Source organism: Helicoverpa armigera, chromosome 28 (genome assembly GCF_030705265.1).
Source record: "Helicoverpa armigera isolate CAAS_96S chromosome 28, ASM3070526v1, whole genome shotgun sequence".
In the NCBI taxonomy this organism is placed as follows: Eukaryota; Metazoa; Arthropoda; class Insecta; order Lepidoptera; family Noctuidae; genus Helicoverpa; species Helicoverpa armigera.
The window spans coordinates 176,260-248,348 of record NC_087147.1 but is presented as its reverse complement, the minus strand read 5'-3'; the positions used below and the strand labels follow the sequence as shown (position 1 = coordinate 248,348).

Sequence of the window (72,089 nt, the reverse complement as noted above, 5' to 3'; positions counted from 1 at the left end):
AACTACTTCACAAACTCAGATTTAATATAGCCTATGTCACTCGGGAATAGTATAGCTTTTCAACAGTGAAAAAAAATATTCAAATCGATTCAGGAGTTTTGGAACCTAAACAACAAACAAAAAAATGTTTCCTCTTTATAACTTTAGTTTGATTCAGGCCATGTCACATGGACATATTATAGTGCACGCACATTAGCTTGGATACAGGTGCACTCAGTATTCCTTCACTCTCATAGCCCGATGGGACAACAATCCCCCAGACAGGTGATCACCTATTTCAGTTATAGGATAGAAAAAATACTTAGTTATAGAGTACTTACCTTCTAAGTGCATAAAGTATTTTCCTGACGGAAACCGCGGGATAACTGCATAATTTACACAATGCAATAATACAAGAAAGTTATACAGTTACTTCCTTATTATTTAATTTTTATTTTAACAGGGATAATCCACTATTTCTCTCGTCATCCGCAAACAGTAGGATTTCCAGGAAACTTGACAGCTAAACTAGTTACACAGAGGAAGGAAAGATGAGAGGAGATGCCATCATAAGGCAGGTAGGTCAGGCGCCTTCTTAAGAAAGTCGTAGTGGCCTAGGGGGCAAAGAACCAACCTCTCAAATATGAGGGCGTAGGGTCAATCCTAGGTAATTTAAGTACCAATGCAACTTTTCTAAGTTTGTATGTACTTCTTGAGTTTATCTTAGACACCAATGACTGTGTTTCGAATGGCACTTTAAACAGTAAGTCCCGACTGTCAGTGAACATCCTTGGCAGTCGTTTCGGGTAGTCAGCAGCCAGTAAGTCTGACACCAGTCTAACCAAGGGGTATTGGGTTGCCCGGGTAACTGGGTTGAGGAAATCAGATAGGCAGTCGCTTCTTGTAAAACACTGGTACTCAACTGCATCCAGTTAGACTGGAAGCCGACCCCAACACACTTGGGAACACCGGTTTTGGCGCTACTTTCTTAAGAGATTTAGCGTTATGACATCTCCGCTAGTGATTTAGTTCTCCATGGTTAGTAGTTACAGTAATGATGGAGTAAACTACAGCGCATGTGCATTGTGATGCAATTTAAATGCACGTGCTGTGGATTCACGTGGATGCAAGTTTCATTTGTTTTCGTGACGTGGTTTTAATCGGTTTTAAATAAGGGGTGCTTAAAGTATGTATGCTGAAAGTGAGATCGAAATCAAGAGTAGGATACAATGAAAGGATTCATGTTTCAGTATCTTCAGGTCTTATATATTTATATTTGAAGACGATCCTAGATTCAATTTGGGCCTTTTTCATTATCAATTCCCTCTAGTTGAATGAAATATTTAGATTGCAAACCCTACTTCGCATGGGTTGATTGTATATTTCCTTTGGATTTTTTGTTACTAAATAACGATAGGTTCATCCTCTCACAAGCAAAAATATTTTAATTCTAAATTAATGCTCTTTTCTCAATACTTGAATAGACCCGACTTTTTATCGTAACTACAATTTCTAACGTACCAAGAACATCCCTTTGGCCACTTCCCTTGCACCTGCCACATACTTATGTACTAATATATCCTGCAATGAATCCTTTGTGACTAAACAATAAGAACACTGGACACGTCCACAAACATCCTGATTGGGAACAATAACTTGGTATCTGTACTCCATACAAATGTAAGAGGTGATGAAGCTGACCCTATTTCTTTTATACGCCGTAGGAACTTGAGGTCCTTGAAAAAGTAGACAGTAGGTTTACGAGAACGTCTGGTTTTGATTTTGAATTATGCCAAAATACATAGTAATTGACGCTTTGTTAATCGTCTTTAAAATAATAGTTGTCCTTTTGTGCCAGCGACTTCATCTATGTAATCTAAAAATAATGATCAGATACCTAGTAAAAATATAGGTAATCTAACTAAATGTAGAGCGTTGATGCAGTGGAAAACAACCATATATCCATAGAAACTTTCGTCTCTTTGTTAGTAGCAGAATAATAGCTATGCTAATAGATCCAAAATAATTAATCTACAATCTTATGTAACAACTTACGCTATAACTGCGAACTTCTTGTACCTAATTTCAATACAATCGGTTCAGTACGTTCAAACGTGAAAGCCCGATAGACAGAAAAAGTTACTTTCGCACTTAGGACTTATAGAACCTTTTCTTTAATCAACGTGACTTTTTCACACGTTTATTCGCCATAAAGACCACCAATCTGACATCATACAAGTCAGGTGCTAATTCTAGATCCAACACACGATATATTAACCTCTCCACGACCTTAAACGACATTGACAGTTTGAGTCATTCCATCGAAAATAATTGTCTTGGACAAACTACATATTTCTTTTGTATCATCATCGTCATCATCTGCTTCCTGTGTTGTATGGCAATTTTATTTGTTTTAGTGTGTCATCAAATCTGGTTATTAAAACTATCATTCTTCTTCTCAAAATCTTTCTTTTACAGCCTGTCTGACTATCGAAATTCTATTTGAATTCATCGTAATATATCTATTTGTAAGATAAGATGTTTGTTACGCTGACGCTGGACGGATTAGCTTAACGGATTAGATTAACGGATAATTTGCATTTGACAAATCTAAGTATGCTTTTTATACCATCATCTGGACGGTACTAAAATCGACAAAGAAAATTGCTTAAGCCAGTGGCACTTTCATAACCACAATGATTAAAATTCATCAGTTGTTAGTGTCAGATACCATAACTTCAAGCATAGACACAAACTCATAGGTACCAAAAACAATACATGTTCGAGAAAACTCACACGATAAAAACCATAAATAATCTCTAGACAATTGTGTACGACAAGACGTTTTTGTCAATATACACAATACGTAGTTTTATTGTAAGTCTGTACCATGGAGAACAAAATGACTAGCGGAGATGCCATAACACAAAATCTCTTAAGAAACTAGCGCGACAACATGCGGATGTTCGGGGGACGAGGAATGTTCCTAGCGCCCCCCTTACACGCCTTCTTTAGAAAGAAACCATCCATTATTTTCAAAATAAAATCAACAATCAATCAAGATCAATTGGGCTGCCCGGGTTACTGGGTTGGGGAGGTCAGATAGGGCAGTCGCTCCTTGTAAACCACTGGTACTCAGCTACATCCGGTGAGACTGGAAGCCGACCTCAACAAAGTTTGACAAGGAACCCGAACACGTTAGTACTAGTAATTGCCTACAGTACGTTACCGTGACCCACAAGAAAGCCTGACCTACCTTCCTTATGGCATGTCCGTTATCTTTCCTGCCTCCGTGGTCTGAACGTGTAAGTACATGAACTGTGTACTAATCTATGGTATGCTGTAAATTTTCCAAGGTTGCTCCTATTGTCGGCAAGTAACTGTAACAGCTAGGAAGTTTTTATTCAATCTAGTTTCATGGTTATGTAGTATTTGATCCTTCTATGTACAGAGAAAAAATAATGTTAAAATGTAGCTGCTAATGTAATGCTGGCTATCTACATAGGAAATTGTTTAAACGAAAAATTAAATATGATTAAAAAAAATATTCGTTACTGCGCCCATAATCCTTATCTCATACACAAATACCTATTACAAAAAGCTTCATAATGTTTAAAACTATAGTTATTCAACTAAAAATGAAATTAGAATAGATAAACTAAATATATCCGCCCCACATCGGTATTAAAACCAGTTTTGCAAGCATTTATATCTTTGACTCATATTATTTAATTAATTTAGGAAATGACGATACTAATTATAATATATCTGATTGATTTCCTTCCGATTTACCTTAACCAAGTTCAAAGAAAAGGTAATTATATTATGTCACCTGGAAAGATAGAATTTCCCGGTAAATACCAAAGAAATGCTGCTTAGATCTGGGTTAATTACGGCCAATTAATTAATAAGTCCTTTGACAACATTCCAAAATTAGGACTAATTAAGTAATTGTTATATTCCTGCAACGCAATCACGCATGCACTAATTGCTTTCACTAATTAATTAATATAGCTCTGTAACATTATCCCGTGAAACAATTAAGCTTCAATAATGACGTATATTGTTAAAAAAATATGTTTATGTGGAGTCCAAGTAACCCATGTTATGATCAGTATGAGGTATGAATCACTTTAGTTCGAAGTCGCCTTGATCCGAAGCGACGTTATATAGCCGCGACCGGCTGTACCCCGCCATTTAATTCTGAACGCTCGCTCGCGCCGCACGTGTAACTACGAGTATTAAATAAAACAAACAAAATGAGTACTACCGGTGCTTCCTCCGTGCTCCTGTTCATCCTGAACATCCTCCACGTGGTGTTCGGCCTCGCCATCGCCTGTGCATCCATCTGGTTCTTCGTAGAAGTCCACAGCGTGACCAGCTTGAGGAATACCAACCATTACTTGCTGGATTACAACGTGTACTGGCCTCAGGCTATCCCCTGGGTGTTCATCCTCGTCGGTGTCTTCGTGATCTGTGTGTCGTGCTGTGGTTTCGTTGGTGCTAAGAAGAGGAGCAATGGTTTAGTAGTCATGTACATTGCTTTCGAGGTCACCGCTATTGTGGCTTTGGTGGCGGCGGCCGTTGTCGCTCTCACGTTCGCCGACACGAAGTCGACCGACAAATTCATTGAAGACGCGATCTGGGATGTTTATACTACGATGAAGAACGACAGGAACTTGGAGACTTCTTTCGGTAACATGGAGAAGCGTCTGCAGTGCTGTGGAGCGTCTGGACCTAGAGATTACAAGAACTGGCGCGATTCCTTCCCTGTTTCCTGCTGTGACACTTACTACCACGGTTGGATCGGATCTTACAACATCGACTGTGACTTCACCAACAAGCTGGCGAACGAGAGACACGGCTGCACTGAAGTAGCTACCAACTACACCAGAATTATCATCAGAGTCCTGTCAGGAGCATGCGTGTTCACGGCTTTCATTGGCTTAATGAATGTCATCGTTGCTGTCACGCTGTCAAAGAGCATGAAGAGACGACCAAGACCGATGCCCGTACAACTAGAATCTGAAAGCAAAAAAGTTTTATTGTAAGTTATTGATAAATACTGTGTTTGCAAATGTGTTAGCAGATTCGACTAGTTTATCTGTCGTGTCGAAGAGAAATCGTTGAGTAACCAGTCGAACGTTACGTGTGTGATAACGCAACACTCGGTGCTTAGTTTAAATATTTATTTCTGCTAGATGTAAGGACTGTTTCACATCAGCGGTTTTAGCTTTAACTGTATGATTGAACTCCACCGAGTCGAGCTTACGGCTTCTAGTCTAAGAGCCGACTAATGCATTTAATGCGTTTAATTGAATCTTCCAGTTGCACGAACAAAGAACTTCAATGAGTCAATTTAAGTACCCTTAATTGAATTGGATGTTAGTCATATAACTGTCTGTATGAACTTTAATAACGACTGACCTTTGTATTTCTTAAGATATTAAGATACAAGTAGATAACTGGGATATTTTTCACGTGTTTTTGCAGAAATGTGTGTTAAAATATTTCGGAAGCGTATACTAAGGATGTTAATTAGGGATGACTAGATAACAGAAATTAATGAATGTTAATTGACTTTACGATCTGATATCGAATCTCGTACAATAACGTATTGTAGTGTATACAAATTGTATATTAATTGTCTATGAAACTAGTTTGTACAACATGTTTTGTATTTTTCTCATGTTTTTCCTGACAATAGTCGTTAAGTAGTTAGAAGGAATAATGGCAAATAATGTTTGTGAATCCGTCTACTTAACTTTAATCTTTATCTTCTTAAAAATAAGTATCAAATTCTAATGTATGTTTTAGATAGGTATTTTAACTCAAAGATTATTACATGATTATAAGATTTTGTAGCTTTACTGCCTCAGCGGTCTAGTGGTTATAAGTGCAGCTACGGATCGTGAGGTCCCGGGTTCGAATCCCGGGTCGAGATTTGTCTTGATGTTTTTTTCTTGAGGAAAAATTCTAAATAGCACCTCGATGTTTTGGACTATATATTTTATAGGTCATTGTTTTTATTGTATACAAGAGTAAAATAAAATGATATTAGATATAAATACTTCTAAGTAGAATGTAGTGAATGAATGATAGAATGATGAATGAATGATAAAGTTCTAAGTGAAGCTTAAGATACAGAAAAACTGACAAATTCCTGTAAATATAATATTTAAGAGAAGAAAAAAGCTGTTTCCAAATGATGTTAATGTCTGTTCGAAACCACAGTACCTCAGTTGCGTTATAGCAACAAAAATGGCAATAACAACATTTGGAAACAGACAAATTTCAACCTTATGCACCAAGACATAAGTCACAATATCGTGTAACAAAATCCTCTTACGTAATATTTATTTTTCTGTCCGTTTATCACATCATCGTGAATTATAGAAACTTTATAAAGTATGTATGTGTGTGTGTGTGTGTGTGTGTGTGTACCTGTTGAGAGTAAAGGTCCAAAGATAAGGCTGGCTGCAAACCTTCGAGCCGGCTTGAAACCCTGATAGATTTAAGTTTTGATATAAGAATAAAATGTTATTAAAATAAGAAGCTTTGTGTATTTGCATTTTGATTGAAATAGACTGGATGTTTTATATAATTTGTTGTATGGATTTCTTACCTTTATTTTGCACCTATTACTTACCTAACTTTTGAGAAGGAAATGATAACACTAAACAGAATAATAATAATTATGAGAACTAAAATAGGCAAAGTTTTCATTAACTTTCTACATAGAGTTATAATTGAATGAACAAGTAATCTCTACAGTACCAAAATACATGACCTAATTAAATAAATTCATAATTACAACCCTAATTAAACAAATGACACATTACGAACAAAATCGCAGGAACAATACAACAATATAAATAATTAGTCATTCATTATAAATTATAATGCAGAACACACGAAATGGGTCAAATATTACTCGAGTATCAACTAGTATCAGTTCAGTCGCAGGTGGGATCGATCGTTTGTAAGCTGCGCGCGCGCACCTCAAGGCGCGGCCCAAGTTTATAAAAGTACTTGCGTCACTCACACGCCTCTCATTTCGTTGAAAACGTCGCGCGCGCACGGACCAGCCATGGGGAAAGACGAACTTATCAAAAATGTTCTCTACGTAATGAACATTATATACGCCGTCTTCGGCCTGGTGACGGCAGCCACTGGCATCTGGTTCTTTGTGCAACTAACCGAGTTCGTAGCCTTAAGGAATAGCAACCATTATCTACTGGACTATAGAATCTACTGGCCTCAAGTTGCACCATGGCTGTTTATTCTACTGGGATTGTTTATCATCATGGTGGCGTTTTGTGGGTGGTGCGGCGCCAACAGGGAGAGTCGAGGCATGCTCGGCATCTACGGCCTCTTCCTTATCTTGATCGTGGTGGGTCAGCTGATCGCCGCAACTCTCATCTTTGTTTACGTCGATGGAGAGGACACAGACAGATTCATCAAGGATACAGTGTATGATGGATACTACAACTCTCAGTCCAACCCTGATGTCTTCAAATCCTTTGGAAGGATTGAGAGGAAGTTGCGATGCTGTGGTGCCAACGATGCTCGTGACTACAGAAGCTGGAGGAACGACCTGCCTCTAACCTGCTGCCTGGACAGCTACTACCGTGCTACCTGCGAGTTCACCGACAAGGAGGCGAACGAACGTCTCGGATGTGCTAAAGTGGCGTCAGTGTATACCAAGATCATCAGTTCGTCCGTCGCGGGTGCTTCTCTACTTATATCTCTGTTGGAGATCTGTGGTATTGTGCTAGCTTGGAAGCTCTTCCACTCCTTGCGGGAGGTCGAACACTACATAACGGAGAGGAAAGAAGGTGAAACCGAGTGCTAAGTGCTAAGTGCCAGTATTATTCTCGATATATCGATACCGCCGATCGATGCCGCTACGGTATGAGACTCTAATCGATACCGATTCTCGTCCCTGAAGTAACTTTCCCTTTCTAAGTTTTCTTTCTTTCACGGTGTCTGTTTACTTCTGAATAAAGTTCGTTTCCTTGTTGAAGGAGAGCCCGAAACCTTTGTTCTGTTGCTCTGATATAATGTTACATTCCATCTGTTATTCGATTAGTGTTAATTCGCTTTAATGAAGCAATCTCATAGTGTAATTCGTGTAGAATCTCGCCACGCCTTAGGTCAAAGTGTATATTAAGATGATATTATTCGAGTGAGTGGGCCTAATCAGTGGCTTCCTTCTTAACTCAATGATGCATGAGTACCTGCACTGACTCATAGACCTCATTGTGCCTAAGACATGGTGAATCCGACGGCCTCGCCCCACCAAGTCTCTTCGAGACATACGATTAATAGTTTAGGTATACATAGGTCGGTTTGTAAGTTTCGTAAGTTATATTTGCGTTAATAAGCGTCCATGGACGAGTGGAGATTGTGAGGCGATAGAAGGTCGTCTATGAGAAAAATGTGACCTCAGGTTGGGCAGCTGACGAGCTGTTTGTGCCAGATTCCGTATTGAGGTCGGCCATTGTGTAATAGATGTTACCTGCGAGGCGTGCCTCGATGTCGCTCCACTAGTAAACTTTATTCACGGACCATCGAAATATGCAAATCTTTACGCAATACTATTGTGAGTGGATAAAGTATGCTCAGCGGAACTTATGCTAATATAACGACGTATTTGGATTTCACAATTTCTATAAAGTATGTTTGTCAAGTAGTTTAAATATTGTGCCAAGTATTGGTGTTCAGAACTTTTGTATCACAGTAGAGATTTTATTGTATTGAAGTTTTTGTAATATTATATTTTTTTATAGTTTTTATAAGTTTTTGGAGCGAATTTCCGTCCTTTATATAAAGAGCCATATTTAATATATTATAAATAATGTGTGTTTGTAACAGTGTGTGTCCAATTGCCAAAGAAAGTATAGGTACAAACTTTCGAGAAAAAAAAGAGAATATATTTTTTGCATGCAAAAGAAAAAAACATTTATATCATGTAATTAGTATAAGTGAGTAACCACTACCATTATCACTGTAATAATTATTATTAGCTAATTATTGTAAGTTATTTTTATACAATATCTAATAATTATGTCATTTAAGTCGAAACTAGTCTTAAGTCGTTTCGTTTGTAATAGAAATTAAATGTTAAAATATTTCAGTAATGTATTTTTAATTTGGTTCCTCATTCTTGACTCAATTATATCATAAAATATTGCTTGGCGAAGTAACTTTATGCGACATTGCATATTATTGACGTTTTTGCATACATATTTAATTCTTGGAATTAATTACATAATAAAATATTAAAAAAAAATCTTATGTCACCTTAATTTATCTCAAAACTGCTTATAAAAGCAAAACAAAGAACGTCTCTTATACTTAAATAAGTAACTTCCGCAGATTATTACATAATTAGAGTTTCCTATTCTCATTACATAATTTAGAAAGTTATTGATGCACACACTCATGCGCAGCACGCACACATAGACACAGTTTATTATATTAGTCACCATGAAAGTATGAGAAGTAGAGTATGGTTATGGGATGTTAAGCAACACTATGGGTATACGACTAACAATGAAAAGTCTTAGTCATGATAACAAATAGGTGAAAAGCAAACTATAAACATATAAAATCTTGCAATTATAGGTCATGTCAATATCCAAGTTAGAATCTGTATTAAAAATAAGTTTTGTTTAGAAAAATATAAAAGCTTTTCTCTATCATAAACTTTAAGATCAAAATCTGGACTCGTGTCACCATGATTTTTCTTTTTTTCTCATTCTAACTCAGGATATTTTTATTTGTTAATCAATAAAGTTAAAATCATACCATGCACGTGCCAGTTTTATTTTTTATCTATTAAAAAGCTATTATTTTTAAAAACTTTAGGAGTCTCAACAATTTTTCTCTGAAGAATTTCCACTTACTGCAAGTTATTTTCTTTCACACAAAAAAAAAATATTTAACCATCTTTATATTTGCACATACTGGTAGTACAAAACATACTCAGTAGTCCCTAAATACATAACCACAAACAAACAGATTTCTATTTTCATACAAACACGGCGTAGTGATGTGAAAACTCGTATGTTTACCATAGAGTTATATCATAGGCTGTCAGCCCTTTTTCTATGTCCAAACGAGTTTTAGAAAAACATTCCATATGTTGCGTAACGAAGTATCTTATACGTCGTTGGTTGAAGCTTTTTTCTATAGTTGGGTATGGTCAGAAATGCATATTTTGTTAAACTGTGCTAATATTACAATGTTGTGATGATTTTTTTTATCTATAAGCTAATCTTGAGAACTGTCAACTAGTCCGATATGAAATATTTTTACAGTTTCAGATAGCCCATTTACTATTTTATCCAGATTTGCTAGACAATTCCCACGGTAAGCAGATGAAATCGTAGACGATAGCTTATCAATATTTGGTAAAAAGTATAGCTTTTGCTTTTGAAATATACTCAGCTTTGACCTCTTTAAAATTTTAATCAGCGATCATCTCTTTCGCATGCAAATCATTTGGAAAGTTTAATTTTTCGGTTCAATTACAAAGGCCCATTAAAAAAATATAAAACAGACCGACTATCTGAGGTCAACGCTACCGGACAACAGATAGCATTTATTTTTATAGCCAACAGTTTGTCAATTAGTCTTTAAAAATGCCTACTTTTATATTGACACAATATTTTAAAGTACCTAAATGCTCAAAAAAACCGTGTCTAGAATCAACGTAGTATTAGTAGTATTAGGTAATAAATCCTTTTAGTTAATTGAAATAGCGAAAGATGGATTTTGCAGATTAAATAAGTATACAAGCAATATAGGTAAAATAGGTAGATAGGCAAAATAGGTATACCATTTATGGAATGCAGTAAACGATATGATATGAAACTATAACCACCGACTACTTAGAATTCTCTATAACGATAACCGAACCATTTTCAGTAGTCAAATCACCGATTTGACCAATGAGTAGCAATTTCACAGTTGGTCATTGTTTGGTTATTGTCATTTAAGTGCTATAAATGATTGTTTTATTTAAAACCTTAAATTCGAATAAATAGACCAGAAAAACTCTTGATAAAATCATCAACTCCCTTTGACTCAGCTGAGTAAATTTTCCCCCGCATGCGTGAAAACATAACTGTATACTATTTGATGCACGTGAGTGTACCACGTGGCTAGTTACGACACCTGGCTTCGCTTGCTTTGATTTGTAAGTTATACAGGAAATATCTCTGTTACGTCATTTTCAAAACAAGAGGAAAATTGCTGATTTTGTAAAGGTAAATGTTATTTATCTAGGCTTAGTTTTCTTGATAGGCTAACTTTGGTAATAACTACACGAAAATTATTTTGATCCAATTTCCCAAAAAGGAGGAGTTTCTCAATTTGAATGTTTGTATTTTTATATAATAAAACAGTGATTGTCTATCTATCTGTTATAATTTTGTGTGAACAGTTTTTCCTTTAAGAAATTAACTGAATGGATGGGATTTCCGCTAATAATCATTTCCTTATCACTATAAAACAAATCCCCATGTTTACATAGCCCTCAAACGATTCACTTTTTTATCTATATTAGCGTGATTCACAACTCTGTGAATTTTGTTGAGAATGATCTAAATACCGTAGTGGTATAAAGATTTAACCGCTTGAATACCTACCAAGTTCGAAACCAAGTCAGGTACAATATCACTACATAGTATAAAACAAAGTCGCTTTTTCTATCCCTGAGTCCCCGTTTCCCTTTGTACGCTTAAATCTTCAAAACTACGCGCTTTTTCATGCGGTTTTTTAAATAGATAGAGTGATTAAAGAGAAATGTTTATACATTTGATAGTGTTGAAAACAGATGACCCATGATATCAAGGAATAGATAGGTACCCTGATGTATAATATCCAGATGCGGAACACAAAGGTTCTTCCAACCTACCGACAGACATGTGTTGCTGGGAAGTTTGTTCCGCCACTTCTTCTTCCCAGCAAAAACACATAGGAAAGTTTGAATAAATGATTTTTGATTTGATTTAGTGGGACTGTAAAAAGGCTGACAATAATAATGATTTTCACTATACAATGACGTGGCTGACCGCAGCAAACTGGGTCTATTACCAGTAATTATAGTCAGTCACATTAATTATTTAATGATTAGCTAATTGTGTCATTATCTGCCTTGCTGTTCTATGATACTGATTGTGGTTTTACCATAGATTGTGACGATATGATAGTCTGTTTATTGTGTGAGGTCCAATGTTCGATTCCCGGGTAGGGTAGTGAGTTATTTTTTATTTATATTATATCTAGCTTGTATTAGACTTTCATTCTGTAAGTCTTAAGTAATATTAAAAGAGGAAAATTGATTTTGTTTATTAATGCCCTAAAGGCTCCAAAAATATGGAACCGATTTGAAAAAATGCTTTTAACTTTGTGGCTTCACACTAGATGACATATAATAGGCTATATTTTAGCTTAGTATTAACCTAGTACACAGCAAGAATACAAAAATAGCAAGTTTTAATATTCTGGTTTGTAACATAATTGGGCGAGATGATTTATTTTTCTTTAAAGCAAGTGACTCAAGTAATTGTCTCATAATTGTAATTGTGATAATATTAACCAAAGTCACGTAAACTCGCATAACAAAATCTATAAAACCACTAAAACCTTTGTTTACGATGTTATAACAATTACATATCGACTCTTGCGCATATTTGCACGTACAATTAACTTGAATGCGCAGGAGTCACGTGCTAAGGTTGATATTCGCGTGGCGGAAACACCTGAGTCAGATGGTTGTTAATTGTCACGAATTTTCTAGGAAACTAGGTTTAGCTCACGACTTCGGTCGAGTTCCGAGTGGAAATATATAAGGCATTCGGGTAAAAATATATCTGTCTTTCAGTAAGATATGTTTGTGCATAATTTTACCCATGTTGGTTTAACCGATTTTGAGTGAAAACGTAACTTAATAATAGTAATTTTCTTTTGCACCTTCTGTTTTAATATGAAATGAATATTATAAAGTAGACAGTACAAAACTATGTATTAAAAAAATATGAACTATGTAAAAAAATAAACTTCCGGAAAATGTAATTAGGTATAATAATTAAAATGAAAATACCTTTTATATTTAAAAGACGGCATTACTGACATAAATAGGATACATATTATTATAATGCCTTTTCTATTCAGAAGATGCTTCTACCTACTGCCATAAATAGATCAAATGCCACATTTTTTCTTCAAAGCTCTATTCCGAACTTTAAAAGCATTACAACACACTTGCCTAAAACCTACCACAACTTTTACTTTCGTCCAACACGGCTCTCGGTACGGTAAAGTTTCGTAACACCAGTGAAAGGGCCCAAAAGGTTTCAACCAACTTGTAAGCTCTTTCAACCTTGGGATATACTTGTGCTTACAATGAAAAAAACTGGTTTGAGTCCATAGAGTACTTATAGAAGACATTTGGCAGCTATGGGTATGTGAGGGAACGTGTTGTTTGGCACGCAACGTAGGTAGTTGTGTAGATTTTAATGTATTGACATGGAAGTAGAAAAAACAACTTCCAGAAGTATATGCTGGTTGATTGCTTTTGTGTTTAGTTACTTAATTAGAAGTCTGACTATAGGCGAGACAGGAATGGAGATAGTGAATGGAATAGATAATCTATTATTTGCAAAGTTATTTGAGAGGAAATAAGCAGGTTAGGATTACAAACAACAGGATGCTGGCTTGATTGTTTCTCTTTATCAGGTGTTAACTTTGTCGTATTCATTAAAACTAGCTACTAACACATGTTTTATATGACAATATAATATATCCGTGGTTGTACGCAGTTTATTTGAGTTATTTTATCGTTATATTTTGCCAGGTGTGTTATAGTCATTATTCTAAGAAATAATGTGTCACTTTACAAACTTCAAATAAATCTTCTAAGTTTGCTTTGTTTATGTGATTTTGAATATTTAAGTCTAAAATCAGAGTTAACGGTTAGGCCAAAGGAAGGTTTAACTTATAAAATACAAATTACGGCTTTTTGGAACTATATATTTGAATCCTCAGTTTCGAAATTAATAAGAAACTTATTAAATTCTAGGTCAGTTGGAATTCCTGGCTCCCACAAATCCTTGTAGATACGTCCAATAGGTACATGAAAGCGAATCATTTTGCAAAGATAACTTTATCAGGAATCTGCTACAATACTTGACATAATAAACTTATTATCTGTGCCCCCACTAGTGGTTTATCTCAAAGATTAGACCTCAAAAATGTTAACTATCGTCAGAAGAATCTTATCGACAGTTCTCGCCCTGACCTCTGATGACCTCACTTAATGCATTTATTTGAAACAGTACTAAATCATCATCAGCCTATCGCAGTCCACTGCTGGACATAGGCCTCTCCAAGTGCACGCCACTGAGATCGATTTTCGGCTACTCGCATCCAGCTCCTGCCAGCCGTCTTGCGCAAGTCATCACTCCACCGTGCCTGAGGACGTCCTACACTACGCTTGCCGAGGCGTGGTCTCCACTCTAGAACTCGTTTACCCCAACGGTTATCGGTTCTTCGGCTAATATGGCCAGCCCACTGCCACTTCAGCTTGCTGATTCGGTGGGCTATGTCGATGACCTTGGTTCTCTGACGGATTACCTCATTTCTGATGCGATCCCTCAGAGAAATGCCAAGCATAGCCCTTTCCATAGCCCGCTGAGCGACTTTAAACTTGTGGACCAGCCGTACCGTCAGTGTCCACGTTTCGGCTCCGTAAGTCATGACAGGTAGGACGCACTGATTGAAGACTTTCGTCTTTAGGCACTGTGGGATCGACGATGTTAGGACTCGACGTAGCTTCCCAAATGCAGCCCAACCCAACTGAATTCTCCTATTCACCTCGTCCTCAAAGTTGTTTCTACCTAACTGCAATGTCTGCCCGAGGTATACATATTTCCGAACAACTTCGAGAACGGCGCCGTGTATCGCAATCGGTTCCGGTAGAACATGTTCATTGAACATGACCTTGGTTTTGTCCAAGTTCATCCGTAGGCCGATGCGTAGAGAAGATTCAGCCAGGTCGTTCAGCATTTGTTGTAGGTCCTGCAGCGTTTCTGCCATGATGACGATATCGTCAGCAAATCGCAAGTGAGAGATGTGTTCGCCATTGATGTTGATGCCACGTCCTTTCCAGTTCAGCGTCTTGAACATATCCTCCATTGCATTAGTGAACAGTTTCGGGAAATAACATCCCCTTGTCTCACTCCTCGATGCAACGGTATGGGCCTTGTTTGCTGATTTTGTACTTGGACGGACATTGTAGCGGCTTCGTAGAGACATCTCATCACTTGGATGTATCGCCAATCTACTTGACAACGCTGCAGGGACTCCAGAACAGACCAGATTTCAACCGAGTCAAAGGCCTTCTCATAGTCCACAAATGCTAGACACAGGGGCTGATTATACTCTTCGGTCTTCTGTATAATCTGCCGCACTGTGTGGATGTGGTCTATGGTGCCGTATCCGAAACCCAGCCTGCTCCGGTGGTTGGAATTCGTCGAGTCTTCGCGCAAGTCGGTTCGTGATCACTCTTGAGAACAGCTTATAGACGTGGCTTAGGAGGAAATGGGTCGATAGTTCTTCAACTGGGTTTTGTCTCCCTTTTGAAGAACAGGACGACAACACTCCTACTCCACGCCTCTGGAGTTCTCCCTTCAAACAGGACGGCATTGAAAAGCTTCTGGAGCTCCCCCAGTACGGGCTTTCCTCCTGCTTTTAATAGCTCTGTTGTAATGCCATCCTCGCCAGGGGCTTTTCCATTTTTGAGCTGTCTCAGAGCGATCTCGATTTCGCCACTGCTGACTTCTGGCAGGTCTTCGGTGAAATGGCGCGTTAATGTGGCTCTAGAGTCCTCATTTCCGGGATCAGGTCGAGATGCATGCGATGCGTATAACCGGCCATAGAAATTTTCCACTTCCGAAAGGACTGCCGGCACCGAAGAAACGACTTCTCCACTTGCTGTGGTCAGCTTCGTCAAGTGGCTTCTTCCAAGAGATTGTACGAACACCTTTGACCCCGATTCAGCTCAATTGCTCTTTCAATGTCAAGAGTATTGGAGCACCGGAGGTCGCGTCGTACGTGCTTGTTGATCTCTTGGTTTAGAGCCCGCTTAGCTGACGAAGTGACAGGTGGGTTTTCACGTCGTCTCTTCATAAGCCCTAATGTCTCTTCCGAAAGCTTTGATTTCTTGCCCTTACGCTGCATGTTACAGAATCTCGAACCTTCCTCCTGAGGATCCGAACCACATTTTCGTGGTTCTGGTTAACGTCTGTTGTGGTTTCCACGGCGGCAAATCGGTTCTCCAAATTTGACTGGAACGTTTCAGATCCTGTCATGGTTTGGAGCAGTGTTGGTCGGAGCCTGGCCTTCATCAGACGGAAACGTTCAGCCTTGAAGTTGATATTCAGAGAGCCTCGGACAAGTCGGTGATCGCTACCGGTATTAAACCTATTGATCACGGAGACGTCTCTGAATATGTGCTTCTTGTTCGTCATGATGAAGTCAATCTCATTTTTAGTCATAGTGTCGGGGCTTTGCCACGTCCACTTCCTTTGGGGCTGCTTTTGAAAAAGAGTTCATCAAAAGAGCCCCTCACGTTCGAGGAAGTTGACGAGCATTTGCCCCCTATGATTCCTGCTTCCAAATCCATGGGATCCTACTGCCGATTCGCCGCAAATCTGTACTCCCACTTTAGCGTTAAAGTCCCCCATGACAACGGTGTAATGGGTCTTTGTAGTGAAGTGGAGGGCCCTTGATATGTCATCAAACATATCCTCCACTTCATCGTCTGAATGTGTCGAGGTCGGTGCGTACACTTGCACTACCTTGAGGCTATACCTGTCGGTGAGCTTTAAGATAAGGTACGCTACCCTGTTCGACACACTAGACACCTCCACAACGTTATCAGCTAGGGACTTATTAACCAGAAACCCAACGCCACCTTGGGATTGTTGGTCTCCCTCTCGGAAGTACATTAGGTGACCTGATTCGAGGGTAATGGTGTCCTCCCCCTCTCTTCGAACTTCACATAACCCTAATATGTGCCACCTAATCTTCCCAAGTTCCACCTCGAGTTGCGCCAGATGCGAGTCAAGCCGTAGCGTGCGGCCGTTGTACGTCGCCAGAGTCAGTTTTGTTTGGTGGCCTCCCGTAACCCGGAGATTCTTCGCACCCCCTGCCCCGCCGTAACCACGGTCGCCACCATGACCGGGAATAGCGGGACTGCCGGGAACTAGGGGCCGTGGCTTTTTTGTGCTGCTCATAGAGGTATTTAGCCTACTGCTATCACGCTGGCCAGACGGGTTGATAGAGGGTTTTTTCCGAGTTTTCCTTCTCTTGCACTGGTGTTTGGTACATTTTATACTCCATTAGTCGACTTTTACGACACCCACTGGAAGAAGGGGTAGCGACATATGTATTCTTAAGCCGTCGCTACACGGCTAGAAACAGTACTAAAAGTTTATTAATATTATAATTATGGTCGTTAAGCTTGAAGCTTGAATTCCTTGGAGCTGTTTAGATAGGGTAGGACTGTTGCGTTGATCTCTCAAAAGTCTGCCAGTGTATCTCGACTCGACTGCATTTTAGGGAATGTTGTAATCTGTACCTACTAATATAACAAAGAGTTTTTTTTTGTTTGTACCCTAAAGGTTTCGAAACTACTGAACCAATTTAAAGATTCTTTGAATGATGCACATCTCTGTGAACTTGGGCCTATTTGGAGTCTGAAATGTGAATATGACACTTCTGCTTACAACTTGTAAGAAAATAACCGTTACGTTGTTGTACTTAAAGATCTTACAAAGTATAACTTAAAATACTTCCATACCCTTTATATTCTCATTATGGTGTTCTTGAACGTATTTTTTTCCACAAATGACGAAAAAACGAAACGTCACGTATTGTAGTTAATTTTTTGTAGTGGCAACAAAAAATGTCAAAGGACAGATTATGATACGGCCTAGTTCCTCAATAGTGTAAGGTTATCTATGGTTATTGATGGCTAGAGGATCTCTTGTGGTTTGTACCGAACAAGTGTGTTAAAGTGTAAAAAAAACTTGTTGAAAAAAGGTGCATGACATTGGTGCTCGGTATAGGTCAATACCTACATTCGGACTAGAGTATGTCATCTTCTCTATTTCTTCCGTAAGAATGTATAGGCGTAAGCATGTTTGTTATTGTTTTACTATAACTACTAAAAACTGAAATAAGGGCAGTAGGATGAGCTACTATAAAAGACTGAATCATTCAATCAAACTTCAGTTTAATAGAATAACAGAAAATAAATTGTCATCCGAATTGAGAACCTCTTTTCTTGAATTCTTTTTGGGAAGTTGCGACGTTAATCCGGCTGCGGGAAGTAGTTCGCTGGCGAAAACAAATTAAGTAGGTACAAAATTCAGTATCAATAACTAGACTCTTAAATGACCGTTTCTTCAAAGGGTTTGCTAGTCTATAATTAACCTGTAAACAACAATTATAGGTACTCATGAATGAGGCAATAAAACCAAAAAGGTCCGATGATGCCAGGGTCACAGCAACCCGGTTACAACAACCATAACCGCGCAACTCGTAACATTACGCGAATGCGCGTAATTACGCATTGTATGCTCACGCGCACGCTGCACTATGCGGTTCAATGATAATGCTACAATGTTTGTAGACTGTTTTTATTTGGATGAGTAATTTTTTTACTACCTATGCGCTAAATGTGTCATGTTGTTTCAAATGCCCTCTGAAGATTTGGTTAAGCAAAAAAAAAAATATGTCCAAAAATGTTTTCAAAATATCTTAGATTTTATGCAAATGAATGAATTAGTTTCTACGTTAGACGTTGTATGTCCATATGAGTTTACTATATATACTGATCCGGTTATACGGTGATACGGTTTCGCCTGCTCCGAATAACCCATTTATTGGGGAAGGCTTAAAGCCAAAGGGTACGGTAACCAGACAACACGGGCGAATCCGCAGGTGGAAACTAGTACAGTTAAGTCTTGAAAATGTACCTATGTAATGTAGTTCCTTCAACCAAACAAACAGATTCTACTCTACATTTCATTGGTTGCACACAATATTTATGTACGTTAGGTATTTTAAAACAATGAATGAAACATGACTAATATTTGTAAATGAATACTGATGACTTGTAATAATGTATTTTTGATGATTTTACTAATTAATATTTGTTAATGGAATGATTGTAACTCTCCGAAGTTTTCCTTTATTCTTTGTCTTATATTAAGTGATTTCATTGTAATTTGTTTTGCTGTTATTCTTGAGATACTTTACGACTAAATAATGTGTAAAGAGTTTATTTAACTTTACTTACGATTATCGGATTGTGTACTAACCATAATAAAAATCTTAAAGATCTAATAACTATCGAGAAAATTTAACCAAAAGTAAATAAATTGATATGTTATACGTAACAGTTTCTTATGTAATTTACTGATATAATATTTCAAATTGCACAATACATAATCTTAAAGACTTTATTCTGTATACTTACGTTCAATCCTAATAGTTTTTCCATAGAGCTGGGAAAGGTACTATAATTATAATTTTTTATCTGATTACAATCTCATAAAATAAAGATAACGGCCAGTTAAGATATCAAGAAGGAAATTCCATGAATGAAAGAAAACCTCACCACTAGAACAAATAGTGAGAGAAATAGAGAGCAACTTCATTTACTTACTTACATAATTAAACTTGGAGAACTTAAAGAGTCTCGGGTTTAACACTCGCTTTGATAAGTTAAGGTTTACTTACACTTTAATCTAATTTTGTTTTATTTGTGCTGTTGAATCGGTCAAATGATTTTTGAACAGTTTTAGATTGCTAAAAGTTGGATGTACGTGTGTATATTTGTTACTCTTTCACTCAATAACTGTCAATAAATTCTGATGGGAAATGGCAATAATATAGCTTTATATACATCAGAATAACAGCTACTTTTTATTTGGGTACGGGAAGTAACTTCCTCAAGAAAGCTGTCGTTGAACAACTTGACAGTCATTACAGGTAGTCAGAAGCCAATAAGTCTGACAACCAGTCTTACCATGGGGCATTGAGTTGCCCGGGTATCTGGGTTGAAGAGGTCAAGGCATTCTTTTAGTTTTATACACTGGTTATCAGCTGCGTTTAGACTGGAAGCCGACATAAGACAGTAGGGGAAAAGGCTCGGAAGATGATGAGATGAAATAGTTTCCTCAGGTAGCTGGAGAAACCACATAAAGACTTGTAGTACAATAACAATAAGTAAACCCACAGTCTAAACCCCGTCTATATTTAAAAAGGAAGTATTTCCCGACATTGGAGCCGTGACTCTGATGACATCATGCTGACTCCGTTAATTTACTTCAAGTGTAAGATCCTTCCTAGACTGCTTTATAGTCCACGTGGGAAGGTAATATTGAGACGTCTGGTACCAGCTATTTTTATAATCTACCCACATTCGGTTAGTAGGAAAAGTCTTGTTACTGTGTGCACTTGACCATGGTTGGGTTTAGTAAAAATAACACTAGCTCTTTTTCTAGTTTGGTGTGACATCTAAATAGAAATTATGATACTCCTGAAGATATTTAATTTTTCAGTTTGTAGATACTGAAATTCCGCTAGCGGTCTCACGCATTTCCTAAGGACACTTCTTCCCGCACTCGGATAAAGGGGAGTCTAGATACTATTCGAATGTATAACCTATACTACTGTTAAGTTTAAATAAAATCCGTTCAGTCATTTGCAAATGAAAGAGTAATAAAATATTCGTGACACAGCATGCTACAGTTTTTCTTGGAATAGGTACTTCTTACGGATTATTACCTTTAGTTATTACTTAAAATCAAAATATAATCAGAAACTAAACGTTTATTACATAAATATATATCGCAATAGAAAGTGTTACAAATGCCAATATTTGTTCAAATGTTACGAAACAGAGAATGTTGGGGCAGCTGGGTTAGCATCCTCACGGCATTTTATACATTTGCCAATCGATGTTAAGCAATAGTAATTTAAAAACTAAGATTTGGAGATACTGAAATTAATTAAAAAAAAAACTAAATTTTTGACTACTAAATGTTTGATTTTTCAGAAAATCTTGAAAAGTCGATTCTTAAGCAAAACAACATTAAAACGAAATATATTATGTATATAATAGTAGTTATGTTAAACTCATTTTAAGCCTAAGCTGAACCTGTATTAAATAAGTACCTATATCTAAAATTATGTAACAGATTTACGTAGTCAAGAAATAATAATAATGTTAAAAATAATATTCTACACCTTATTATAAAATAATAATAATTGTCATTACAAAACATTCAGTCACGAATTTAAACCTTACCCATTACACGTAGAGCGCCATTTACAATAACACAAATGAGAAACATGCATTGCTCTTCTCTTCATTGGATTATAGACCTTATCTTCACAAGCTTAAGGTTTAAAATCATTTACACTATAAAACCTGTTTACATTCCCAATCGCTTAATAATTACAAAATCAATTTATCGTAAAACGTAAACCAGCCTGAATGCACCGGTTTCTCAATGGGTCACCCATCCGAATTCCGACCTTGGCGAAAGTGGCTTAACCACATCAGTGTAAAGGTGTATTTGTGTAATAGTGCTAACTTATTATCATTTTGCAGACAGTTGCGTAAAGTTATGGTTTACCTTGAAGTTATAATTAAGATACTCGTATATTTAATAAGCTAGCTAGCTTTTACCACAGTTTTACTTGTAAAGAATCTGTTTCTCACAATCTATCTATCTAGGCAGACAAGCAAAATTTCAACGACATCAGATGATTTTTCACAAAATAACTTTGCCTCACTGAAGTTAGTTATTCTGATGCCTTGCGCTTGCGCTACGTAAGTGCTATTTTCATAAATTCTCGCCAAAAAAAGAAATTGCGATATCATTAGGACCTACTAAATACTTAGGTATATGAGGTTATGTTTTTATAATAGGTATTTATGTTTTCACCTTTGTCTAGAAAAACTGCCCGGTACCTATTTTGCTTTGTGAATAATATCCTATTCTCATTTATTTATTTTGTAACATATATTTTTCATGTTTAAATATTTTTAAATAAAAAAATATAAGAAAACATTAAAAATAGGTGACGAATAACATCATATTGTTATGTAACTCATGTACAAATCATGAATGTATTAGTATTACTCACTGCACCTAGCCTTATCAGGGTCGCCACACCGTTCACCATGATTCATCTTAATAGTGCACCAATCATTCAAGTAGTTAAATATTTTTACAGGAAATCAACTTCATTGCATAAGCTAGTAAGTCTGACAACCAGTCTTACCTAGGGGTATTGGGTTGAACGGGTAACTGTGTTGAGGAGGTCAGATAGGCAGTCGCTCCATGTGGCACACTGGCACTCAGATGCATCCTGTTAGACTGGACCGACACCAACATAGTTTTTCAGTTTTAGTGTTGCTCATTTACTCCTTTTAACATAGATAAAGCATTTTAAGCGTCTCCTCCTTAATTTCTAAGGACGTGAAAAATTACTACCAATATGCATACGTATTCCTAACCTTACCTAACCAATTGTAATCATAATCAGGCACGTTGTAAAATCCTAAAAGTCAACACAGCAAGTTTATTTCATATCTTGTCAAAATAACATCATATAAGAACATGCACGACGTATGACATTAAATGCATACTTCTAAGTAGATAATAAATTGTACTTACATACGCACTGACACAGCAAAAACCAGCGTGTGAAACAAAGACAATTGCGCATAAATTACTTAATAATATGCACTAACGCCTAACACATATTTATCGTAAAAAACACAAGCTTTTTTATTTTCCCGATTGTCTAACTTCAATAGTGTGAAGATACAAAAAAAAGTGATTATTTGTCATTATCTATTATCTCCGGTCATTGCGCTAATTGTCCGGACATTCTCTTAATAGCAGACATTAGCCAGTCAAGGCTGGATCATCCTCATGGTGTTTTGGACCTCAAAAAGGTCACTGTTAATAGGGGTCTGGTTTAGAATACAAATTTTTGGGGGCGAGTCATTATGTAACCTTTGTAGAAGACAAAGTTTATGTAAATATGTTACAAAGGTTTTGTAACCATTACATCAGTAAGTACCTATGTTTTACAGAATTTGTCGCACGTACAAACTAAAATCATTATAATTTGCGTAGCCATTTTACCAACTATGTTGTGGTCGGCACCAGTCTAACCGAATGTAGCTGAGTACCAGTGTGCCACAAAGAGCGACTGCCTGTCTGACCTCCTCAGCCCAGTTTACCCTGGCAACCTGATACCTCGAGTATGGTTGTCAGACTTACTGGCTTCTAACTACTCTTCTACAAATAAATAAATTCTTCCATATAATATTGAGATATCCATGTTCAGCAAGGGCGATGTGTTATAATGATTATATTAATTGACTGCACGTATCTAATCAAACTCTAGCACGTGTATTGAATGTATTTTATTAATGAGCTAAATCGTAAGATTATCATAATTATTTTATTGATCATGTGTGACTATTATCATTTGAATAGCTTTGAAAATATCTATGTAGGTACTTACCGACCAGAAGTCTGATAACCAGTCTTACCTAGGGGTATAGGGTTGCTCGGGTAACTGGGTTGAGGAGGTCAGATAGGTAGTCGCTCCTTGCAAAACGCTGGTACTCAGCCGCATCCGGTTAGACCCCAACATAGTTGAGAAAGGATAGGCAGATGATGATATTTAGCGTGATGAAGTTCTTAAGTTTTCTATCACCTAAAAGATGCAATATCACAAGAAACAACCAGCTAAGTTTCTTATAAGGATAACTAAACATACAGTTACAAGGACACTATAATATACCTTAACTACCTACCTAGGTATACAGACACCTGTATGTATTTATATTTATCCGTGATCTCCATAACCTAGTCTCACGTCATCTTGTCTATGTGTGCGTGTAATGTAACCGTGTGTTGATGAGAGCGCACACATTGGTAGCGTTGATCCGGTGTAATCCGTGATCGTGTGTTGTTTTTTATTTATTTTGATGATAATGTAGGTGATATGTGATATTCTTGGTAGGTAATTTTTATTATGTTAGTATTCTAGGCAACATTTTCCGAAAAAATCTTCGGACTGTACAGAATCTAAAGCAAGGATCCAATTTAAAGTCTCGTTTTTTGAATTTAGGCTTATTAAATTATCACTCTGTCACATTATGAACATGGGACAGTCCACCCATAAACACTTTCTTTTACAGCTTAATGGTACCTTCTATATTCTACCTATAGGATAACCAACAAAAGGATAGCTACTTCTTTCTTTAACCATGCTTGTAATTGCGAAACTAACTTTTCAACGCTTCGTTATACCAAAATTAAGCCACCAATTGTCTGAAGTGACACACGAAGAGTTAATATTTTTTATCCTCATACAATAAATAATGTAGATACCTATAGAGGTAGTATGTGATTAAGAACCGCGGTTAGATCTTAGTCATTTGTTTGACATCAAGATTTTTCCTTGCTGTGGACGTGAACTTGTCAAGTAAACACGTTGTTATAGGTAGGTATTTAATTGGGTACCAATGTATTATTAAATTGTTTACGCAGACTCATTCATAAGCAAAATAACAAGCAAGGATATAAATATCCTCTGTACGCAGCAAGTTTTTTATGTCTGTGCATGCAAACAGAAGTTTTGGTTTATCACAAACCAACAAACAGACAAACTTTGCTTTATAATATAGTGATTAGATTTAGCAAGAAGAACTTATAACAACTGAATTTATGTAGCAGATAAATACAAGCTTATAATTGAAATCATTATCTCCCGAACCTTTTCCCAACTATTTTGGGTTCGGCTTCGAGTATAACCGCATGCAGCTGAGTACCAGTGTTTTACAAGGAGTGACTGCCAATCTGATCTCTTCAACTGTCCTCAACCCAGTTACCCGGGCAAACCCTTGGTTAGACTGGTGTCAGACTTATAGGCTTCTGGCTACTACCCGTAACGACTGCCAAGGATGTTCAATGACAGCCGGTACCTACAGTTTAACGTGCCATCCGAAACATAGTCATGGGTGCTTCTTCTTCTTCTTTCATGTCGATGACATGTCTTATAGTGAGACTACACTTTGTCAGCCCAATATGCCGCCACAGCGAGAGCACAAGTCATTGGTGCTTATAATTGAAATATCAAAGATACGTTCTGAGGCTCAATAGAGCGTGTAAACATAAACTGTGGGATACATACATAGATACATACACACGTAGGTAGGTATGTATGGCTAGTGTTGGGCAACTACCGGTTGGAAGTGGGATCGCCGAGTTCCATTCATTGCAAGCTAATCTGTTTTAAATAGATAGTTTACTATGTAGGTACATAATTGTAGGTTTTGTACTGTAGTCATTTGCATTATTTTTGTCTAAAATATTATAACCGTTAAACGTACTCATCTGTCTAGCCTTTTCCCAACTATATTGAGGTCAGCTTAAAGTCTAACCCGATGCAGTTGATTTACATGGAACGACTACATAATACTTTTTTGACTTCCTCAAAACTTCTTAATCAGTCTGGTTTTTAGACATTCCGGCTTCTGATTGACGACTGCCAAAGATTACAGCCGCCCAAATATGTTCAGATCGCGTCAAGCTTTGTTTAACTCTATGATTTTGGCTTAGCAACAAACGATGCCTGTATAAAAATAACGTGAACTTTTGCCTCATAATTTTACAGTACCACAAACTGTTTAAGACAAACAACAGTAAGAACTCACTTTTCCATCGCAAGATCTTCCCTACTGTTAACTTAAGCTCATAACTAGAACTGAACTAATATGCTAAGCTGTTTGAACTGTTCTCAGTCCTTACTTGATGCCAACTTCATGTTTACTTGTACGAAACGTGACTTATGTATTACAATTACACGTACATATGTAGGCGTGTTGTGTATGTATGTGTGTGTGTGTACAGTAATTAGTGACGTCATCGTCATCCAAGTGGCTGTGTTCTGCTTGATTAAGTTGATGGTGAATGACGAGCCTATTATTTTGTTTTTTCTAAGTTGATGTTAAGTTTAAATTTTACATGAAGGATAGTCTTGTTCTCGTTGTCTCTTGGTCTCGTTACCCAGGGATAGTGTGTTTCCCAAAAAATGTAAATTACAAATCGGTTTAGTAGTACGGAGCTTTCGGGATACAAACAAAGAAAACTTCTTTTTAATTTTAGTATGGAAAATAGTAACTGCTGCCTAAAGGACTTCCTTTCCTAAGTTAGGCCATGTTTTTTTAGGCGTTTGATAGAAGGTGACAATTAGTTGCTGTTATCACAGTTTTATCTACGTTTATCTTTGTACCCATTTTCTGCATATATTTTCAATAAAAAAAATTACCAACTACAATCAAAACCAACACAAATCTACTAGCTTTAATTACAACTACAAGAAACTAAACGGATTACTGTTTCACACACCTACATAGAACATTAATATTAATAACATATACGTGTGTAAAACAGTGTAGGTTGGAATGCAATGATTGCGAATCAGACGTCACGTAGTTTGGTGCCTGAGTCAGTGAGATTAGCGAAGGTATGCCAATGTCAGGTTTAGAGATAAATACTGTGTGTGTACTTGATTCTGGCGAGGTGAAGTGAGATTAGTTTAATTTTTTATCGTGGGTTGGTCGAAAGTTTTATAATAGAAACAGATGTTAATTCATATCTTATGTATTTTAATTATATATTTTTGATACCTAACTGTATTAAGGAATTATACAATCTAAGGTCGAAGTTAATTTATTAGTTACAGCTGCATTTGCTGCATTAGGACCAAGATCACTGACAACAAACCTCCGTATTTCTTAAAACATCTGCTTACTTTGTTACTTGAAAGTCACAACTTAGTAGTTTTAAGAAAACTGACGTTTTGGTTAAAAATGGCGAGGCAAAATGTCTTCTATGAGTAATCACTCAAACTTATCTCTACCAGTCTAATTGCGTGATAATTAACAATGGGAGGACATGACGACAAAAAGCTATGAATACTTTTTGTACTGTCTTCGTTTTCACAGTTTCTGCTGACGCCGCGATCGGCACGACTTGCGCTGTGCGAAACTATCAGTTTAGCTGACTATAAATAATTGAATATAACATAAGTATAAGTTCAACAGTAACTATGTAAACTGTTGACAGTGAATCGTCGGTTTCTTACTAACACTAGTAGCCTCTCACCACTAACAAAAAAATAGGAAAACTAGCCAACTAGCAAATCAACAAAATAACCCACTAAACCACACAATTCCACTCATTACCCCAGTTCCTCTCACACAGGGGCTAGTAAATCTCCCGTGGCAGTTGCATCATAAATGATACAGCTAATGGCTCGATAATAACCGCTCAATGAGCGCTCGCTACAATTACTCTATTACGAAGCATGGAGAACAAAATGACTAGCGGAGGTGCCATAACGGAAAATCTCCTAAGAAAGTAGGTCGACAAAATGGGGATGGGGCGTTACTGTGTTCGCCCCCATACGCTTTCTTGGGACCCGGTTTTTTTAGGGTTCTATACCCAAAAGGTAAAACTTGACCTTATTGTTTTTGCTCCTCTCTCCGTGCGTCCGTCTGTCACCAGGCTGTATCTCATGACCCGTGATAGTTAGACAACTGAAATTTACTCAGATACTGAAAACTAGAATCCCACCAAAAACATTAAATGTAAAAAAAGCCAATCCTCTACGCAATTCCTCCACCGTAAAAAGTTTTGAGATCGCATAGAAGCCAAGTCCTGTTCAACTTTATTTGTAATAATAAATCAATATTTTGTGACTATATCAATAGTTTTGTTCACATTACAATAATATTGACTTGGCCATGAGCACAATAAACTACAAATATAATACAGCATATCTTGGAGAGGTGAAAGTTAATCATGAAGTTTAATATCACAGAATTAAATACTTTTAGTTTTTTCAATTGTTACTAAATGACCGACAGTCAGTATCATCCAAAATCATGAACTGCACATTTACTATGGCGCATGTTTGGTCCATGGTGATCTCAAATTCCAATCAGTCCAATCGTAAAATCATGTCCATATAGAATGTATCAATTCAATGGTATTTACACATTATTTCAGGGAGCGACTATTAACTTGTGCTCATGGCCAAGACAATATTATTGTAATGTGAACAAAACTATTGATATAGTCACAAAATATTGATTTATTATTACAAATAAAGTTGAACAGGACTTGGCTTCTATGCGATCTCAAAACTTTTACGGTGGAGGAATTGCGTAGAGGATTGGCTTTTTACATTTAATGTTTTGGTGGGATCTAATTTATTTTTGTAGGTCTCCTTCTTCTCTAAGTATATAACAAATTAAATTAACTTACATGCAACTAACTAAATATATAACAAACTAAATATGTAGACCTAAACTAGCACGAAAACAACATTTTTTTTAAATAAATTAAACAATTTCGAAATTGTCGAATTTTTTAATCGAATATCTTTTAGAATAAAAGAGATTTATTTCAGAGGTAGATGGCGCTATCACATGAAATTGTTTTTTTAACTAAAACCGTAGCGCGATTTAGACCAGGACAACGCCATCTATCGAGCGAGCATGCAGTATTTATCGCACTGCATTAATATGAAAGATTTTATCATTATTCATTTTATTTTAACCTAGCTTTTTTATTCATATGTATGTATATTTAATACATAATAACAATATACCACACTACGTAACAATAAAACAAATAGTAACATTTTGTACATAAATAAATAACAAAGTTATCAATGCAGTCAAAATTCATACACAATGTTCTTGAAAAACCGCAAATATAAATTTGTTTCCTATTTTTTTATTAAGTTTTAAGGTTTTTATAATTTTCCCTTTATATGTAGCTAATAACCTATCTTGGTGCCAAATTTGAAGGTTCTAAGTTTGCTAGAAGTACCTTAGACTTTTGATGATCGGTCAGTGAGTGAGTCAGTGACAAAATGGTGTAACTTTGATCGCTCATAACTCGTAAACTATTTATTCAAATTTCTTGTAATTTTGGGACTGAGCTTGTTTTAATACTTACTCTTGGTCATCGAAAACCTAAACTCCTAGCTTTGTTCACATGGAAGATACAGGGGGCTGAAATAGCCGCGAAACGCTTCGAGAAAAGATAGTACGGCCGTGCCCGCTTTGCTCGAGTCTTGGCTGGGGCACTGCCGTGCCCTCAGATAAAATAAATATTTTGGAGGCCCATACAACAAACGTAAATTTTTTGCTCCTTTTTACTCGATGTCGGTAACGGCAACAGGTAAATGCTTGAAATATTCAAAGAATATGGAATTATGGAACGTTTTATAAATACGGAAGTACGGAACCTTTTGTGCGCGAGTCCGACTCGCACTTGGCCGGTTTTTTCTTATACCAAAACTCGTTGACAGAGGTCTCAAAGTATCCAAGGCCTTGTAGTTCCCTCGTTACTTATCGTTTTGGTCATGCCCATCGTACGAATTTGAGCTAGAAGAAGGCGCCTGGCCTACCTGCATTATGGCATCTCCGCTCATCTTTGCTTGCTCCGTGATTATGAGCTACGGGAGTCATTCAATTATTGTTCGTTGGAAAGGTTGGGGTGTATTAATAGGCGCAAGCGGGAGAGTTTAAAATTTTGTTATTTAGCTGTCGTGTGTGTTTTGTTTTTTTGTTACACCTCTATATATTGTTATTTACCAAGCTGAAGAGTTTGTTTCTTTGCTTGATCGCGCTAATGCCATTCTTACTGGTCCGATTCAAATTATTTCAGTGTTAGAAGGCCCACTTATTGAGGAAAGCTTTTTATCCGGCTGCGGGGAGTTACGTAAACTTTTTCGCGGAAAGAATGACTAACCAATTTAATCTCACAGGTACTTTTTTAGAGACACCTAGATACTACTTGAAAGTTTCCTTGAATGCGGTTTTATCTAAGTAAACCTATGATTTAAAGAAGTTTTGTGAGTTTACAAGTTTGTGTCGTTATCACCACTAGAGAGCTATGTTATTTGTGACTATCGTATCGTAGGCTATATTTTACCGCGTTCAGTAAATATTTCCTTTACTACGCTAGTAATCGCTAATCGCCATTCAACTTAACAAGTCCACTACCTTCCCAGTTCCCACTTTCGTTTTCGGTCCTTATACGCCTTGGGTACGTCGCAATAAGGGCCACTTTCACTGCGCGGGTCAAGGTTAGATGCCTAGTGGGGGAACTTGCGACATTCATGTACTTACTGTAGGTATGGTATTTTGTAGTTGATAATTTTGAATGTGTCTTTTTGGGCGTTCTTTGTTTGCTGTATAAGTAATAGGTTGTTAGTACCTTGTTGGGCAATCGTAGGTTTTCTAAAGGGCTTTTAATGCGTAATATAAGAATGTGAAATCAGGTAGTCTTGCTACTTAAATCTTTCAAATATAATGCTGTGTGCTTCTAAATCTTGATTATGGGAATAAATAGAAATTTTATTAATATAGATATTTATCTACACATTTACAATAAAGACGAAAATTTATCTTAGTAAAAAAACTAAAACTAAAAGGCATAAAAAAATTCGTCCCCATCGCTGTCGACTGGGAGCGTGCCCAAGAGGCTGGCAGCATTACCTCGTTGGATGGCCATGCTGATCCTTAGTCCGAGGTAGTAGCCAGCCTTTTGGTAACGAGAAGATGAATTAGGATAAATGGTTATTTTAAGGGCAGAAGACAGAAGACGAGGTGGCCGAGAGGTTAAGGCGTTGGACTGCTAATCCAATGTGCTCTGCACGCGTGGGTTCGAATCCCATCTTCGTCGAATGATATTTTTGCCAATTGTTCAATAGACAAGAGTATAAGATCGGACTTTAGTAGAACATTGAAATATCGTAGGAGAGGTAAATATCAGCGTATTTTCTATGACTCAAAATTACATCTACAACACAATTTTTATATGTGCTCAAAGTAAACATTATCAAACCAATACCCTCCTTCTTGAAGCTCGGTCTCTAGCACGTGGAACACAATAACATAAGAATCTTTCCTCCTACATTATAGCAGCCTTGACGTCTGCAACTGGTTTACCTACTTACTGTCTAAGAGCAAATAACCTACTGGAGATGTCGTGAGTACAAACTTATGCGACAAAGTCTACTAAAGTATGAGTAGAAGGCGAGGCAATGCAATAAAGTGCATCACTCATGCATTTTTTATCACATCGTTACGCACACACACGACGAAATTATCAAATAAAAGAAGAAACTTCAGTCGTGGTGGCCTAGTGGGTAAAGAGCCAACCTCTTAAGTATGAGTGTGGTCTTATTCTAGGTCAGACTAGTACCAATTCAAACGAGTTTGTATATTTACTCTTCAAATGACTTGTTTAAGGTAAAGGAAAACTTACGAAAGGAATTGAACGTACATGGTGATTATCGCTCAATCCTTCTCTATGTATCGTATCAGCATTAATTTCAAACCTTTGCTATATTATAAGGTACGGCAACAGCTTGTCCTGTTGGCTCAGTACTCTTAACGTGTACTCGCTCGCGTACTAGCGCGAGTACTGGAGTACAGCGCTGTCGCAAGCGAGTAAACGTTGCATTCAGTTATGTAACGTCAAGTTACTATGTATGGTTGTACTTAATGTAGATTTATCTACTTAGTAAGTATGGGTGTGTTGACAGCATTTTTGTTGTGATATAAAAGTTCTCATTAGGTTATTAGATGCTTTCCGCATGGTAACTTCTTCCAGTAACCAGATAAAAGTCGGGAATAGCTTGCATGCTCCCACTTATCATCACTCTAAAGAAAAATTGCCTAAGTTTTTTAACATAATTCTGTACTACAGTGATGAACCTATGCCATATTATGAAAGCTCTGTCTTATGGTTTTCACCATTTTCAATGGTCCGAGACACCATATTATATTAAACTTGGCTGCCATAGAATGAAATATAGTGTTATACATTCTACGAGTAAGTATATGGCATGTTTCATCGCCGTTGAACCATTTTGAAAAATTTGCGACAATAAACTCTGTTCGTTCATACATAACTGCCTGCCCATGTTCATTTCATCCCAATCTGTGCAATATCGAGCACAATCTGCGTCAAGTTATCTATCTAAACTAGCAATGTGAACGCATCTCATATTTTATTACCACTATAAAAACAAAACCAAAATAAAACACATTACACAGAAGGTCTTTAGCAGCCGCATCTATTCTCCAAGCAAACAGTTAAGTATAGTTACATAACGTCAGCTATTAAAGTGACATATATACAGACAAAGTGTCGCAATGTCGCGTGTCCGACATAGTGCTAAGTGACGGTAGATGTTACTGTAATGTTACAGGTAGCTACCACTAAGGAGAAATATATCTACTTATATTATACAGAAGAATTAAATTTTACGGGTAGTCAAGAGGCCAGTAAGTCTGACACCAGTCTAACCAAGGGGTATTGCCTGGGTAACTGGGTTGAGGAGGTCAGATAGGGCAGTCGCTCCTTGTAAAGCACTGGTACTCAGCTACATTCGGTTAGACTGGAAGCCGACCCCAATATAGTTGGGAAAAAAGGCTCGGAGGATGATATTATCATTTCATTCAGAATTCAGGTACTTTACGCCTAACTCAGACTCCAGCTCCTCACATTGCTATATTAATAAAACAAATCATAAATGTGTAACCTAGAATAAACTTATCATTGTGAGGAGAAATAAATAAAATAAATAAATAAATTATACAGAAGAACCTGTTTGTTTGCTTGGATGGCTAATCTCAGGAATTAATGGATCGATTTGAAAACCCCTGTCAGTGAGAGGTAGCCTATATTTAGTTCGGATGCGCGGAGTAGTTGCCACGGAAACCTCTGGACCCCTTAAATTCTCTATCTCTTCCTTAGTCAGCATATTTAGGTACTTGATATCGTTTATATATTTTTTTTTTCATAGAAAGTTAAATATAAAGCAAGTACTTCATTCCTTACAAACGCATTATACAGCCACTTATTCATAAACCTTCAACCTCAAACGAGCGTCTTCCAAACATTCCCACAGTAGCACTGAATTATGAGCAATTTGTTACTTGTACCCTTAGAGCATTCACCAACTGGAGCCACCATGGCGCACAAAACTCTATGCGGTAATGTCTGCCTAAATGCCGAAGTAAGAGCGGTTAGCGAGGCAACAATGTAACAAATAGTGATAGCTTACTATGCATTTTATATGATATTACGCAAAATTGACAATCAAGCATAAAATTGTCGTAATTATATCTTTAAGTAGTACTATCAAGTATCAACCAATGACATATATGCTGCACAATCAAATAGGTACAATAAAGTCGAAATTCAGCAAGCACTGTAAAGGAGGAAGCTATTATATTGACAGTTTCAAACGATTTTTGACAAAGTCATACTTATTGTATGGTAAACGTTGACAAAAAATCTATGACTAATACATATCATTGGTAGATAGTGCATACGAGTATTTGGGTACTTTTGCCGGAGGGGAGGCCTCGGCAATGGTATATCCAGTTGGTTAAATTCTCTAAGCTAGTACAACATCGTCGTTGCGCACACGCAGTCCTTGACTACGTAACGATGTGACAGACGGACGTAACTTAATGACGCTTATTGTTATTGTTTTGCATAACTTTAGCTTTTGAGGTCTTTGACCATGAAGCTGCTAATGCTGTCTTTTGTAAACTGAAATGAGTTTTTAACTGACTTCCCAAAAAGAGGTTGTCGATTCGGATGTTTTCGGAGTTTGCTGTTTTGTGTGTATGTTATGAGGTCCTTGACTCATGTATACGCACGTAAAAAATAAGTTAGTATGAACTATTGTATAATTGGTAATCACCACATTATATTTTCTAAAATAAAATAAACAAACTATAGGTTAGTGCAGATATCCATGTATGTTCAGCAAATACTGGGTCAAAGTAATGAAATAGTTCAAAACTTAACATTGTGCGGGATAAATCAAATATTCACAAGTTATTCACAAAAACATACATTATGTTGCTATACACACAAAAAATACTTATAAATGGCTGCCAACTGGGAGAGTACCTAATAGAAAATTGCCACGATGTAGATTTGACAGTATTCTATAGAAATGTCATATTTATTTCTTATTTCTAAATGACTAAAATTAAAAATTCTTGCGCAACAAATTAATAAGCCTTTCACAAAACCAGAGGTCACTTGTACACTCATTTCATCACCTCAGAAACCACTGCATTCTGCGTATCAATCAGATGAATCAGTTTCCAATTATCATAAAGAATCGGGCGCCATTTTTATTTCCTTATTCATTCTAGAATGTGGTGGAATGTCAGTTAGTCATGGTTAACCTTTTTCCTTCTTACTGGTCAGTGGTTACCTTTTGGGGTTTACCCAAGTACCTGCAGTAGTCAGGGTTTGGCGAAGAGCAATGAGGTGTAACCAAAGTGATTTAAGTTAAAGTTGAAAGAACCTGGTTAAGATGACCCGGAGTATGTCTTAATTTAAGACTACTGGTAGCTTAAAATCGACTTATTCCTTGAATATAAAGCATATCCATTTCAATTTGAGTAGCTATGGAATAGCTAGAAAATTTTTGGAGCTACACATTCAAAGGTTTTCGTATCAAATAAACTAATACTCACATTCTTATGGGTTTTAAAAGCAAGGTGCCGTTTTCAATATGTCTTATGGAAGAAAGGGAAAAAATCTCCATAGACACTTTCCTTTCTTTGAAGTATTTTTTCTTCCAATCTCAACAAGGAAGACACCATACTTTTAAATTGTTCAACAGACACTTCGTAAACTAAAACATCGTCATAATATTTCCTCCAAACTTCTCTCAAACCGCAATATCATAAAAGACATGAAATTCTCGCGACAATTTACTTGAACCCTTCCGCGGCTCAAATCCCACCCAATTGTGAAAGTAAACCTCGTGTCACATATTACGAACACTTTCTTTATATTTAAGGTAATCCTTGAAAAATCGGGAACATGCTGCGTATAACGGAAAATGTATTAAAACCACAACTTTATCTCCCTACAATTCTTCCAAACTCACGCACACATGCAAACATTCTTTCTTACACAGACTTTTCCGGACATCGTTTGCATATGCCCGTGATATCCCCTAAAGTTTAGCATACATGAGAGTTGTGTTTGTGTGCGTGATGTTCAGGGTAGTACAGGGTGTAAAAGGCAGGGGTTCCTCATACAATCTGTGCATAAGATGCGAAGGGTATGTTCGAGGAACGTTCTGGAACATTTGTATGCGTCCTTCGTTTGCGGTCGGGGCCGTGTTTGGGTGACCTTTGGGGTCCATGGCTCTAGTTGAAGCGGGGTGCTACTGAAAATAAGAAAAGATATAAATAGCTGTATTAATTACTGTCTTCAATGAAATACCTGACTCATTGGACTGGTCGTTTCGATTCTTTGTTGCTGGAAAATAAGAAAACCATTGTATAATCTCCATTAATTGTAATGATGCGATAAGTATCTTAAAATTCGTTTCTTATAAATTGACCTAAAACCATAATTGTTTTAATTATTCTCTGGGTATCATTGGCTTACTCAATTACTTTGGTGAAAATGGTGTCTTAATGGAATTAATTGTCTGCCAAGAAGAAACAGATCTTTACCTAACAGAGATTTTATCAGGCGATTTTGCTTCTTTGTGGAATATCTACGCACTTAATAACTTAATTGAGCCTTTATTCTTAAAACAATACACAAATTGCAGAAAAAACATAACCCTTCTGTATAATCGGGTAAATATCAAAATAACGGCAACAAACAATAATTCATGAATTATCTGCATTTGTACCTATAACAAATATTGCATTGGTCCAATCCGATATTAAAAAAATACTGATGCAATGCAAACACAGCTTTCCATCGTAATAAATAACAATTATTCTTATAACCCTTTACTATCAGCTCATCTTCACAATTCTATTGTTATCCAATACATGCAAAAGATAAAGAAACCATTACATTTTGACATCTAAGACAAGATGGCTGTCATTTCCCACGCTTACAATGACGTAACTACAGAGGAAAGAAAGATGACCGGAGATGCCATAAGCTCGTGAGGAGGCGCCCGGGTGTCACCATTGTGCGGACAGCCCCGAGGACACGGTGGACCACACAGTCCAGGTGTGCCCCGCATGGGAGGGGCACCGCCGGGTCCTCGTCGAGGCTTTGGGTGGCGGCGACCTCTCGCGTCCGGCCCTGGTTCAGGCCATGGTCCGGGGCGAGAGGGAATGGGATGCCGTCGCCTCCTTCTGCGAAGCGGTCATGCTCGAGAAGGAGGAGGCGGAGCGCCAGAGAGTTCGCACCTCTCATCCCGGCCGCCGCGCTGGACCAGGTAGACACCATGGGCGCCGGGTGTCGCGAGATGACTCCCGGCCACCGTAGGCGTGGGTCTGTGGGCGGTGAGTTCGGGTGGCTCATCGTCCCTCTGTCTTTCTAGACGACAGACCCGTGTCGACGGCGCGCGTTGTTCCACGCGCTCCTCAAAGAGACGTCAGCAACCCCAGCGGGGCCCAGCAGGGCCAAGGCCTGCCGGGGCTGCGGGTTGTTCGAAAGAGATACCGCGGCCCTGGTACATAGAAGGCCTATGACGGAACACGACGATTTTAGTCAGTAAGAGTCTGACACTCCCTCACCGCTGCTAACCCACAGCGGGAGGGGTCATTTGATGATTTTACGTCGCTAAAAAAAAAAAAAAAAAGATGCCATAAGCTGGTCAGGCGCCTTCTTGTAGGTCAAGTATCAAAACAACGATCAGGTACTGTTAAATTAACCAGGTGTTCGGCTTCGTTGAGACATCTGTCAAAGATTCGTCAATTAGGTTAAAGAAGGCATATATGAGGAGTAGCCAGTAATGTTCCTCGTCCCCCGGACACTCGCATTTTGGCGTAGTTACTTTGTTAGGAGATATTCCATCATGACATCTCCGCTCGTCATTTGTTTTCTATGTAAGTAACAAAGTGTACAAGTTAGCCAGCCATAATTATACAGTGGACAGTTTTAAATATAGGATTCATTGTGTTGGACAGTCTTTTGTTTTATTATATCTTAACTGGTCATTATTTATTACCTACATCTGTTATTCCTTTGTAGCTGTGGACTCTAGAAACTGTGTCACCGGCTTTCAGTCATTAATTACAGTTCGGCTTACTTGTAAACAAAATAAACAAATGGGCATTTAGTCCCATGAAGGAAAACCTCAGAAATAATTTCATTATTTTCCTTGACTTTCTGCAGTTTGTGCTGACACTGGTGTACTCCTTATTACCTTACTCCCATAGTTCGATGTAACGGATATCAAAAATACCAAAGTCAGGCACAGGGCTGGCATTTCATGTTCTTCAATGCACTGGTATCACATTCAATTTTATTTTCATACTGCGGGATGCTTTGTGAAAGTTGAGCCCTACCCGGGACATCAACCCGGAACCCCTGCTGGGTGTTCGGGATTGTTTGCAAGAGTTATCACAGCCCTGATACATAAAGGGCTTAAGAAAGAAGACGATGGTTTAAGTCAGTAAGAGTCTGACACTCCCTCACGCTGCACCCACAGCCGGAGCAGTCATTTGATGATCCCCACCAAAAAAGACCCTGTATACTGCAATAACTTAAAGAGGCTGTGAACTAAAAAAATATTTTAGCTTCAAATATATTGTATTTAAGACCTTCCATCCCCTTTCAGTGTTACCCCACCCTAACCCAACGCTAACCGCCTCAGATATGGGAGATTTAGTTAAAATGTTGATCACACTAAGAATAGATGTAATAGTTAAGTTAGAAGGTGAGCTCAGACGTTGGGGCCTGACGCGCATAGTAATGCCTCCCGGGTCTGCCCCTAAAAGGTACATAAAGGAGTTTGTAAACGTTTTGTCTACGAGTTTCGGGTACCCTTTTTAAAATGTCAGTGTGTTTTTGGAGGGAAAATGAAGTAGTTTTAGTCAGTTTTGGGCTATTTTTAATGTGGGTTTTTGCTGTGGTAGGTTTAGCGTGGCATTCCATAGGAGTTTGTATTTTTTTTGTAACAGAACTTGGGGCAATATTATGCATATTTTTCAGGGAATAAACATGTTGTAGACAGAGATATGCCATAAGGTCAAAAATTCCACCAGGTGTGGGAATTCCCGTAATACTAGCGGAGTCCTATGTGACACATCCTAATAACACCATAGTCCTATGTACCTACTTTCTAAGTATATCTCGAACGAACACCTATGACTAAAGAGAATAGAAGGAAACCATCTTGAGGACACCTACACTACACTTTAAAGTTTGAAATTACCAATCGGCCGAGCAAGCGTGGTTATTAACACTCACTGTTCTTTGTATATCCAGAGCCCCGTGCCCTGCAGTGACAATATAAAGACGGATGATGATGATGAACCAAAATTATATTTTCTTTATATTCTATCATTTCCTAGCTAAAGCTAATTTTATCTATGACATCTCCAATTGTTTACAATCACGATTATTATTCTATCAAGTTCCATTTGACCTATCATTTGACCTTCGACGCCCTCAAGGTCAGTCACCCAGCTGGTTCATTTCAACAACTTTAGTCTACACATGACTAGAATTACTAATTGTGAGAATTTCCTCACATTGTCCACTCGAAGTATTGTTTTCTTTTCAAACTGTCAAAAGTATAATAATATTTTTTTGAAGTCTTGAAGTTACCTACATCCGCAATTATGATGACAATTTTTTAAACTAGCAACTATTAAATATGATGCGCTTTAGCAAAACAACGTAATATACAGGGTTATTGGTAAATCACTAACAACCTTGCAGGACTGTATTACTAACGTCATAAACTACAACTTTTGTTCTATGACTTTTTATAAAACATAATACATTTGCCAAAAACAAACCTACAAGATTTCATTGGTCTATCTAACACATTTCAACTCTATTTTGCTATAGTGATAAAATTTGCACGCCCCTACCATTTCTTCATCAACAAAAGGCCCGATCGAGACCAGTCGAGCGATTAGTCGACCTTAGAGTGTGCGGACGAGTCGAGATTATCACTCATTACAATAAATTCGTTTGGTGGATTTGCATAAATGAAGGGTTTGCATTTTTAGAATGAATGCAAGATCATTACCTACCCTACGCCTTCCGCGCACTATTCTCGTATCTAGTCATACTTTTGAATTGGTAAATCGCTACGCTACGATTACCCGCCTTTTTACGAAAAGGTCAAATAAAAAAAAAAACAAAATATCGTCTTCTTCACGTACTGTGTGCCTCGGTGGACGATCACTATCCCTGATGGCATGCCGGAATTGCCCGTAATCTCGTAACCGCTGTGTGGCGGCTAGCATTGTTACTCAGCTAGGTGTAGGGATGTTTGGGAATCGTATGGCGTTTTGGCGACAGGCTTCCGAAACATTGTCTTCACACCTAGCCAGCGTTCGCACCATTTCCGTGTACTCGACATTTGAATATCGATACGCCATACTGTAAAGATAATTACGTTCGCACCATCGAATTTCCCTACAAGGACACGTATGATGCGACGCGGGCGCATAAAAACGACTGACTGCCGCTCGTAAATAGGTCAAACGCTCCCCCCCCACCCGAGCTCCGCTCCCCTCCGCTGTCTTTTGTACTACTGTTTACTGTGCTTCGCATAGACTTCGTAACTTTTAGAGCGTACACTTGAAATATTTTAATTTTTGTGTGAAAATTTTGATGAACTAAAATCTGAGAATTATTAAAAGTCATAGAACAAAAGTTTTAGTTTATGATATTAGTAATATGGTCCTGAGAGGTTGTTAGTGATTTACCTATAACCCTGTATATGCATGTATGTATATGCATAATTGCATAGGACCTGTCTTTTCAACCATTTTTGATACCTGATCTTATAACCTCACCAATGCTTTTTCTATTTTTCCCCACGCTCCTTAATTGTTCTGAACTTTATTAAATACTCTCAGAATCGTTAGTGTAATCTGTGTCGTTATATTGAATGTAAAAAGTATCTATCAAATCCTTCTGACAGCAGCGGAGATTAAAGTGCTCTACAAACAAACTGTTCAGCGTTCATATTAGTATAGTTGCAAAAATAAGCTTAAAAGGTCTACAAACATTGAGAACAAACTAAATGAATTCAGAATCTAGAAAAAGCAATATATTGTATCCCTTTGACGCAAAAACAATTCCATACCGGAGCAATTTCATTTAATCGAGCAAAAAGTTCTGATCACTGAACCAAAGCAAGGCAATCTACTTAGCCTAGTTACAAACTAAAATATAGATCTAGACTGAAACTTTACATGTCTATTGTTTTTGCATGCACATTAACCCATATGGGTCAGTCGCCGATAAGGTTGGCTGCATGCTAATCTACTTTATTTTGCTATACAGCTGAATTATAAGCGTTTTGTCTTAATCGTTTTGCTCACGTGAAGGCTGAAAATGTATTGTTTTAGTAGGTAATACCGATGCAAATGTGCATTAATGAGGAATTTAGCTTTAATGCACTGTTTGCCAAAAAAAAGTTTGATTATTTCGAGTACATTATGTTGAAAATTACTTCATTTTAAGAGTTTATTAGTCATCTAAATTATTGTAACATTTTGACCATCATCATCATCATCTCATCATCATCATCATCTCAGCCATAGGACGTCCACTGCTGAACATAGGCCTCCCCCTTTGATCTCCACAGATACCTGTTGGAAGCGACCTGCATCCAGCGTCTTCCGGCGACCTTTATAAGGTCGTCTGTCCACCTCGTTGGTGGACGTCCTACGCTGCGCTTGCTAGTCCGTGGTCTCCACTCCAGCACTTTTCGGCCCCATCTGCCATCTGCTCTGCGAGCAATATGGCCTGCCCATTGCCACTTCAACTTGCTAATCCGGTGGGCTATATCGGTCACTTTGGTTCGTCTACGGATCTCCTCGTTTCGGATTCGATCACGTAGAGAAACACCGAGCATAGCCCTCTCCATAGCTCGTTGAGCGACTTTGAGCTTTGAGATGAGGCCGATAGTGAGAGACCACGTTTCGGTGCCGTAAGTCATCACTGGTAACACACATTGGTTGAAGACTTTCGTCTTGAGGCACTGAGGTATGTCGGACGAAAAGACATTGCGTAGTTTCCCGAACGCTGCCCAGCCGAGTTGGATTCGGCGGTTGACCTCTTTCTCGAAGTTGGACCTACCTAATTGGACTACTTGTCCTAGGTAGATATATGAGTCAACAACTTCGAGTACCGAGCTTCCAACAGAGACTGGGGTGGGCTGAACATGGACATTTGACATAATTTTCGTCTTGTCCATGTTCATTTTCAGGCCCACCCGTTGTGAAACTCGGTCGAGGCCCTCGAGCATCATACTGAGTTCCTCCATCGACTTTGCCATGACTACGATGTCGTCGGCAAACCGAAGGTGAGTGATGTATTCGCCGTTGATGTTGATGCCAAGTCCTTGCCATTCCAGGAGCTTGAAGGCGTCCATACGACCATAAAAGTTGGAAAAAAAAGTCTAGCTTCTTAAGTACGGACTTAGATATCTATTGAGCTTTAGCTATCACAATATTTCTTAACTAATGTTTACTAAATCTCAAACAATTATCCAGATTTTCCTGCCAGACATGTACCCTACAATACACAGCGAATAATCCGCACAGTCGGCTTCACACAAATTGCGTCCCGCCAATTAGCTAACGCGCCGCCATGACAGTTGCAATGACAGCTGTCAATGTCACACACATTGTTATGTCAGTGCGGTCGGTTTAGCGTCGATAGAAGCCTTGTTAGTGGAGTTTAGAAAGCTTTTTTGCCAATAATTGTGAAAAATAAAGACTGTCTTTATAATATAAGTAGTTAGTGAATTGCTAGTTTTTCTAGTGTTCTTAATTTTATACTACGATAAATGCGAAATTCATTGTACAAACTTTTTGGTCACCCCTCACTTCTTTATTTTAATGTCAAAATAAAAACTTCCTGCCGCGACGGATTTCGCTTTTGTTTTGTTATCTGTCAAATATCGTTGTCGCCCGCGGTAAAAAAAAAAAACCCAAACCCTCTCTCGAATAGCTGTCTAGTGCCCATACCAAGAAGACCCGAGGAATCAAAGGCTTTACCAAAAAAAAGTGGGTAGGAAGCTTCCCGCTAGCTAGCCGGCTTCTAGTCACTCGTCGTTGGCAGATCCTTCCCCGTCCACTTCCCACTTCCCAGGTAAGTTTGCCTATTCCACTCATTCAGAGGATCACGGGGTTTCAAATAAAAATGCAGCAACTTCTTGTGAACCGTTCAGTGAGTGCGTTTGGAACACTCGCGATAAAACGGTTGAACTGATTGAAATCTAGACACACGGCAGTGTGTCCGCCAAGTTCGAGCAAAAAAAGCGACACACCGGCCGTGGGTTATATTACACGAACCATTTCGGGCCAAATTCGACCCCCCTGTAACTCAAAATCTATTTTATTTACGCATATCAAATTTCTAGTATCTGTTGAGACCCCCTCACTTATCTAAAATACAAAATTTCATTAATATACCTATTGTATATTGAGATATTATTATATTGTGTCTTGAGATATTGACGTCAGAAAATCGCTATTTTTACTATACACTCACTGACTGATTCACTTATTCACTGACTCACTCATCAAAAACCTAGACCACTTCCAATGGTCGTATTGACTTGAAATTTGGCATGGAGGTAGGTCTTTATGTCAAGGTAAAGGGAAAAACCTGAAAATGGCCAAGTGTGAGTCGGTTTCAAAATAATGAAGGTGTTTTATACCCGGTGTAAATATATACCCCTAAGGAACTAAAACGAACTAAATTTATCTATATTTATATAATATATCTTCGAATGGTACAAAGGTTTGTATTTAGTCAAAGTAAAGTAAAAATCTGAAAACGGCCAAGTGTGAATCACTTTCGAAAATAACGAATGTGTAACTTTGATCCACGAACATAATATATGATAACATTTCATGTCAGTCAGTTGGTAAATCTAGTTCATTTCTTTGTAAGAAACATAGTGCATATTAAAAAATCTATAGTATAAATGAGACATTTCTTTAACTAACTTCATCAAAAGAAAAAAATAAAATAAAGAAAATCTAACTTCTTTTCAACACAACCTTACAAAAATAAATGAAATCCCACCCAAAACAAAAATGTGAAAGACTGCCAAGTTCGATAATATGGGAATGCTTCGCCTATAAAAGAAGTGAGATCTGAATAAGTACCAATTTCCATACACATACCTCAGTTAAAAATAGTTACTTTTTAATGATGATTACTTGGCAAGTTTTAATAGAAAATTAAATACTTGATTCATTGCGTTTAGTAGGTTTATAACAAGGTGTATGAAAACTTGCCAAGTAACATCATTAAAAAGTAACTATTTTTAACTGAGGTATGTGTATGGAACTTGGTACTTATTCAGATCTCACTTCTTTTATAGGCGAAGCATTCCCATATTATCGAACTTGGCAGTCTTTCACTTTTTGTTTTGGGTGTACAATTTTAATGAAGGCTACTTTGATGGTACAGAAAGATGTAGAAAGTTCCCTTGAGATGCGCATTGAGACACGAGAAGTGTTACCTATTTAAAACCTACTAACTACGTTAAGATCTTTTCTTGAAAGACAAGACAACAGACATACGGATCTAACAATTATAAAAATAATAAACTATGAATGAATTCGTAACGGATTCTCATCCCAAACAGCTGTTCACCGTGAAATTTTTAATTCCTTACAATTTTTGCAAACAATTTCGGTTCAATAAACGTTCATACATACATTTCTTCAATATTACGTAATAGAATACTTTCTCTTGTTTGGTACATGTGTTGGTTATAGATTCGCTTTGATACAAGAGTTAGGAATTAGTATGGATAGCGTGATGAAACAAAAGACGTGAGGAAATATCTAGACTTTCTGTTATAAATACGTAGACGTAGATATGTGAGGTCTAGGCTTTTATATACATGAGGTATTATTCTTATGAGAAATTCAGGAAATGAAAGTATTGAACTTTATTTTCGATTCATTTACTTTGCTTATTAAGTCTCTTATCTTACTGAAAGTTAAACGGTAGGATCAGTTGGTAAATAGGTACCTAAATATTATATTTGAAATAGGTAGGCTTTAAATAACAACTTTATTAGCTACCTACTATGAATATTAAGTATTCTTTGTACCTATATCTAAATGTCATTTACCGTTTTTAGAATAAAAAATATTCACACAGTCGTAATAACGCTCAATTCACAAATGTATTGTGTGTCACAAAAAATATAATTTGCAGTTATAAATACATTATAATACACTTATATACAGCTATGTAATGAATAACTCTACAAAGACATACAAAAACTACTTTAGTTCGCAAATGGCTCATTTTCTTGTAAAAAACTGTAATGGTGGACAATATTTTTGCGACTAGAAAAAAACTTCAGTTCCTAGGTATATTTAAAAATTGTATATACTTAAATACATAGTTAATTGTATGTTTGACAAATCTATCAATGATAACTAAAAATTTTTTTGTTTCGTTCCCCGAAAATAAACAAGTGACATCAAATTCCCAATTTCACGAAATAATTAAGTTTCAAGACCCATTTAATACAATTAACATTTCAGGCCAAGGAAAGTGGGACAACATGAATATTTGTCCTAAAATAGACCAGCAGTTAAAACAAAGCTTGGAAAACATTTTCACTTAGAAATAAGAAAGAAAATACAGAAAAATCTTTCATTTTCAGCGGCATTTCAAAACCAGTAAATATTCAACCGCATTTACCCTTCACAAAAAGTAACAATGAACATTTAGAACAAAGAATAATAAAGCATCGACATTTTGAATTCAAATCCAATAGCGGTGCAGTGTCGACGCAAAATCGCACGGCTTTAAGATTAATCTCAGCTGAACCTGCGACATGCGACCAAAAAGTCGCATTGGACGCAGCGTGGCCCTATACAAGAGATTGGTTGGTACGCTTTGTGCACGCTTCTGCCAACACATTATACAGCTAACAAAGTCAAACTCATTGAGTTATCAACCTTATGAGATGGACAATAGAGGCTGGTGTTAATTTTTGTTACTGTAGAATAGCTTTGTGAAAATTTAAACGAATGAAAAATGCTAGTATATTTTGAGTGCGTCAGTCGTTTTCGCGCTGGCCAGCATTCCGAAAGATTAGATTCTTTTTGTGATACATTGTCGTTCGGAAACCGAAATATTTGAGCATTTCCCTCCGAATTGGGAGTGCGACTGTATTTTTGAACGTCATTTTGTCAAGCGTTGTTTGTTTTGTGTTTTCAATCAAATATTTTTCATCGGCAGTCGGGAGTTACGATTGGAAAGCGGGAACGCGAACGAACGTCAGTTTATTTTGTTTTTGTTAGAAGTTTCAGATTTCTATTTGACGGCTGTTTATTTTTCGGGATATATTTTTGGACGGAACTTGGCGTATATTTTTAAGTTAGGTATTAGTGTTTTGTTAGTACTAGAAAATAACTCAGATGACAAAATCACATCAATTGACACATTTCCTTTTTGGGGTTAAAACAAATTGCATTATTATCAAAAGTTTTTCTCATCTTAAGTTACAACTATATTGTCTAACTAGAACATACAATTAGCCATATTTTGGAATCAAACCTAATTTCGTAAGAACGCTAGCAAACCCGCAGAAAAAAAAAACCTATCTAGGTAATATAATTTATATAGTGAATGAGTATTTATGCTGGATTTATAAAAGTCCTTTGTTCCAATCAGTGCATTGTACTCATAATTGGTGCAAAATAATAATTGTTTGTTTGTTTACCCGAGCTCTCATTAGCAGCCATACTATAGGGTAATAAACATACTCCTTTCTATGAAAAACAAATAGATTTTTATGCAATTATTTAATAAGCAGGTTAAGCAAATTATAGAAGGTAAAGTAGGGTTAGCTGCAAAACAAACATAATAAGTAAGCTCTACAAAGTGACTTGTAAAACCCAACTACAGAATCGATTCGAAAAAACTTTTTTAGTGTTAGATAACCCATTTATCAGGTCACTTTTTACCCAGGTGCGCCGAGTTGTTCACGTGGGAAATGGATGAACCCGCATATGGAAGAAAGTCATAAATACTAATAATTTTAAACCCTACTCCCCCAAACATTCATCATTTAATTATTAAAATCCAAACGTTTTCAAATGAGTGTATAAAGAAGGTTTTAAGCCTGAAAATTAACATCAACCTCGGCTGACCTTTGAGGTACCCAGTGTACGTACTTATCCCTAATTATTTTTTGTGTTAAAGTCTGAAAACGATGGTAATTACGAGTTACAAATTGGCTATTAATTACTGCTGGTATTTTATTACCTTTTGAATATTTTTTTTTGGTCAAATAAACCTTAGATAAGCGAAGTATTTGATTGGATGATGGGTCACGGGTTCAATTCCCACAAATGACAACTTCAATTATGTCTAAATGTTTATGTAATACGCAACAATATATTCAGGAGAAATCGATACATCTAACACTAGTCTATAAATAAATAAATACTAATATACTACAAGCGCGGATCCAGCCCTCAAAAAAGGTTGTGGTCACAGCTACTAGAAAATCGGCTAAGTACGAGTCGGAGCATGAACATGCTCATTAACAATCATGCAAGTCGTTTATGAACTTTTGAATTAAACTATTTTCTTTTTTCTGAGCATCAGGACTTTGGCATTAGGAAAGAAAATAAACTTAGGAGGAAGTCGGACCCGATTTAAAAAAAAAATAGTCAGTGTCGATCCGATATTTCAATATTTCAATCAATACCTTATATTGTTTTCTTTTTTTCTAGTAGCCAGTAAGCCAATGTATGGGTTTGACGCATTTGGTACACTTCTCAACTTTTACCTTATGTATGACTCATTTATTTTTTTTAGGAATATATCTCAACGCATATTATGCTCACTATCAGTTCCGTCTTTAGCTTATGTACTGGGTGCCATCATTGCTAAAGCACCCCTATGTATGGAAAGATTGTGGTTATTTTTTTTTCGCGAGCGTAGCAAGCCGGAAGATTTTTAGATTTTGTTGTAGTTACCAAGTTATAAAACCAAAAGCGAAGACGCAGAACATAACCATATAAAGTTGCTCGAGCGAAGCGAGCGCGAAATTTTTGAGTTTTGTGCCACAAATTACCTAAAGAAATTATAAAAAAAGTACTGTGAAATTAAGAAGCTGTGAGCGTAGCGAGCACAAAATTTTGGAGTCTTGGAACACGAAATCACCCAAACAAGTAAAAAAAAGCCAGTGCTAAGTGAAAAGACCGCGAGCGTAGCGAGCGCGAAATTTGTTGAGTTTTGGAACAAAACAGTACCTAAACAACAAAAAAAAATGTAAAATAGTGCCTATTGTAAATAATAACAATTTTATTGTAATAGACAGCTGTGTTGCTGGAAAGTTTGTTCTTCACCGCTTCTTCTTAACCAGAAAGTGGAGAAAGAGGGCGTTATGGGGGTGCTATCCTTTTCTACTTTCAATTTTAACTTAAACTAATCGAACGTTTTCGACATTGGACTCAAGTCACCGCAAAGTGAAGAAGCCGCGAATTTTTTTGAGTTTTGGGTTACAAAAGTACCTCAAAAACTAAAGCTGTTAGAAAAAAATATGGTGACCTCGAATTAGTAAACAACAGTCATAAAATTATCTAAATGCAACAAAAAAAAGTCTTATTTTATCCCTTGTGTTATCATCAGCCTATCGATTTCAAAAGACCGTAAAAGTGTGAGGTCACAAGTCTATTAAGGTTGTGGGCATGCCCATCGTGCCCACAACGGTGGATCCGCCCTTGATATACTAAATAGGAAACATTTTTTGTCCGTTTGTACTCTAAAGGCTCCAAAACTACTGAACCGGTATGAAAAATTATTTCACTGTTGGATAGCTACATTCTTCCCTGGTAACATAGGCTATATTTTACAGTAGTTCCCATGGGACGCTGGTGAAACCGAGGGCAAACAGCTACCTTATAATATTTAAAGTTTATTAAAAAAGAAATTTCACGTTTTTATAAACATTGAAAGCAGGTTATAACCTTAAGTTATCTCCTCGGATAACAAGGCAATCTCTTTTACTACTGAATCTAGAAGAAAAACAACAAGATAAATGGAAATAAAGCAAGGAACGTGATCGCACAACTTCATTACTTCTTTTCTTTGTTAGAAAACATAGATTGTGAATAAATGGAGTGCTAACTTCATGATGATACTTCGATGCTAAAGATGCTAAACCACTCCAGAGGTTTCGGTTTCAGGCGCGTCCTATGGGGATAACTTCGGGGTAAAAGTAGATTGTAAACTTCCTCTAAAAGTAAGCTATTTAATCCGAAATCAGACCATTAATATCTGAAATTACACTTTACAATCTCATACACCCACAGACGTTTATGGGTGGGTCATCTTATTCTGAGAATTATTTTAGACATACATACTAGTTTAAAATGCACGCAGGGTAAGTACTGTTTTAAAATACTGGCTTCTAAAATCCTCAAAAACAGAAACAAATAACTCTCTTGACAGCGATTATGTACTAAATACAGTTAATAAGGCAGATAGGCAGAACTAGACAGATATTTACACTAAGATTGTGTAACTAGAGAAAATTAGACCTACTCCTCCACTCCTATGTCTTATCTTATAATCTCAATATATCACAAGTAATAAACAACAGTAACTAGTCACAGAAATAAAATTAACTTTTCCAGCATTTGACCGAAAAAGATAACCTAACATAATAACTTTTATGAAAGGACTCAATCGCTAAATTCGTCACCCATTGCTTCATTTGTAAGAAGCTACTTTAACAAGCGTTGAACAAAACAGGCAATGTATACAGAATATGGTGAAGTGTAGTTGAGAAATGTTAGACTAAGATAGAAGATGTCAGACTAAGCAGAAAACCGCTTCTGACGTATTACAATTTATCGTTTGTGTAAGGACGGTTTACATGGGTCTAGGGAGATTTTCTTGAATTATTTTTGGTCTGTGGTTTTAGACAAAAACTGGATTTTGGATTCAGACTTCAGGCGTAAGACTGAATCAAAATAAAAAGGCTTAGGTTGTAGAAAAGGGTCGAAATTACTCTTACTACAGCTTTTTCCCATGGTTTCTAATAGTTAAAATAATTATTCAAATCGGTTCAGTAGTTTCCGAGCCTTTAAAAACTTTTTCATCTTTATTTATATCAGTATTGAAAACCATAGATGATTATTTTAGATCCGCATTTCCACAATAATCATGAATAGTTTTTACAAACCAGTTATTAAGACAAAGTATGAATGTTTCTAGAATGACGTAAGTTCACGAAATCATTGTATGACGCCATCGGCTAATAGATTATGTGTTAATATAGAATGTACTTCATTAGGCTGTCAATGGGTTTTGGGTGAATAAAAACATAACAGTACAGTAGTAGAGGCGGTTTTTATAATCAATACTACTGAAGAACTTTTTGTTTGAGCGAGCAAATAAGATGTGAAGACAGAAAGTCTGACAACCTGTCTTTCCAAGGGTATCTGGTTGCCCGAGTTGAGGTGGTCAGATAGGCAGTCGTCCCTTATAAAAGACTGGTACTTGCAGCTGAGTACCAGTCTGATTAGACTGAAAGCCGACCCCGATATAATTGGGAAAGGGCTGATGATGATGTTAGACACTTAGACAGCTCATATATCGAGGGAGGCTAAAGGCACGTAATAAATAATAAAATAATTGTTGAATAATTATCTAATTAGTATAGAAAAGGTTATACATCTGACTAATGAGCATACCTTCACATAATAACCTCTATGTATATGGAAGCACAATAATATGGCGCTTATGATCCTTATAGGACTAGATGCTTGATAATATCACATAACGAACAACGTTAAGAAGGTTAATTAATTACAAAGACGACTTATAAAGTACCTACAAAATTAGGTTACTATCATTAGATATGTAGATATGTTACTGAACTGATGTCGGTAAAACTTAGGTTTTACTGGAAAATCTTAGGATTTACCATAGTTCGGGTTTTTACAGTAACAGATATATCTATTTATAAGCTCGAAGAATGGTATTTTTAATTCATCACTAAATTCATAATTCATCAAGATCATTCATAGATAGATGGTAAAAGTTGTTTCGATTATCAAGTCTCTGACAGCCAAATTCATGTAGGTACTCCATTAAAACTGTATGTACAGAGATTATATTTTACAGCCATAGGTTAAATGATGGACACAGTTGATATTTTTTTTTACATTTTCTGATTAAGTATATTTCCAATATGAACCTGTTTTATAGAACTCTAAACAGGTCTTCTGTAGTGTTCTGTCATTATGTCAAGTATTGTCATTGTGGACTATGAGTCACGGAATGCATGAGCTATGCAACGCATCGATTCCATACTTTAATGCTAATCCTGCGGCCCTGCGCCGGCGCACATTGTATACGTCATAATTGTAAGAAATATTTCTCACGTGTGTCTTTTATAAGCGGAAGAATGATAATTGATTCAAATTCATATTTTAACTGTCATTTTTTACCTTGTATGGTCTTTGCTGTTGGTATTTTATTTATATTTAAATTGTTAACGCCGTTAATTATACATCTACACTTAGAAAATATGAAATAAGCCACCTGAAGTAGTACTAATTCAATGTAAAATAATGCATCGATATCAGTCTACTTATTGTGTACATTTTAACACACATATATGTATACAAATACAAATCACCTCTGTCCTTATATACTCACTAGATTTCACCCGTGACTTCGTCTGCATTCAAACTTGAAAAGGACTTTCCTAATTCTGTCTTCAGCATAATCGAACAATATTATCTTAAGATATCCTGGAGACAAAGATAGGAATAAATTCCTCGTCTTAATCAGTCCAGGTTTTTCCTCCTAAAATCGGAACAAGGCTAGTTTTCATATTCCAGGCTTGGTTCCATATAAACCAACCCCACTGTTGACGTATCACCCACAATCATGGGAGTGAGACTACCATTGAACACAAATTGAATGGAACTTCAACCAATACAAGTTGCTACCCAAATAATATGAGTAGCCATTGTCAGCCTAATAATATAATGTTGTTTGCCAACTTATAATAATATCCGAGATATATACGAGAGGAGAATTTCCAAGGATATATTGTCAATCAATATGAAAGTCCTTCGAGTAGTATATTGGATACGTATGACAAAGAAAACTTAGGGAAAAGTTGGTCCTACTTAATAATATAAACGTAACGTTACATACGTATTGTTAGTTATGTGTCGTTACTAATATTGTAAATGTGAAAGTCAGTCTATTTATTACACTGAGTTGCGGATTACGATAAAGCGTCCATCCATTGTAGTTTGAATTTTGACATTTGCTTCATTTAAATTATGTCACAATCTCTAACCGAAAAACGTCGGATAAATTGTTATATATATTTTTTAAATATGCTCGAGAAGTGTTAAAATAATGACCAGTTTCAAATGTAATATTTTCCTTCCTCCCTACATTTCACTTAAACACCAAAACATCTTCAAAAACAAAGTGTAATTCCGCCATTTTGCAAGCAGCCATCTTGACGAGAATTGGCGCGAAACGACCATAGACAGAATTCGTCCCCTTTTATCGTTCTATTAGGATTTTGTCGACGATATTTTATTACGAGTGTTATGTCAACTGACGCACAATCTTTGAGATTGCAAGCCTTAAATTTTTAAAGGCAAAGATCCTTCCTTATTCTTTGTGACATTCTAGTTTATCTTTTACGAGGATAATGAAAATGGCGCGAGTGCGCTGTATAATGATTGTTTATTGATTTCTCTGCGGGCACTTCGTGGCTTTTTTTGATGAATGTTTAATGAAAAGTATTGTTCCTACAACGCTCTGTGAGGGGAAGAATGATTTCCATTTCGGCCATTCATTGAAAGGTGGAATCGACCTCATTTCCAAATGTTAAAAGCAAAATTAAAGCTGGGAAAATAACTCTCGGTCCGGAACACAAATAACTTAATATTTCAACGAAATGGTGCCAAAGACATATTTTTCATGTAAAAGTTAACAACTACAAAGTGCGCGATAAGGGGAAAAAACGTGATTAATTAAAAAGTTGAACATAATCAGCGAACGCAGAACTAATTTAAGAGATAAACACCAGCAATAAAAGTGACAAACAGTTCTAGGCTACACCCACTGCCAACAAATGTACTTTACAGGGAAGACAGAAGGCTTACTCGCATTTTCTAGCCGTATGTAGCAGTATTAAAGAGGTTGGTGCAAGTGTGTGGTGCTTGTGGCTAAGTAACAGCCACGCAAGTTGGTCGCTCACAAGGTTAATAAGCAATGCTTGACGCTAACAGTGCGTTGGTCATCCACCTATGTTATAATGAGTTCCTCTGTTTGAGAAGGCACATTTAATCAGAGGGTTCCGGTTTTAATTTGAATATCCTTTGTAGTTACCTATCACGGGTAGTCTGAAGCTAGAAATTCTGACAACCAGTCTTAACATGGGGTATCGGATTGGGCCCCATGACAGATTCCATCTACCGTACTACTAGGACTTACTGGCTTCTGACTTCCCGTAACGACTGCCAAGGAAAAAGCTACACAGATGATGATAAATATAGATAGGTACCTACGTAAACTTAATCTCACTGACCGATCAATCTTAGGTATTTTTTAAATATTATTTTCTACCGGCTATAAAAAGGTACGAAATCCTTTTGTTTATTAAATCCTTTAGGCTTGTTTAGCTATAAATCATGTCGGATAAAATGCGTTGGCTACTGTTAACCTTTAGAGTACCCGTAGTATATTGCAGACTAAACAGTCGGCCAACAGTTGTCCCGAAGAATACAAAAAACCTTGATTTCAATCAAAGTTGTCAGTCGGTCTGATACCGGCTAAATACCTGATCTTTGTAATGTGCGTACTACCATTCATCTTCGATTTTAGAGCATAAACAAACTATCGGCCGACTAAAAGTTTGCAGTGTGAGTACTTTTAGGGCCGATTTTTCAATTGTCAGATAAACAAACAGATAGGGTATATTCGAGAGATAGCGAAGTTGATGAATTTTTCAATGGTCGAGTAAGACCTATTGGACGAATAAATCCTTATCTGAGGAATTAATTTATTTGCCGCCTTGACCGCCAGGTAAGTACTATTCGATTGATAATTTGACGCAGATGACGTTTTAGTTTGAAGTTATTTCTTGCGCTATTAACAATTTATCAATTTATTATGGATATTTTCGATAATATTGATGACTTGGCTATCGAAGAAGAGACTTTAATAAATGAATATATAAATCCACCCGAAAGAAAAGAAAGAATAATCCGCCCAAGGCCTGAAAGTTATTTCTTGCGCTATTAACAATTTATTATGGATATTTTCGATAATATTGATGACTTGGCTATCGAAGAAGAGACTATAATAAATGAATATATAAATCCACCCGAAAGAAAAGAAAGAATAACTAATCCGCCCAAGGCCTGATCACTTTAGGATTTGGGATTCAAAAGAATTTCATCGCAGATTCAGACTTCGGAAAGAGTCGGTGCAATATTTACTTTCCCTAATTGAAAATAAAATCAAGCACCAAACAGAAAGGTACGTAAGCGGTAAGCTGTTATATCGCACTTTCCGTGATGTAAGATAGTGCTTACCTATGTATGTACTTACAATATCAGTTAAAATAAGGGCTTTTATTTGTTTCAGAAATCAGTGTATTTCACCCATGTTGCAGTTATTAATTGCACTGCGATTTTATGCCACTGGAAGTTTTTACATAACTGTTGGTGATTTTGGTGGTATTCATAGTTCCACTATGTGCCGTATTATTAAAAAAGTTACTGAAGCTATAGCATCTTTAAGAACAATATTCATAAACTTGCCAAGAAGTGACGAAGACATCAGAAGCACTCAACTAGAATTTTATAAAATAGCCAGATTCCTAGAGTAGTATCGGCTATAGATGGCACCCATATTAGGATTCAGTCGCCTGGTGGTAACACTGCAGAAGAATTCAGGAATAGAAAAGGATTCTTTTCGTTTAATGTTCAAGCAATGTGTTCAGCAGACTTGATGTTTCAAGATATAGTTGCACGTTGGCCTGGCTCTACCCATGATTGCATGATATTTGCCAATTCACATGTGAAATACCACTTTGAGAATGGTGAATTTGGCAATGGAATTATACTTGGAGATAGTGGTTATGAACTAACTAATTACCTACTCACTCCTTTTCAAAATCCAGACACACCAACTAAGACTTTATATAATGAATCACAAATTCGAACACGGAATGTTATTGAAAGGTGCTTTGGAGTTTGGAAAAGACGGTTTCCAGTCCTAAGTATAGGATTAAGGTGTAGGCTGCCGCTTGCACAAGATGTGATTGTAGCCTGTGCTGTACTACACAACTTGGCAAGATCAAAAAATGAGGAGGAACCTCCAGTGGACCCAGAATTGCATATTCCACCACAGCCTATATTTCCACCCGCTATAGCCGATTTTACTGGTGATGAAAGGTGCCATACTAGGAACTTAATCTTAATAAATTATTTTCATGCCTTACCTACTGAATAATCTAGGGCAGCCAAGCTCAATTTTTCAACAGTTTTACTACATATAATCTTTATATTCATTCAATAGAAATTTATGTTTATCATATGTGCAATTTCTTTTTCAATTAATGTTACATAATAAAACATTGGTATTTTATTAAAGTCAAGTTTTATTTTTCAAAATAATGAACAAAAATCTAAGTCATGGTATTTGGAACTGCTCCACAATTACACCCATTTTGTTTTAATTGTAATGAGTGTAATTCTTCTTTTCTTCTCTCATCATTAGCTAAATGCAACATTTTCAGTTTATGCTCCTCCTCCATAAACTGGTGCTCAAGTTTGGCAGTCTTCATTTGGAGCTGTACTAGCTCCAGTCGAGCTTCGCTTAATTTGTCTAGTTTGGCGGTGACACTAGCTTTGGAGACATTTGGTTTTAATACATTGGACACCCTTGATTTTAAAGCCTTTGGGTGCCATTTGTCCCAATTATTTTCTGAAAGTAATACAACAACAATTACATACAATACATTACATGAAAGTATACCTACATTTAGTATGGGCTTATGGGCTAATTAAACATAACATGTTTCATTTGTTTGGTTTATTATTAGATATCAAAACACAATCTGTAGTACCCTACTATAATCTTACAACCTGCCTGCAAGCATAAATTATAAATTATGGCCTCATAGAATGCTCCTTAAAATAAAATAACTGAATTTAAGAACATCTGACTTTTATAGACATATACCTTTTTGATTGTCCTCAACAATTTCCCCGATGGCCAAATCAACTACTGGATGGGGTTGGAATGAATTTTCTGGTATTTCTTCTATTTCAAAAATAATATTACTATCTTCAACTTCTTCCAGAGGAGTAGATTCTGAAAAATATTATTACATGTGAGCTTTTGCACTTTAAATAGTAACTGGTAACAAAAACATGCCAATACTTACTTGAAATAGTGTCACTGTCGTGACGTGGCTCAAGTCCTGTTATGTTCGAGCAGATGCTAAGCACCTTTTCATCGATTTCACTGAATTCTGGAGCTTTTGAAGGCCCTCCTCCAGTTTTGTACATCTCTTGCCTTTGCAGAGAAGATTTCTTTGTGTTTTTTTATACCCTCGTATTTCAATTTGAGGGTCTTCCACGATCGGGCATTTGTGGACACTCCACAGGAGTTAAAATTCTCTTCTATTTGCCTCCAGGCTGCCTCCTTATCCTTATTAGTAACGGCATCAGTTTTTTTATTTTCAACAATATTTTTAAATTTTGCCACTAAATTAATTAGGAGCTGAATTTCAGCAGAATCAAAATTGGCTGAGCGCTCTCGTTTTTTGTTTTCCATTATTTTACTTTATGTTTTTCACAAAATCAAAAACAACTCAAACTGAACTGGCTATTTTTAACCTAAAAATTATAGACGGATAATTTGACAGGATAGAAAAAAGTCTGTCTCTGTCTAATGCATTGCTTAGCGATATATTTGTTTCACTTCTCAAAAGCTTAAAATGCTAGAGTTGAAATATTGGATCAAAACGTTATTCATGCAATAAATTACTAATGAAAAATCGACGAGCATCTATTCGTCTGTATAAACAGTCCAATAACGTTATTCCTTAGAATAGTTATTAGGCATTTTATCTGATGATTGAAAAATCGGCCCTTAATGTAATAGATTGATGCCAAAGGCGTAGGCGTACTTTGTAATAAAGTATACCGTTAAAAGTATACAGTTACATAGGTAGTTATTCTTATGTCAGTTTGTGTGAGTAATGTCAGTAATAGTTTTAAATACGGCCATATTTACAATAGAAGCTTAATTTGATTGAACGATCTGTGGAACATTTTTTTGTTTATAACATTAGGTAAGGTTAGTGAACTACAATGAAAATTTCTACAATATTAATGAAGAGATTGCTATGTATGTATCAAAGTGACTCATAAACGAATGCGTCGATTTTAATGCTGAGCCTTATATTACCTACATAAAGTGCCTCTTTCCCTTATTTACAAAGGAAGTTTATTGTTTTTACTCAGCATTTAGATCAAACTTAACCTTCTGTAATCCACGCTCATAGTGAGTTTTCCTCGCTACAATTGAATACTATACACACACAGTGTGTGCAGTCGGAAAGGGTTGCAGGGAATTGCAGCGGGTTGCAGTGTTTGAGTTAATTACGTCATATCTATCTACTGCTGCTTTTGTTTTTAAACAATACGGAATTACGTGGTTTTAAACTATTCTAATATTATAAAACTGAAGAGTTGGTTTGTTTACCGAAATGCGCTAATCTCAGGAACTACTGGTCCGATTTGTAAAATTCTTTCAGTGTTAAATAACCCATTTATTGAGAAAAGCTATAGATAGACTAGCTATATAAGGATGACTGCGTGAAACCGCTCTAGCGGAAGCTAGTTTTCTTTTACAAAGATTATGATAAAGTTTCATGTATTTAACGTATCAGCATAAAACCCAGTAGAGGTATATACTCATTGTTTTAAACCTCCCCATGAACTCGTATGAAAGGTAGACATAACTCAAGAAGGGTACACATCGTTGCCAATAAACCGACCCATCTGATTTACGAACACAACGGGTGAAGGTGGCTGTTGTGCTCCGTTTTTATTGCACGGCCGAGATTGAGCTGTCTGGAAACTATACTAGGATAGATTTAGATGGTAGTTTCACTTGTTTTTGAGGTGAGAGCAACCTCTTTTCTCAGATTTTAGGTGAAAGAAATACAGTCTATTCTTCTTCTTCTTTCGTGTCGATGACATGTCTCATAGTGAAACTACACTTTGTCATAATATACCATCAATGAAAAACATACATAAAGCATAACTTATTATTTACTAGCTGTTTCTTGCATAAAATAACGATATGTGATTCTGACTAACAAGCTATAATGTTTCGTAATATGTTTTGTAGTTTTAGCATGATAGAGTAACAAACGAACACATACGAATGTTTTTAATATTTTAATAGCGAGTAAACCAGAAGGCAGTAAGGCATTTCGCGTTTATATCTCAATTCAAACGATAGAAGTAAACACTAAGTTCCGAGGACTACAAAAATAATGATTTCCTCTAAATAATAGCACAAACATTAAGACACATTTTTACCCAGTTCGTTACTGAAATAACAAGCATCCCACGCGAGCACGTTTAATATTTCCAAGTGTATTGTGGGCGTCTTACTCACAGTTCGTGGGTATTTTTAACCTATAGGCTTTCAAATTAATACGGTATTGTTAAAAGCTTGACCTTTCGGACACTCATTTTCGATGTGTTTTTGAAAATGTCAATAATTTGTAGGTTTATTTGTAAATGTGATGTTGGCTCTATCTAGATATTTATGACCGACAATGATTGTTAAAGCGTTAAAATAAATTATAGGACAGTACCTTTAGCTTAAAATGTGAGCAGTATTTTGGTAATATAGTAGTACTCGGGCGGCAGACTACGGCTTTCCAACATTGAAAGAATTTTTCTAATCAAAATGGTTCAGTAGTTTCGAAGCCTTCACTAACAAATAAACAAACCAAAATATGTTTCCTGTTTACTGTATTAGGGTAGCTCTTTATCACATTTCGTTTGTATTTAGGAAGTTGTCTGCACAGCTAATAAACTAATTTCAAGAATTCTTTAACGCAATTCTAAGGGAGAACCAAACAATAAAATCTTTATCCAGCATACCGGAATTGCTCGTAAAACTTCAATCTAATTAGCTCGCTACCCTTATTTTAATCTTTATGGCATCTTCGGAATTGCATCCCCCATTGAAGGGGGATCTATTCCCCCATTTATAATCTGTGGTATATTTACTGTGACGTCATCATGGGGTAGTCTTTGGTGCAGATAATTACTGTTTCCTACCCTTCCAAATGTGTTAATTGTTGTATTGAAAGATGTCTGTTTTAATAGTATAAAGCTGAAGAGTTTGTTTGTATGAAAATCTCAGAAATTACTGATACTATTAAAATATATATTTTAGAGAAAGATAACCCATTTATAGAGGAAAGCTAGACAGTATATGGAAATTATGTATTGAAAAACAGTGTGCTGTGTTGCTGAGTATCACTTGTAAAATCAATGTTCTTATGTGTTGTAACTTGAGTAAATTCTTACTGAAACTGATTAACACATCTGCAATAGTTTAACTACACAATGATTCATTGTACTTGTATGGTCGTTCCAACTTAGAACAAGCAAATAACTTATTTGTCAAGTGATTCAGAGCTATGTATGACATATAGTACTTGTGCTAATATTATGCGTAAACACACAGTACTTACTAAATAATTATACCTTACGAATATGTTGAAATTGTGGTTCTAAAAGCTTTGCAAATTAGAAAAACATTTTTTTGATGCCTGACATAGGTACAGATATATATTCAAAGTACCTGTTTATTTATTTAAATGAAAGAACATTACTCTAATTAAAAAGAACAGAGAAATAATAATACAGTTACCAGTATTTACCTTTTTCTGCTACTGAAAAAAAGCAGTCTATTTCAGTACCCAGCTTTCACCGCAGCAAACATCTCCATCCGTTCAGCAGTTTAAGTCTGATAACGGAAAAAACAAATAAGCAATCAAACTATGTAATACATGTCAAAAATTCAATTCAATTCAATGTATTTATTTGTGAGTACGGTTAAGGGGCAAGGCAATTTAAGAGTAAGGATACGAATTCTAAGTACCTACCTATGATACGGTGGCCACAGAATACAAAAATAAGGATATTGAAAGCTCCTCATTAGTTTACTTACAACAACAAATTCCCGTGTGAACTAGTATCGTTACTAATGAAGACAGCTCTTAATTACCAGCTGCTTCAAACATACTAGCTAGTAATTCACACTTCATTGTTACTGAACAATGTTTTAGAAACATTTTTGTAGTATTGCATACCTTTGGTAGATGGGTTTCATGAAATGTATGAAACTGTAGGAATATTAGAGCCTTTATCTGACTATTCTTTTCCTAATTGTGTAGGGGTCGGCTTAAAGTCACACCAGATACATCTGAGCATTGGTGTGCCACATGGAACGACTGCCTATCTGACCTCCTCAACCTCAACCAAGACTGGGACTTGGGAGTATCATTGGATGCATCTCTTAAAGTGACTTGACTATCACTCTTTTTTCTTTTCCCCGTGCAGGGCATAGGTGTCTTCTTAAAAAGAGAAGGAATGAGCGCTAATCGCTACCCTTGCTGCTTGCTCAAGGCGGATGATGAATTTAGAAAGTATGTCATATGAAAAAAATTAAACATAGACATAATTTGTATTTTTAAACTAGATGAGACAACCCTTTCTTCTGACTATTTCGACAAGAAGTTAGTAGTTACAGCCTATTTATCGTCCCACTGCTGGGCACAGGCCTCCTCTCACATGGAGAAGGATTGAGCATTAATCACCACGCTTGCTCAATGCGGGTTGGTGATTTCAGACTATATAGTCCAGGTTTCCTCAAGATGTTTTCCTTCACCTTTTTATCAGCCATTGGTGTCTAAGATATACTTAGAAAGTGCATACAAACTTAGAAAAGTTGCATTGGTACTTGCCTGACCTGGATTCGAACCCGCGCCCTCATACTCGAGAGGTTGGTGGTTTCGACAAGAAACCTCTTTAAAATTAATACTTAATTTTCCTTCAAAAAACATAGCGAATGAACCTCAGGCTATATTTAGCTTAATAAAGAACACAATAAGAATAAACACAGACATACATAACAGCAATTAGTAGTGACGTCATAGGATGTACAACCGCTCCCTCAGTGACGACGCCCATTGTACGTCTATTGTGTCGCCAGTGAACTTGTGTGCGCTACTGTACTCTGTGAGTCTTTGTGTTCACATGAAATAACGGCAACGTATAATGTCATAACGAGATAGAGGATCCTAATTTTGAACTGTCGCTATTTTGGTTTGTTTTATAAATAACTTGCTACAATGCCTATTGGACACAAAAATTATACTAGAGATTATCTTTACTGGTATTATAAACTAGCTGTGGCGATATTTCGATCACCCGGCTAAAAGTATCAGATAGCCTTCCTGGTTAAATGGGCTATCTAACGCTGAAATATGTTTTCAAAGTCTTCAGCTTCATAATAATAGTTATGAATGAGAAAGTAACTCTGTCTATCGGGCTAGCACTACTTAACCGATTTGAATAAAAGACAGACAGAGAGTCCATTGGTGCTTTAAAACCGATATTAGGTAAGATTTTCTGGCTCTTAACTATCCGTGTGCAGGGACCACCAATTTTAAGTGCTTACCAAAACATATTGGAACTGTAATAATTTAGCCATGAGCACCCCATCAAAGCTCAATATAAAAAGGGTTATTCTATCGTTCCGAGTCCCTGAAATTCAGCATTACCATGTTCCAAGGTACCGTTAAAAAAGATGGTCTCTCACCAAAAGTTCTCACGTTTATCGAGATTCAATAGTCTACGTGAAGAAGCATATGGGCCCTTATGCGTAAGATGCAGGGAGGAACGAAAAAATAGCGGAGTAGCCGTAAGGAAGGTAGGTCAGGCACCTTCTTGTAGGTCAGAGTAACGTACGGTAGACATGATCAGTTACTAGAACTAACGAGGTATTCGGTTTCCTTGTATAATCGAAACCAATCTGTCAAGGACTGGTCTTGATTGATTGGCGATTTTATTTTGAAAATAATGGCCGGGTTTCATAGAAGGCGTGTAAGGGCGTCCCCGGAAAGCATTTTGTCGCGCTACTTTCTTAAGAGATTTTGCGTTATGACATATCCGCTAGTCATTTTGTTCTCCATGGTAGAGCGGTACGGAAGAATTGTTATTGCTAGGAACTTATTTAAGATAATAGCGTAGTAAAATGAAACGATTATCAGATTAGGGAACAGAATACGATAGTGATAGTCTAGTGGATTACAGCGAAGTTTTTTGGGATAACCATTTAACTACATAGTTTTAACCAGGATTGCTATCCAAAATATTTAGTATTCAGTTGCATCCCATACTATAAATCAATTTTGCAAAAAAAACGAACAAACGTGCTATCATATTTCACGATCGTAAATCATAGCTTAACAATTAGTTCCCCTATTATTTGTAGTATATTATGTATGTACTATATTAGTATATGTGCTTATTATAATTAGCTCAATGAATCTCGTCTGCTATCGACACGCAGATAATTAAGCGCTCCAAGCGATAAATTCAAATTATTTAGCTAGCTAGCCTAGTGAACATTAAGCTAAGTAATTTAGTTCTAGTTTTCATTTTCATTCTAGTTTTGTAAATGACGTGTCACTGTCCTATTATAATTGCAATTTAACTAATATTAGGTTAATACAAACTGAATGAGTGGGTTTTGTTTGCATAGGTAGTTTATTCATTAATTTGTTTTTATTTAGTATCGTATTATTGTATTGTCAGCAAAACTACAGATAGCTGCGTATTTTCATGACGCTACAATCTATGGGAGATGGTTAAATTAATTACCTTAGATTCCATTACATAGTTGGTTACATACTGGTGTTGATTTGAACAATCCAATGACCAATGAATTGAAGAAATGTAGCTAATGATTGTGAATTCTATCTCCATATTATGAAATGTTCAGCATCGGAACAATATTTCACCTTACCTAATAAATAAGCAGTATCATTTTCAGTAGTTACCGTCCATAATATAACGTGAAACTATATTGCTATATTGCCGTGTTACTCTGTTGCTCTGTTGCTCGCACAAAGGAATATTAAAAGCATAAATTCACGGCTTTTTTCCAATTTTTGGATATCGCTATCACTTTGGGCCGCTAAAATGTTGCATTGTACTTTTTGTGCGAGTATTTTTTTATTGAATTTTAAAAGGCATGTTATAAATAACTGAAAAACGTTGAAAAAAAGGTTGGCTTTCAAAAAAATTTATTGCTTACGTAATATGTTAATAAAATAGAGGTTATGCCCTGAACGGTTTCCTATTTTGTGCATTTAATTACTTTTCAAAATTATTATAAATATTTATGTAAGTTATATTAAACTGAGGGTCTCTTTTAATACCAAAGAACAAATTCTATTTGATGACCTAAAATGTATAAAACACGCAACAAATAATAACATTTATTTTGTCGACTGTCGCAAAGTAAACCATTAAAAAATAATTTTCCAATTATGTTCAGTAATTGGCACCACAGTTACACCACAATACGTTGTAAAACAGAAGTCTAAGTACAGATACTTTTTTTGTGGATTAAATCTAAAATATATAAAAAATACCTACAAACTACATTATACTAAAATACAATAAATCAGTCTTTTGTAACATTCCGTACCAATTTTTTTTTCTGGTTTTGTAGTTTTCAAAAGTCTGTTCCTTTTCTTTTGTTGGATAATTACAAAACTGAACAGAGCTAAAATTCGCTGTAAAAAATCTCGGACACACAGTTTCTTGAAAATAGTATCTACATACCTACTCTAGTTACTGTAATAAGACGCTGAATGTAAACATAAGCATAGATCTTCTGACATATTTGCTATATCAAAGAATATAATAATAACTACCATAGTATGCACTGGCATGCTGCCCAGTTTTTCCCGAACCCGCACAGATACTTGTGTCGAGTCGTGGCGAGTCGGGCAAGTTTCCTCATTGTCACGCTAAAGGGTTGCTATCGCTATTCAGTTCATTTGGGGCGCTTAAATGCTGTTTACGTTATTGAGAACGGAATGTATGTCTAGTCGGCCGTGGGTAACATAGTTTTTCACCTCAGTTCGCTGTCTATTTGTATAAGGGCATGTTTAAATGCTGTTTACGTTATTGAGGAAAAATTACGGAATGTACTCGTCTGTAAGTAGTACGGCCGTGGGTAACATAAGTAGGGAACAACATAAGATGACACGATTCACCAAATTCAAATATTGAAAATAGCTTTCTTCTTCTTTTCTTCCGCATCCGCAAAAAATTGCTTATAAATATATTATTCTGATATATGTATAATAAGCTATATTATAGTCGAAAATGTGTCGATATGCAGAACATGTACAGGCTTTTTGTGAATTGGTTTTGTTTTGAATATTTAATATTTATGTATAATAATATTCACAGGTGGACGACAGCAAATTTTTGCTTATTTTCTTTTATGAAGTAATATTCGTCTCTGTCCGTTATTTGCTTTCCTATCTGTTTAATCTGTTTTTCTTAGCTATATTAATAATGTCACGAGAATCCGTTCAGGCTTTTGTGGGTTTTGTGTAAGTATTATATTACTCGCAAACTTTAAAAGATTTGCTAATCTCAGTAATAGAGACTTGACAAAAGTGACTAACAGTCTAGAGACCTGGAAGTGACAATAAAAAAAATCGCGAATTCCGCTTAAACAAGAGTATTAACACTTTTTTTCTATAGCCAAGTACATATATTACGATAGGAGTCCTGTACCCAAGCTGACGATGAATTATTTTCCAAACTTCGCAAAGTTTGTGTTATAACTTAGAACTGGTTTTGTCCTTGAGATGAATCCGATAGCACGTGTGGACCAAGGAGGCTGTGATAAATGACGACAGACAGACAGAGACGAGGGTACTCCTGTGGTCACAGACTGATTATGTTAGATATCTTAATATGGAAAACTAAAGCCTACTAAAACGGTTAGTACTTTAAATCCCGGATTCAATCGTTAATACGATAGTTGATTATAGTTTATCTGACAGATAAGTATCTCATTTACTAACGGAGACTTTATCAGTAACCGATGAAACCGGCCATTATCATATAGGATCATATCATGTAGGATTTTCCCACTTTTCTGATAAGAATAATAGCTGTATGTAGCTTTTGTTTGTGAAGAGCGGAAAACAATTGTAAAACGATTTGAAACTGTCATAAAAGAAGTTACAACATATTGAGTCATTTCCTCGTGACTCATTTACATTATATTTTACTATGTTTGACCACGGCCGTACATAGTAAAAATTACTACGAGCATCCTTCTCAGATTATTAATTTTTTCTTTATGTTTTATTTAACTAATAATTTATCACTTATTCACCATATTAAAACAATTATCCTGCTACGATGCAAAGCGTCATCTTATCGGCCGCGCTCACGCACCGCTGCGGCGTCAACTGCACGCGGCTGTAACGTTAGGCTCCCTGTGCACGGTCACTGTTGCACACGACTGTTTTAGTTGGGAGATTTCATTTCATTTGGGATGGTATAACAATTTCGTAAACGTATAGAAATGTTAATACAAAATATTATATAATATACCTCCTTGAAAAAACTGCTACTCAGCTGCATCTGGTTAGACTGGAAGCCGATCCTAACATGATTAGAAAAAGCCTCGGAGGATGATGATGATAATATATCTATTTGACTAGGAGTTTTCCCCGCAGCACTACGGGTGCAGTTGCACCCGTATCCCGTGGGAAATACTGCCCTTACGGGGATAAAATATAGTCTATGTTACTCGGGAAAAGTGAAAGAATTTTTCAAATTGGTATTGTTGTTTTGGAGCCTTTAGGGTACAAACAAAGAAAAAAATATTGGTCTTTATAATATTAGTAGCACACAAATTGATGCCTCAGTTTAATAACTACGTTACCACATACGGACTCACATAGTGAAGAAACTTACAATACCCCGCTTTTTTCAGGGGTTAATGCCTCAAAACAAAAAATATACGACTTTTAAGTTTTTTGCCACACAATTTACAACAGTTAAAATAACAACAAATACTTTAATTTATTGCTCAATAGATTGGAATTTCAGAAGCCTTAAATAAAAACTGAAAGAAAAACAACGCTAAACAGCCATTCTAATAATATACAAATACTTAGCTGTGACCTATTTAGCTGACCGACTTCTTAAACTTTCAACGGGAGCCGAGTTTTTACACAATTATGTTTTAAGAAAGGATTCGTGAAACAAATTGTATAATTTGTACAACCTATATTTTAGCTTTTTTGAAAAATAAGGGGTCGATAATTTCGAGAAAGTTTTGGTGGATACGGTTGTGTTTCAACTAGATGATTTTTTTATATTTTAATTTAAAGCCTTATGAGTTAATTTTAAACAAAATGTGTGATCTATTTTAAGTCTTGGGTTTCTTTTTGAAATCGACAGATATAAATTTTGACCTGAAAATAGTTATAGGTAGATACTCAAGCCAGCACGTAGTTCTCTTGAGACACGACTAAGACCGCGTGAAATTGGAAATAAATGGATTTAAATATTTATTGGTTGGAAATGTCAAATTCTTGTATATTATACGCTGGCTAAACTGTAATATATGTATATGCATATGTTTTACCTAAAAATGAAATTAAGTTACCGAAGTTAAATTAAAGTTAAGTGCCAGTGAGTAATTGAAAAAAGGTAAAATTACGGCTATCAAAGACTGAAACATCGAAGAGTATCCGAATTAACACAATTATCTGTCTCTTCGAGAAAAGTAGAGCACTTCGTTAGCGAAGTCATTATTTTCAATTCAGATGGAAAGTTTGAGGCTTTTGGGCAAATTTTTGGTTGTCAACAAAATAATTGTCAAAATTTCCAAGAATAACATAACAAACACGTAATGATTACAGTGAATTTGTAGTTGTCTATACTCCTACTAATCTACAGCAACATAAAAAAGATGAAATATGTTTATTATGTTGCTGTAGATCAGTGTTATAGGCTATTATGGTTTATAGGCTCTGCTCTGCTACTGAACTGATTTTAAAATTCTTTCACAGTTGGAAAGCTATACTCTTCCCGAGTAACATAGAAACCACTGCAAAAACGGCTAGTTATTACATTATTTATCTCAAATGTGTAAACAGATCCTTAAATAAAATCCAAACAAAACCATCCAACATTCACATTAACTTTGTTGTAACATGTGAAACTCAAAACTGTTGGTTCGTGAACCCCGGCTTAACTCCGCCATCGGTGAGCAGTCATCAGGCCAGTTTAACCATCCAGCCACGGAGTAAGGAAACCAGCGGAGATGCCATAGTGCAGGTAGGTCAGGCGCCTTCTTGTAGCTCAAATTCGTGCGGTAGGCATGACCAAAACTATCAGTTACGAGTGAACTAGCGAGTCGTTCGGGTTCTTTGAGTGATCTATCAAGGATTTTTGGTATTACAAAAATGGTAGCGTCCAAAGAAGACGTGTAAGGGCGAAGACAGTAACGTTCCTCGTCCCACGCATTTTGGCGAGCTACTTTCTTATGAGATTTTCCGTTATGGCACCTCCACTAGTCATTTATTTCTCCATGCCGATGCATCCAACTTTATGCCCACGTAAAACTGTTCGCAGCAGTTAACTCTCTATGGTTTTAGAAAGCTCGCATTAAAAACTTTTTGGTAACGGTTTTTTTTAGTTTTCAGTAACGTTTTCATTTGAGTGGACAGTTTTACGGGTGCGTGATTTCAAATTGTGAATGGTTCTGGTCGTAACTGGCTTTTCAATTTTATTTTAATTTTGGCAGTTTATTTCAGGGTTTGTTAGCAAAAATAGGATTTTTTATGACATTTATAGTGAAGCGGAATATCAGTTTTTTAGAGGGTTATGTATTTTTATACCATTTTGATGTTAACCTTCTTATATGTTAGTAGTTATTAATTAAAATAACTAAAAACCCGATTTAACTAGTATGTTATCTTATCCACACTTACATTCATTATAGTCTCCAGGCCGCGGAACAATTTTTTTTACATTTGTGAGACTTTTTTACTTTGTTTGTGTGTTATTATATTCATGAAATGACAATGTATGCCCATATATGTACAACAACTTTACGGTTAGACTATTGAACAAATTAAATAAAAATAAACACAGAAGTATGTATGAAGGAGTAACTCCTGAAAATGACTGAAACGATAAATAACACAATAAACTTGACAAAATCCCCTCTCAAAGCGATCTGTATCGCACGCGAGCATAGACAAGCTCCCTGCTCCGAATTTACTCAGTTTATGGTACAATTTCCATAGATTATAGCTAATTCTGCTTCTCCCCCTCACTAGCGCTAATTAGGGATGGGACAGAGTAACTGTTATTTGATTAAGATTTTAAATGCAAGATTAATGTTGTATTAAAGTGTGGATCGGTAATTTGTTTTAATATTAAGCAGAAGTTATTTTATGTATATTTTTCGCTTTGATGAAAGCCAATTGGTCTGACAGATTCGTGGCTAAAGAAGTAATCCAATATAGCGTTACACAAATATGTATACTTACGGGACGAAGAGAACTTATCACCGTAACCACTTTCTTATTCTTTGTCTACGTAGAGTAAATAGCCTTGCGTACGTACATGGCAAAAACATGTTTTAATTTTTCCAGAATTCTGGTCAGTCGTTATCCCTTTCTCAAAATAAATATGATCTTTGAATTCTCTGCTGATGACTACCAAGAACCCTGGGGAAATAAATTCATATGGTTCACATTTTTACCGACTTCCCAAGAACAATGTTTTTCGAAGTTAATTTAAGTAGTTTTTTTTTCGTACACTCATTGGGTAGTCAGACTGACCCTCTCGTTTCCCATCCCTAGCTCAAGTAGAGTCATACAGCTGCCAAGTGAAGTTGGCATCTGTTCAATGTTGCATCTCTTTCTCTCGCACGGATTTATTGCACCTCGTCTTTTTATTCGCCAATTACTATCTTTTCGGAAAAAAACTGTGTACTAGCCTGTAGGATAATGAGTCGTCTGGGAACGTACCATAGTGAAAACGTAGGTTTAATTGTAATTATAAGTAGTAGAATTTTGCAATGTAAGCGATGTTCGCTACATTGTTCAACTTCTGAAAGATAATCAATAAAAAAAACACTTTAACTTAACAACGTGTGTACAACACTTTTCTTTGCGATTTACATTTAGTTACCTAAGATAATAAAAACATGGGTGCAAATATCAGCTGTTTAAAACATCTGTATAAAACCTCTTAATTATTTGTAGGTCGATTTAAAGGAATAAATTATAATCATTAGTCATCGGCCTTTTTTACTGTTCACTGAAGAGGAAGATACTCTTCATCAAAAACTAGAAGTATATTCTAGGATGCATTTCGACCATACAAACAAAGAACTGTCGCTAGAACAAGACTAGTGGATCCCTAACAGATTACTTGTAAGTATGGTTATAAGATACAGAGCATTCTTTGTATATATAATTTGATAGTGAGGAATGGAATGAGCATCATAAAATACATTACATTACATATTTATTAAAACCTTTCAGGAATGTTTCAAAAATACACGCGTATTGTTTTGTGTTTCAAATTATTAATTTGTAATTCCGATTATGTCCTTCATTTATTACTGCAATTAGTGTCAAAACGTGGTATTTATTTGAACAACAAGTAACCATTGAATTTGTATTTCATTCATCACCATACATCATTCAATTGAATCTCAATAATTTTCGACTCATTATATTGCCTACCAATATAGCTCTCATTTCATTCATTCGTAACTAAATAAATTGTCCACCATACATATGTAGCAATATAAACAAGAATTAATTAATTTAAAACTACTGCCGATACAAAGCGAAACATTTAAAAATCAACTGCGGAACTATTGTCACGTACCCACGCTGTTCATTTCAACATATATCTAGAAAAATATTGTAGTGTCAGCCATAGAGACACATAAAGTAAAGAAATAGATTAAAAAGAATTCCCACCTGTGTCATTTATTTGTGTAAAATCCCAATTGTTGCTGAAAACTGATTCTATAACAATAAGTAAAGCTATGTTAATTTCAGGAAAATATTATATTAATTTAAGCAATAAGGTTGTATTGACTTCATAAAAATAATTATTTAATTATTATGTACAGCGTAAAAATAAAAAACGTTAAATAGTACCTATAAAACAGGTGAAGCCACGGGCATTACCTAGTATAAACTATAACAAGAGAACTCCAATTAAAATGGCACAAACGCAAGTACACAAGATCGTGCGTATATTAAACTTTTAATCCGATTCGAACCGGATACAAGCAGTAATACCCGGTTATAGCCGGATCATGGATTCGTTAGCGAATGAACTAACTGGATTGCTGGAGTATTGAAATTTTGATTGCTTTTGCAGAATATTTTGTATTCATTTTGTAGTTTATGTTTTGAAATATTTTATACTGTAGCGATGTATTTTGGGAATATCTTCTCTTGAAATCAAATTGTCAGTTCAGTTTCACAAAAACGCTGTAAAATCCAGAAAAATATAAAACTTGTTTGTGCGAATTCGAATTGCCGCAAATCCAATCCCACCACAGGATTATAGGAAAACATTTCACAACATATCGATATCGAAACCCCGGGAAAATTTGTTAACATAGCTTCCCGGATTGGGCGATCATTTCGCATCACTACTCTCCATTGAGTATTTCATCTGTGTTCCCGGGAAACAGTCGCGCGAGCGGCCGGAATCGTTTAATTGCATTCCATTGTCTGAGCCCAAAGATATCTAGTGATGGGAACGTGAAACGGGAAAATGTTTTTTTAAATGGACGAATGTGGGTGATTTTTAAATTGGATTTTGTTGTTTTTTTGCACTTTAATGGAGAGGATGTCTGGTTGGTTTCGTTTAATTGTTGATTACTGACGTAATGTCGTTTCTCGTTTCTACACTACGGCTTTTATTGGTAGTACATAGGTTCATCTAAATAAGGCACTAACTCTTTATTGCTTTGTGGTCGTTGCTCGTTTAGTATTGAAAAAGTTTATAAACTTAATTTTGAAATAAGCACCAATGACTTTGAAAAGTACGCAGTTCTATCAATTTTGTTCTATTTTCATTAGTTCATCATTATACTCTTCAAACTATGAAACAGTTAAAAGAAACTCGATTTTCCATACTTTTGTAATATCCTTCAAAACTTTTCTAGAAATACGATATTTGTAATGAAGATAAAAAAGTCTTTATGAACTTCATTTGAAAACATAACGTCGTTTACTTTCAATTTTCAAGTTTCAGTTTCTTTGAGAAAATTGAAAAGATTTTACGTGGATACTTACAAGAAAATTACCCTTAGTTTTGTGTTTTTAAGCATCGGTTTGTCTGACAAGTTCAGATAATATTTGTAGTTATGAAAATTATTATCTGAAGACTTTTATTTAAGAAAAAGAAATACAAACATTTGATTTGATAACTTCCTCCTTTTTGGGAAGTCGGTTAAAAAGTTGAAGTAGCTATGTAGCACGTAACTATAAGTAAAACAGATATGAATAGAAACTTAACTAAAACAGAAGTCTTTCCGACTTCGACTCAAACGACTACAAGTTCCCGACTTCCGTGTCCGACTTCCCATCCCTAGTAGAACAATAGGTACCGGGACGATTTGTAGTTCACCCGGCTGAGTTACTACTATCCCGGATAAAAAGATTTGCGATAACGATGCAGATAAGAAGGGGGACAGAGTTATGGGACTTGGGGGAAAGGGGGAAACGGGGGAATTATGGGGGATTTTATGTTGTTGTGGCGTTGAGATAATGTATTGCGAATGAATTTTGTTTTTGAAAGCTCAGTTTTATTTCGTGAGAGAGGGCTTTGGGGTATAGCTTGGGGGGATTTTGGTGATTATTGTAAGATGTATGTGACGAAGTATTGGTGGCAATTGGTTGGCTCAGTTTTAAAAGGTATTGCGGAAATACGAAGAATACTTCTGAATGAGATTATTTATTGAATGAATTCACATAGTTGGTGCGTTCGTAAAACTGCCAATTTAATTAGGTAGCCTTTCTGTCATTGAGCCTACAGCCACTACAGCTCATAATTGCTTTCATTGATAGTCAAATATACATTTAGGTATTTACGACCGAGGACTTTTATGTACCCTAAGAAAATATAATCATAATCATAGAGTTATCTTTGAACGGTACGACATATTTTTTTACTTAATCTTTAAGGTTGTGGTGTGCTGAAAACAGTAAGTTCCCGAGTATGTGAGTTTCATTCCAGGTCAAACATGTATTTATTTTTAAGTTTAAGTATATCTTTTCTAAGATACTACATATTATTTCATAACTACATTTCCTACACTACACCAATATCTATAAGAAGGTTAAGAAAAATATTTGAATGAAACTTTAAAACACAAAAACTTTTAACCTAAGATTTTTCTCCTACCTTAATCAATAGGTACATAAAATAAATGAGTACATACATAGAAGGTTAGAGGTACATAGGGTTGGGCTACAAATAGCGGGCGTCAGTAAGTCGATGCGTCGCACATTAGTGGTGTGCCTGATAAACGGTCCCGGGACGGTGATTTAGCGGGACGCACCGGGACTGATGCCACAGTGTAGGGGATGCAGTAAGATAAGTTGGTATTTTTATGTGTTTTTTTGTTTGTGATTAAATTAAAACGAGCCGATGACTACTGATTATTGCTATTAGTTTTGACAGTCGTTGAGAGTCTCAAGTCTTAAGCTTAAATCATTTTAGT

The 72,089-nt window shown here is 36.3% G+C and overlaps 3 protein-coding genes, 1 long non-coding RNA gene and 1 other non-coding gene across 5 annotated transcripts; 4 read left to right on the top strand and 1 right to left on the bottom strand.

Annotated features, from left to right (window-relative positions):
* Positions 1-4,146: 4,146 nt before the first annotated feature.
* LOC110379758 (23 kDa integral membrane protein) lies at positions 4,147-6,583 on the top strand. Its single transcript, XM_021339556.3, has one exon. It carries the CDS (start codon positions 4,239-4,241, stop codon positions 5,028-5,030), a length of 792 nt encoding a protein of 263 aa, XP_021195231.1. The 5' UTR covers positions 4,147-4,238; the 3' UTR covers positions 5,031-6,583.
* A 327-nt stretch (positions 6,584-6,910) lies between these two features.
* On the top strand, positions 6,911-9,118 carry LOC110379759 (23 kDa integral membrane protein). The gene has a single exon (XM_021339557.3). It carries the CDS (start codon positions 7,070-7,072, stop codon positions 7,832-7,834), a length of 765 nt encoding a protein of 254 aa, XP_021195232.1. The 5' UTR covers positions 6,911-7,069; the 3' UTR covers positions 7,835-9,118.
* Positions 9,119-30,781: 21,663 nt separating this feature from the next.
* Positions 30,782-30,863, top strand: Trnas-gcu (transfer RNA serine (anticodon GCU)). The gene has a single exon. It is a non-coding gene; the product is annotated as a tRNA-Ser (tRNA).
* Positions 30,864-53,088: 22,225 nt separating this feature from the next.
* On the top strand, positions 53,089-54,720 carry LOC126054737 (uncharacterized). The gene is made up of 2 exons (XR_010277932.1): positions 53,089-53,696; positions 53,805-54,720. It is a non-coding gene; the product is annotated as an uncharacterized LOC126054737 (long non-coding RNA).
* An 89-nt stretch (positions 54,721-54,809) lies between these two features.
* Positions 54,810-56,333, bottom strand: LOC126054312 (uncharacterized). Its single transcript, XM_049839408.2, has 3 exons — positions 55,612-56,333; positions 55,407-55,538; positions 54,810-55,148 (listed from the first exon to the last, which is right to left on the bottom strand). Exons 1-3 carry the CDS (start codon positions 55,733-55,735, stop codon positions 54,850-54,852), a joined length of 555 nt encoding a protein of 184 aa, XP_049695365.2. The 5' UTR covers positions 55,736-56,333; the 3' UTR covers positions 54,810-54,849.
* Positions 56,334-72,089: the final 15,756 nt, after the last annotated feature.

What these genes read in the sequence shown, in the direction of transcription:
- LOC110379758 (XM_021339556.3), top strand. Translation starts at nt 4,239, where the DNA reads ATGAGTACTACCGGTGCTTCCTCCGTGCTCCTGTTCATCCTGAACATC.
- LOC110379759 (XM_021339557.3), top strand. Translation starts at nt 7,070, where the DNA reads ATGGGGAAAGACGAACTTATCAAAAATGTTCTCTACGTAATGAACATT.
- LOC126054312 (XM_049839408.2), bottom strand. Translation starts at nt 55,735, where the DNA reads ATGTACAAAACTGGAGGAGGGCCTTCAAAAGCTCCAGAATTCAGTGAA. An exon ending in CGACAGTGACACTATTTCAA is followed by an intron (nt 55,539 to 55,611) that starts GTAAGTATTGGC and finishes AATATTTTTCAG; the next exon opens with AATCTACTCCTCTGGAAGAA. An exon ending in TGTTGAGGACAATCAAAAAG is followed by an intron (nt 55,149 to 55,406) that starts GTATATGTCTAT and finishes TATTACTTTCAG; the next exon opens with AAAATAATTGGGACAAATGG.